General features: G+C 33.6%; 6 protein-coding genes across 6 annotated transcripts; 2 read left to right on the top strand and 4 right to left on the bottom strand.

Moving 5' to 3' along the window:
* Positions 1 to 2,038: 2,038 nt before the first annotated feature.
* On the bottom strand, positions 2,039 to 8,269 carry LOTGIDRAFT_153826 (hypothetical protein; the record flags this gene model as incomplete). The annotated part of the gene is made up of 10 exons (XM_009059831.1): positions 2,039 to 2,061; positions 3,026 to 3,190; positions 3,830 to 3,982; positions 4,418 to 4,650; positions 4,895 to 5,009; positions 5,358 to 5,518; positions 5,981 to 6,092; positions 6,472 to 6,680; positions 7,292 to 7,451; positions 7,948 to 8,269. The coding sequence occupies 10 exons, from the start codon at positions 8,267 to 8,269 to the stop codon at positions 2,039 to 2,041; spliced, it is 1,653 nt and encodes a 550-aa protein (XP_009058079.1).
* A 3,815-nt stretch (positions 8,270 to 12,084) lies between these two features.
* Positions 12,085 to 15,253, bottom strand: LOTGIDRAFT_153825 (hypothetical protein; the record flags this gene model as incomplete). The annotated part of the gene is made up of 6 exons (XM_009059830.1): positions 12,085 to 12,872; positions 13,015 to 13,173; positions 13,589 to 13,960; positions 14,246 to 14,483; positions 14,782 to 14,921; positions 15,202 to 15,253. The coding sequence occupies 6 exons, from the start codon at positions 15,251 to 15,253 to the stop codon at positions 12,085 to 12,087; spliced, it is 1,749 nt and encodes a 582-aa protein (XP_009058078.1).
* Positions 15,254 to 16,051: 798 nt separating this feature from the next.
* LOTGIDRAFT_182666 (hypothetical protein) lies at positions 16,052 to 24,651 on the top strand. Its single transcript, XM_009059829.1, has 11 exons — positions 16,052 to 16,264; positions 18,201 to 18,424; positions 18,650 to 18,733; positions 19,143 to 19,241; positions 21,304 to 21,397; positions 21,742 to 21,915; positions 22,310 to 22,521; positions 23,096 to 23,209; positions 23,407 to 23,511; positions 23,944 to 24,078; positions 24,200 to 24,651. The coding sequence occupies exons 2-11, from the start codon at positions 18,223 to 18,225 to the stop codon at positions 24,547 to 24,549; spliced, it is 1,569 nt and encodes a 522-aa protein (XP_009058077.1). The 5' UTR covers positions 16,052 to 16,264; positions 18,201 to 18,222; the 3' UTR covers positions 24,550 to 24,651.
* A 2,647-nt stretch (positions 24,652 to 27,298) lies between these two features.
* On the top strand, positions 27,299 to 29,059 carry LOTGIDRAFT_72260 (hypothetical protein; the record flags this gene model as incomplete). The annotated part of the gene is made up of 1 exon (XM_009059559.1): positions 27,299 to 29,059. A coding segment is annotated over one exon (1,761 nt), but the record flags the coding sequence as incomplete, so codon positions are not given.
* Positions 29,060 to 32,381: 3,322 nt separating this feature from the next.
* Positions 32,382 to 34,884, bottom strand: LOTGIDRAFT_228823 (hypothetical protein; the record flags this gene model as incomplete). Its single annotated transcript, XM_009059828.1, has 2 exons — positions 34,670 to 34,884; positions 32,382 to 32,895 (listed from the first exon to the last, which is right to left on the bottom strand). Exons 1-2 carry the CDS (start codon positions 34,801 to 34,803, stop codon positions 32,382 to 32,384), a joined length of 648 nt encoding a protein of 215 aa, XP_009058076.1. The 5' UTR covers positions 34,804 to 34,884.
* Positions 34,885 to 59,151: 24,267 nt separating this feature from the next.
* Positions 59,152 to 60,853, bottom strand: LOTGIDRAFT_209713 (hypothetical protein). Its single transcript, XM_009059827.1, has 3 exons — positions 60,740 to 60,853; positions 60,417 to 60,512; positions 59,152 to 60,222 (listed from the first exon to the last, which is right to left on the bottom strand). The coding sequence occupies exons 1-3, from the start codon at positions 60,785 to 60,787 to the stop codon at positions 59,485 to 59,487; spliced, it is 882 nt and encodes a 293-aa protein (XP_009058075.1). The 5' UTR covers positions 60,788 to 60,853; the 3' UTR covers positions 59,152 to 59,484.
* Between the last annotated feature and the right edge of the window lie 95 nt (positions 60,854 to 60,948).

Genomic DNA, 60,948 nt, shown 5'->3' with positions numbered 1-60,948 from the left:
GAAAAGAAAATAATGTATTTGAAGCATACCAATGTCATGTCCACTAATGTACATTTATTTCATTATGCAGTCAGTTATGGTCATCAATTCTATAGGGTCATATTCTCTATTGTTGGCTTCAAATGATCTTGCTTCATTTGTTATTAGAAAATATTGAAAGCGAATACATGAAATCTCTCTTTGAATGGATTCTGTCATTTCGGTTCAATTTCAGAATAAAAATCCGAAGATCAAATCGATTTTATATTCCAAAAATATTGAAACGTTAGATATTACCGATCTGGAAAATTAATAGAAATCCCACGTGTTCTAGCGACTGAATTCGGGAATTATTCCGTTAAATTGAATACACTAATCTGTTTAATATGCCACCAAACCAATTATCTCACCAGCTCTTTAGTTTCCTGCCTTTTTCTGCAAGATACTTTACTTGTCATCTGACGAAATTCAAGAAGCCAGTGAAAAAGTCAAATTTTGACCAATGGCTATCAAATCAGAATTTTTAAAGTGGACAGAAAGTATATACAAAAGGAATAATTTTATTTATTAATGCGAAATGTAAGTCTAGGATGGATTTATTCAGATCTAGATTGACAAGTAGATTAACAGACAGAAAAAACAAGGAACGTCCGAATTTGCATTTTAATTATACTGATTGGCAAAAAATCTCTCGATATGTAAATAATTCACAACAGGATTTGAAAATCGTCTTAAAACTGTTTTTCGTCAAAATTTAGAACTACAGTCATAATTTATGCCAAACCAGTTAAAAACTTTGAAACATGGGTTGACACTATAAGTCAATGTTCCAGCTCAGAATTCCACATATATTTAATTATCGTCTGTCGTGTCTGAAGAGACGTTGCTGTAAATAACACTAAACATCTGAATCTGTGTTTTCGTCGGACTGGAAAATATGAAAAACTAACCATTTCTAACGAATGCTGAAAAAATTACAAACAGGAAATGATCAAACAAACAATCTTGATGTGTGGTTGGGTCAACTGGATTGAAAATTAGTCACTCCACTAAATCTTTGATCAGAATAAAAATCACTTAAAATCACCACATCATATCGAATGTGCTTTGTCTTATCAGGCGTTTAATACAGAATATTTATGTCAAATCTTATCCTAATTCAAACTTCTCTATAGCATACCAGATGAATTAATCCCTTTATTCAATAGCCAATTATCCATTACATACCCAAAATTGAACTCTTGGAAAAAATATAACCCGGAAAAGCAAATATCCATTACGCAATCATTCTGTTGCTTACAAACACTACAAGACATTTATTCATCTCTATTTATGTCGTCTCTATTGGGGTTACTATCTGACGTAGCCACTGTCCATAGCATAAGTAAGGGTATGTGCTAGATTTGAATTTTTTAGGAAGTATGATGTGGTCTTGAAGGCAGCTAGCAGTTTACATTGCTATAGAATTACAATGTATAAGGTAAGTAAACATTAAATAATGTTATAGTGATTAGATTATAATGGCAATGTAGACGAATGTATTAGGAATCGTCAGATCTGTGTTCTGAAAGGACGATAATATATAGTTTAATATATTAATGATATCAAAGTAAAATTTGATTTTTATTTCACTAAAGAAACATTTTAATTTGTTCATGTGCGTATTGGAAATGCGTATTTCTAACAATAATGGTCACAAAAAAGTCAAATGTGCTTCCGATGGGTTTGTTGATGGATTCATTGACTTATATTTGAAAGGGTTACATGGTGAAACTAATTATGCTTGCAGAAAACTTCTGTTTGAGCAGTGTGTTTTTGGTAATTTGTCAGTTGCCGTTGGCATGGAACAAGATGAAATTTGTAAATGATATATTAACATTATGTAGGCCTACTTTGTCGTTGTTGATAAAAGCTGATATATGTTTCAGTTCACCCAAATCGGATCAGTCTGCATATCATTCCGATTTACCGATGGTATTCCAATCATTCAGACTTATTGCAAAAACATACTCCCATAAACTCCAGTTAAATTTTACAAGTCTTATCGAGTAAAGGGAGCTTACTCCACTTTCTGTATGACCACTTTTAAAAGGAGATCAGGAGATTTTCATCAAAGATTGTTTTTTTTCTGATGAATCAATTTGGCTTTCTTCTCTGAGAATTTGGAACAATCGTGTGATATTTCGTCATTTTTCTATGAAGCTATTTTGAAGCATATGTAAAAAGACACAAAGATAAATTTATGTAAATCGTTCAATTTTGCTTTGATCAACTATTACTCATTTGTATATCAATATTCCTTTTATGGAAAACGTATAAGAAGTTGTTTGTTTTAATTAAGGGTTTATTAATTGAATTAAATATGGAGCCCAACCCCGAAAAATAATGGAATAAATTGATTCGGACTGGTATTCAAGGTTTGTTTTATCCTTTAGTCACATAGTGATATTCAAATATATCTGATTAGCGGATAAAACATATCTAGAGTATCTCAAACAGCTAAAGACAGACAATGGTAACATTGATTATTTTCATTAATTAAAGCCTAAAGTGGCTTTAGTTTAAACTTGATGTTAAAATAGATGAGAATTTAACTCTAGATTAATTAGTGCAAATAATATTTTTATTTAAATAAAATTTTCAATAAGCGTTGGCCATCATTTTTTACTTTGCTTTTACCAGTAAGTGTTGACTTCATTGTAGACGAAGTGCAAGCCAGTGTATCTTTCTGAGAACAGTGAGAAGTGGTTTTTGTAGATCATAGCTTTTTGTTGGCAACGTTATTACAATAATACATCTATTGCTTTTTAACTCTCAGATACTTAGCTTTTAATGGCGTCTTCATATCCTATAAACGACACGACCATATCCCAAAGAAGCAAGAATTAATTTCCCGAAATCTTCAAATACCCAAATGTATTGTATTTTCGATATTGTATTGTTTGAAAGACGTGGAGACTTTTATATATTGAGACTTATAGCTTCCATCAATGTCCTGTATCCTTTTTTGTTTTATCATCTAAGTCGGTGTAATCACTTTTCTTACCACCATCATTATCACTATCACTTTTAGAACCATTAGATCCATTGTTTTTTTTGTTAATGAATAAAGTATCTAATTCTTCTAACGTCCTATTTTTAGTTTCCGGTACAAACAATAATGTAAATATGAAACCAAGGATAGACATAGCACCAAATAACCAAAACACGCCTGAAATGAAATATAGTTTAAATGTATGCCGCTGTATAGGATCCAAATCAGACTGTATAAATTCTTAAAATCACATGGTCATTTCTTAGGTAAAAAAATAAAATGACTAATCTTATAAAAAGTTATATTTCTTTGAGGTAGGTTTTTTTTTCATTAGAAACATGAATGATAATGATATGCAAAACATGTCACGTGATTTCCGTAATATTCCAGGTACGAAAAGACGATCCGAAGATAACGATCCAGCTAACACGATCTAGTGGTGAAGTTCCAAAGATTACAATCCGAGTTCTGCGTTCTATAAAGTCTATGGTCTAAACTATGTTCTAGAAAGACTAACATTGAAAAAAGTAAATAAGATAGGAGATATTATACGTAATATTACTTTGATTTGATTAAGATTAATCATTTCTATCTAAGAAATGACCACGTGATCTTAAGAATTTATACAATCTGATTTGGATCCTATGTTGAACCAGATACAGTGTCATATAAAAGAAGATATTACAAGGTATCATGGGACCATAAATAAATAAAACCTTCCATCTAACCGAGCCAAACGAAACTTATATCACAACATTATTATATATATGAACATAGAGCATGGAATTAAATGATATTTATATTAAACCAGCTTACCGTATTTAGTGATAGCCTGTGTTAGTGATAAAAATGTAAATGCTATTAGAAGATTAAAGATCCAATTTGTAGCTGTTGATATAGACATCGCTGTACTTCTCGCCCATAGTGGATATATTTCTGAATTTATTGTCCATGGCATAGGACCAAGTCCTGAAACGAAATCATTCAGAATTAAGCAAAATAGAGATCTCGTGTGAAAAAGGCAATAACGAAGATGACAGAGTAACTCATGCCATATCATCCAAGGCGAGTTTCACCGCCATGTCATTCGACCCGACAAGATCTAACGAATTATCAACTACCAAACCCAGAGCACAGAATCATCCAATTATACCAATCCAATTACCAAATACTACGATTACCATGTTTGCGATATCTACCAACCAAACAACCAGATCACTTACTGTGTCTGTGTTGTGTCTTTAAATATCTATTATCAAAGGGTTAATACTTTACTTGACATGCACTAATATTTCCAATATGTTCTGTATTAGATCAAATATTCCTCATTGTGTTATAGTTGTCCGTCAGATGTAGGACGAATCTGAAACATTTAACCCATTATCACTATTTAAAACTACTCACCTGGCGCAAAAGAAAAGACAAATAAACACATGCCAAATATTAACATCCAGGCATAATCATTAGGACAGTAGTCATGTGCAAAGGTATATACAGCATATACTGATTCAGAACTGTTACACCTTCCCATACTAGATTGGGTTTCTTTCTCTGGATCAACTGGTAAACAAGATCCATCTAAATCTGACGAATAACAATATCCACAGTCGAGATTCCTTGTACAATCATTACATGAACTGAAATACAGTATACATTGATTACTATGGTTCCACAGAACCGAGTGGATGGGGATCTCATTATGTATATTCGTAGACATGTAAGACACACTATAAGAAATACGTTACAGTATCACAAGAGATACCTAATTGTAATCAATTTTGGGAATAAGGGCAGGGGTCTTGGTGGCTGTCAGCTCATAAATATTTTTGGAGAATACACAAATATGCAATATTATAGATCTATTGGACCATTATTACTTACTGATATTCATTTGTATTACAGCTACTTGATATATTCTCATAAATCGCTAAGGGTGGGGAGTAAATAGAAGCCAATTGAAAACCAGTAGCCATAAAAATTAACGATACGAAAATCCCTAAAACGACGAAAATGTTAGAGGTTTTACAATATGAAAATGGATACATTATAGTATTCTATAATATATTTGATGGTAACACAATAATGCCTATGTCTGGGGTTACTTTCAACCCATTGGCTTACCCTTCAGAGTTACAGGGAGATCTGTAGTGTTTATCTGCAACAGTACTTATTAATTTGGTTCCCATTTTAGACCATGAATTTGTTGGTTTTTTTTTATTTATTTCCACTATATGCATTACATTATGACCACATAATACACTATACATAAAACGTTTTAAATACTAATCGTTATTTGCAAGGGTCTGTAAGTAAAGTTATAAAGAAACATAACTAATTTTCTTACCAATAAAACTTAATAATAGAAGAATTTTTCGCCCAGCTTTGTCTACCAAAACAATGCCTATGAAGGTGGCTAGGAAGTTGACGCCATTGGGAGCGGCTACTAACCAAATAGCAGCTTTGACCGGAACACCACCCATCTTTAATATAGATGCACTGTAATAACTGAAATACAACATTTTCATAACTGTAGGTGGCGCATTTTCTTTTAGATTTGTTAACATTAAGTCGATTAACTAATTTCATACATTCCACAAATCCGTTTTTTCCATGGCATCTGATTTGTCTCAAAATTATAACAAATAATTTATACATTCTAATTTGTGAATAGATATTCAAATATTTTGGCTTGTATGTTTTCATTAACATTGTCCCGAAAATACAGCCTTTTATATGTACCGAATCTCACACTGATGGGCAGAAAGATTTTGCTGGGTTATAGTTCAAAATAAATTCTATTAAGATGTATTGAAACTTACAATATAGTAATGATAATTCGATAAAAACTTACTTTATTGTGTTTAACTTTTATGTTTTTTCTAAAAACTTTCAGGATAGTTCTAATTAGCACAAACTTTCAGAATAGGGGTTATTCCAAAAAACTAACGTGAGTAATGTTGAACTTACATGATAGTGTTTATTCCACATACTTGTTGAAATATCTGAAGAGTACAACCAACAAACACAGCTTTACGGACATGAGGTGTCTTCCATATTCTTACCAATGTTGAAAGATCATCTTCAAAAAATTTTTCATATCTTAGCTATTAAATGTGGGCGAAATTGGATAGAATCGATGTGAAAATAAGAAATTATCATGAAATTAATCATGAAGGGGAGGCTACCATTGTGAAAAAAGCGAAAACACAAATAAAAACTTCACCTTCTGAAAACCATGTTCATTGAATCAATTCAAGAGAAGATGATACATATTCATTACAAAGACTTAAATATTGACTAAAGTATGAAAGTTTATTCGAAGGGCGGAATATTAGGTGACTGTTTAGAATAATTCCATGTGTCAGTATCAACAGCTTTACAAGGATTGACATGTCTTTCCTTCTTTTCAAATATTAAAACCGATAAAAGAGTTAATATTCTCTCAGGAAAATCTTTACCTTCTTTAGAAATTTTCTTTTCTGCTTCAATCGATGCTTTAATGTTGTTAATTTCGTTGTCGATCTCATCAGTACCTCTTATTTTCATTAAACAATATCTGGCCGTGGCTTGTAGCTCATGGTCCAGTAACCACCTTGGACTCTCGGGAAGATATAACATACCAAGAAACTGAAATACAGCTGGTACACTTCCCAATCCTAACATATACCTGTTATCAAAGATGTAACTTCATTAATTTAAAGTATGAGACACTATTTTCTACTGTATTATGAAATGATTTTTTTTTCAAAATGCACTAGTAGATTTAATTCATATTGTCAAGAAAACAAACAGTGCGGGGGCTAAGTGGAGTTCAAAAGGTTCGATGCCTCCATAGTGAAGGGCTATGTGTAGGAAAGTTGGATTTAAAAGTTATATAAGAATGTCTTTACACTGGGGGTATCAAAACCTTTATGATTAAACTTTACCTAGCTCCTGGTCTAAAAGTAAGATTTTAACACTATTTGTGTTATTCTGAACAAATCTATGGTGATAGCACCCAGAATACTATGGACTGAGTTTACTTCGCGCCGATGGATCTATTTGAATAACTTGAAATAATACAGATCAATACAATACCAAATCATCTGAGAATGAGTGTGTTTTACTTCGGGACACTTATTATTAATATTTAAATAGGATTTGATTGTTACATCAATAGTCGATCATATTGCAGTTTTCGAGTCGTGCAAGGCAATAGCTCTCAATATCGATATGAATTTTTTGCCAACTCAGCATCCCTTCAGTACACAGGCTGATAATGACTGGTATTCTACATACCTCCATCCATTGGTTTTCATTGAACTGAACCCACCAACAACTAAACTAGAGACCAATATTCCTATAGTTATAAACAGTTGGTTTAATGTGACTAATTGTCCTCTGATGTCAGATGGTGCCGACTCTGCTATATATACAGGTATCGTCGTAGAGCCAAAACCTAAAAAGGGCAGAACTTAAGAAAGCTAAAGACATTCTTGACCATATTTAACTGCACGAATTGTCTGTTTTTGTTGAAATTGGAATTCCTATACAAAAATACAGTTCTAGATATTTTGTTGTTTTTACTTTATGGTTTACTCCACTCATTCTGAGATCTTTAATTATCTCCCTTTTATACGCTTCAGCATAACATTTGCCTTCTGATTGAAATATTTTAAGCAGCCATAATAAAAAAACCCACAGTAGTCCTCAGTAGGTGTTATGTGGCGCCAGGAAAAAGGGATAGATTTTTCTGATAAGATCTGTTTTCGGATCGCAGTGTAAAAGACAAGAAGAAATGTCTAGAGCTGTAATTTAATCAAGTATTTTACTCATATCAATATATTCTATTTAGCAATACTTTATTAACAATATTTAATTTATATAAAGACTATGAATCGGATTGGAGAGCAGAATATTGTTGAGGCGATTCAGTGTTAAATACTTGAACTTACCTATGCCAATACCAACTACGATACGTCCCAGTAATAAGACTGACTGTGTACCAGCTACTCCCATTATCACAGCACCAAGAGCATATAACAAACTACTAATTATAATAACAATCTTTCGTCCTAAACAATCCGATAAAAACCCACCAAGTAATGCCGAGACTGCTGCCGACCCGACAGTACCACTCACGACGGCTTCTGTCCACATAGTACTAAGATGGAAGTTCGGGATGATAAGAAGCATAGATCCTGAGACTATACCCGTATCATATCCTAAGAGAAATCCTCCCAATACTGCGAAAAAAGTAAGAAGATACACATACATCGACTCTGATTCCTTTTTTGGTAAAAGATAAAGTTTGGAACTGTCTTCATCTTTTTTATCCTTCAAAAGCACATTTTGATCCATTGTATTGTATTTGTTCTTTATTTATAGTGGAATACTTTTGATTTGGCTGCTGAATGGTTCATTTAAACTCTACACAATCTCTTTCATATCCCAGTTTTATTGGTTAGTGTGTTAATCTGAAATGCAAAAGTTAAATTGGATATTTTGAGCCAAAATGAAGGTGTTCAACCCAAATTCTTGCCTCATAGATCAATCAGCCAGTGTTTCACTGCTGATACAAACAAGTCACACTTTTAATTTCATATGAATGTCTAATAGGTGTTTGTATCTAAAAAAAAATCAGTACTGACAATTCATTGAAATTATGCGCACTATTAAGAGTCAACAAAAAATCCTCAAAACCTTAAAATGATTACATGCCACATTCTAAAGCAAAAAACGTGTACATGTATTAAGTTAAACAGCATGGTAGCCTATACAGCTGTCAACATCATATTAACCCGGTAAGTATGGATATAGAACATTATCATGGTAATCAAATATGGCATTTACAACACTATCTATATGAATATATTATAATATTCTAGCTATTTATCTAGCTATTTATCGTAAATGTTATTGAATTCTTACTGATGTTGTTCATTTGAATCAACATTTTATGCTGAATGCATTTGAATGTTTCGTCAGACATAAGCTACACAATTCACTAATGACGATGGATGGGAATCATATTATGAAAAAGTCCAACTTTTAGGGTATATTTGATATACATGTGCAGAATCAAATGGCTTCTACTGAAACTTGTTCACTGGTCTCTGTGTGTATCTCCTGTACAACTTCAATTTCTATTTACACAATTCAAATTTCCTGACGTCAATTTTGTCTTATTCCTAAAAACTACCAGATCACAATCTTAAATATTCTTTTTGATTTTGCTTTTTTCGCAATAAATCTTAATCGACAGCGTTTCAAACAAGAATTCAATGTTCCAATCCGAGGGAAATATTGACTAAGAGGAAGCTTACTTTTCCGACATGTGTCTCAGTGAATGTCCTCGAGTTTTTCTAAAAATGATCAATTTCATCAACAAGCGTGTTTCGACTCTTGTGAAATAGTCACGCCTCAATTTTGTTCTAAGGGCTCTGTTTAATTTTGAATAATCTATCGAGAATGATTTCTTACCCAGATTAATTTATCAAAATAGGAAATTTTATTTTCAGTCCTAAGCACTTTCTCGTTATCCACACAGCATAGGTTGGTAAATGACAAGTTAACGTTCGCTTCTAGCGGATGCTGATATCGCAAACTAGGTAGTTGTTTGGACGCTTTGGACAGCATACGCCTGGAGCTGGTTCTATAGCTAGATAGTGATTATGGAGTTAATGTTAATAACAGCACTCAGAATAATGATTCCTATAGACACATTCACCATAAGTTACAAATACTAGTGAATATCGAAGCATCAATTATTGTTACTAAATATAGTTATGTCTATAACTTACAACTAATACCAGCCGGTGAGTGACATTTATGCGTCCTCAAATGGCAGTGTTTACAAAGTCCATTAAAGCATTTAATGTCCTACAGGCAATGTACAGGTACTATTTCTACTATAAGCATGCACAAAAGATTTTACGTCACCTTTAACAGGAAAAGTGTGTATGAATCTGCCACATTCAAAGTTTACAATAACACAGTGACGACAGCTGTTGATACACGTGACTTCAGTTCTAGGTCTATTGTGATATTAATGAATAAATTCCAGTTGAAAATAAAATTATAAAAATTTATGCAAATACCAAAGAGGGTTTTTGTTTCAATTAAAATAGCTATTGTATACTTTCTATAAAATTAAATCCAATAATTGTCGGTCGGTGTTATGGCCGAAATTTCGGGTACCATGTCAAGATACGATACGTATGTGACACACGGGCTACGATACGATATGTATAGCGATACAAGGGGTACAATACGATACTTACCACCATGCAAGGGCTATGAAACGATATGTATCGCGATATGTCTGCATAACCAGCTGTAAATATAACGATCCTTCAGAGAATATTGAATAAAAGTAAACCAAATATCTTTCTGTTTATACTTAGCTGAGGATGAAATCAGACATCATAGCTTTTTAAATTTAATTACATTAGAATAGATAATTTGATACAATTGAGTTCGTTGAAAATCATAAAAAGTCTGCAGTAAAGCGTCATTGGTAACAAAATTATTCGTCTGATAATGGATTGTAATCTGTCCCGTCTAAAAATTCAAAAGATTTGATTGGTTGATTATAAATACTAACTAATAGACATATATTATCCTAAATTGTATTCATATGAATCAAACAACCAAACGTAGGAAAAATGGATAAATATTTGATCAAAAAAGACAAATTGCTTGATGGTTCCGACACTACTACGACTGACACTGGTATCAAAACCACAGCGGGCAACACAACGGATGCAGCACCAAGATGCTCTGAAAAGACAGGAGTACCAGGTGACATTGGAAAAGAAGACGTTCCAAAGCAACCGAGAATAAAATTTCCAGCGAAATCTGGAGGCCATTTTAGTAACAGCTGGTATGATCGATTTCCATGACTGAAGTATTCAGTGTCAAGGGACGCCCCTTTTTGATTTCCATGTCGAGTGTTTCACAATACATCTGCGGGTGCATAAAAATTCATCACTGAAGGCTACACAGATTGGAAGCATGCTGTAGGTGATACAGAAAAGCAGGACTCCAATCTTGTTCTTCAAAAACTATACGAGCAGAAATTGGCTTTCCTTAAATTATATGCACTGGCTGCAAGCGTTGTCACATTCGGTTCTAGTACCGCTGTGTGTGGAAGCAGCTTTTCAACTCTTACTCGCGTTGACTCACCACAACGACGATCTATGACTCAGCTTCGCCAGCGCAATCTTGTTCTTCTTGCCTTCAACAGGAAGCGTACCCAGAAAATTGTACGTATTTGTTCAACGTTTTGCCATTTGACTACGTTTAAACTAAAACGGCAATAAAAATGTAACGTATTATCATTTGTGTGTTTTAACAAAAATAATCTAGAATCTAAAATACTCCATGAAAGTCCGTTTCCCGACGTTTAATCGTCTGTCAAGGTGCTTTGCTAAATTGCCCCCCTCGATTGCACGTTTGCCCCAGGAGTACTGGTCAGGCTACGGGCCTGCAAAGGGCTACCGAATGATACGTTTTGGGTTACAAGGGTTACGATACGATACGTATCGCGATACAAAGGGCGCTACAAAATGATACGTTTTGGGTTACAAGGGCTACAATACGATACCTATCGCGATACAAGGTCTGCGATACGCTAAGTTTTGCGATACAAAATGATACGTTTAGGGCTACAACGATAACAGTACGTTACGTATATTATGCTATAACAGATAAAATAACTTTTTATTTTAAACGATATTTTACTACTGTATAGTTTCAGATTGTCGTTAAACCTACTTTCACTGCCCATTTTCACGTTCACAATGGAACTTCACAATTCGGCAAACAAACCACTAATACTGTTTAAATCGAAGTGAAGGAGTTATTTCTCGAATTCGTTTACTACGGATAGTTGACTATCTGTGAGCAACTAGGACAATAAAGGGAAGAAATTTGAAACAAGTTCACTGAATATTTAATTGAAAAGCAGCTGTCAAGAGTATGGGCGACGAAATCCTAGGCGATGTGATACCAGGATTAATTTTGCCAGCCGAATATATCAGGTATCTATCTATAGCACAGTTTAGAAAGAGGCAAGTTATGTCAGTTAGTTAAACATCTTGTAAATCTACAACCTCTACTCGATTTGATTTGTGTTTCCTTACAGTGCTTCTCCCAGGATGACGTGTTGATTGATTGCAGGACTCGTCATCTTCCTGGTTACTTGCTACCTTGGCACCTGAGTGCATTTTGTTTAATACCACCATCAGCAGAGCCCCAAGCAAACCACAAATAATCGGTGCCATAAACATGCTCACTAGTACCACCGACAATTCCCTCTTGTAATCAATAGCCGAATGAGAAGCTACCGTGTTAGGTTGGACTGTTTGGGCAGTAAGGGCTTTAGGAATAAAGGACTCAAAACAGTCTTCATCAACCAATCCATCTTCATCATCATCCAACCCATTGATAAACTCTTCATCCACAGCTCCGTCACAATCATTATCATGACCATCGTCAGCCTCGCTAGTACTGTTTTCACAGTAATCATATAGTCGAGCCAGGTGCATTTGTACTGTATACCCATAAGATGATTCTATTTCAGAGTGTCCGTAAACAAACAGTGAAAATGTTGAAGACGTAATTGTATTATAAATGTGGTGAAAACCCTCCGACAAACGGATTGATGTGGCCGAGTAATTGTTTCCTGAAATCCATATCCCGCTGAGAGGTTCAAAATCCAGAATGAAAGATTCAATAGCTTCCGTCTTGCACATAATATTGATGTAGTGAGAATAAAGATTTTGTTTTGGGATACTAAATGACTGAAACCGCATCCATTGTTCTACTGGTGTTAAGGTAACCACTGAAGATGGAATGGTATTATCAAAGCGAGCACCTGTAAGAGATAAAAGATATAGCGAATATAGAATGGATTTCGACGTGTATTAACACTTAAAGATATAATCAGTTTTCAAAAAGATCTACTTTATCACTGCCTGATTCTCCCTGATCCGTTTTTAAAAGAAATGGAGATTTACCTGGAAGTAAATAAGCTACAACCATCACTGGAAAGGAAGATGTAACAAGGGTCAAAGCCTTTACCGCTCTTGTGATGAACTGGCCATTTCTTAATGTAACGTTGGTGTTGTTCCCTGTTGAAATGCTCTCAATTGTAACTGTAGTGTCTGCATAACCAGCTGTAAATATAACGATCCTTCAGAGAATATTGAATAACAGTAAACCACCCTTCAGTGTGCAAGGTGATGCAGATCCGATTGTGAATTCTATTTGTTTTCATTGACGGTTTTGACCCTTAACTGCATCATGAGTTAGTGAGGGGACATGTAATGGGTTAGTTTATATTTACCCATTGCTTACCCATTACCATACGACAAAGCACATCGTTTATCCCATTGTAATAGTGGCGGATGTCGAGCGTGAAGCTGGCCATGGTTACTATTTTCAAAACACATGATGGTACTTTTCTTTGGAGGAGTCCACTACTATTCTCCCGATTTTGTCATTCTTTGAACGAGATTTTTGATTGACGAAATTGTCTTGCTTGCACGAATTTTTATTACACTTATGTACAAAATGTTATATATATCATACCTATGATTTTTATAGCTGTTTTCTTGGATTGGAAAGGGAAGCATATGTATGTTTTGCCCCAACTTCCCATTGGCGTGATCATTTGCATTACTGGGTATTCCAGCGTTCCTTCTGTGACAGAGTTATTATGGGAATCAGCGGACGAATGTGGAGGGTTTATGGTGGTGCCAGATATCACAGCTACTTTTTGAGAAGTTACTATATATCCACCTGTAAGATCGTCGCGGCTGTAAATATTTAGGGATTTGTAGCTCATAAGTGAACGATAATATATGAACTGATCGTCATTGTAGGTCTGATTGTCCACTGTTGCAGACGTATTATTTGGTAGGCTGAATATTACAGTTGTGTCATCTTTAAGCGGTGTTATCCCTATAATGTAAAAAAGTAACATATTCATTCATACGTCCTTCGAATTTTCACAGCGGTATTGATTATCCAATACACTGTTTGGCGTTTTTCTTCCCTGGTTCCTTATTTTTTTTATATATTTCTGACTCCCCGAGATAGCACTTGGTGAGACCTACAACTCAAGACTTCTCAGACTGAAGTTAAATTGATCATAACCATTGAATGCTAAAACTAGATTTTTAGCATGAATACTCCCATTCGGAGAGTCAATAGATCAATAATATTTTTTTTCATTAATAGACATACCTACATATGAGTATCCATGTTTCGGTTTCCAGGACGCCACATAGTAGTATTTACCTAATCCATCAAGTCGAAGGAGCTTCATAGTCTGTATGTGTGTCCCTTGTTCCACAATAGCTACTATGGATACTGGGGCAGTGGTATTTACCATAATGACGTTTCTATCGACTGGTGATGATACATTAGAGCAAGTTACAGCTGGGATGGTTAATGTTAATGAACTTAGAATACCAAGACTATTCTAAAATTAATATGTTATCTTTTTTAAGATATGTTTATATCATTTCGAAAATAGTCTTAACAAGTAATTCAGATGCATAATATTGTACAATTTTAGATATAGTAGGCTGATGCTATCTTAGACATGAAGCTTTACGTAAGAACAAGGAAAATGTTGGGTATTGATTGGAAATCACTAGGCTTTTTATTTGAAACGCAAACCTTCAAAGCAAAGTGCATATGAAATGTGCAGTGGTTCAATACCAACAGAACATAAGTGATCAATAGAATGGTCTTGCCATCCTGTGATCCTTACTTACCATGGTTGATTCTGACCAGTTCTGGTTTACCCTTCTTGACGTCTTGATGATGGTCGCCGAAGATGTAGATGATATTTGAAGTTGAATGTTATTATAAGAATTCATACATTGGAAAATATAAATATTTTCACATTTAAGTCCTGCAATAGAATTTAATAAAGGGGCCTTGAAAACAGGTATAAGGTCTAGTCTGACATTATTATAGGCAACTGGTAAAATCTGGTGGATGAAGTCGACTCGCACTTCCTACTATCAGCTGCTCGTAATCTACTTTTGGTGGTCTACCTGAGCTGTCTTGAGATGCTGTGGATAGTTTGTTGATATGAGTCCTCCTTTACGGAAATTAAGTTCAACGGGAATAAGAAAATTGGTATTAAAACCAAATTTAGTACGTCAGATCATTTTAGTGTTTTAACATACCTTTTAAGAAGTAATATATCATTAAAGCACAACATGTCCCAAACCAATGCATTTTTAGGCATAGAAAAGTGGAGACTAACTTTTATCAATAAATTGCTTTAGAGATTGAACTTTCATTAACATTTGAATTACAACAATGTATATTACTAGACTCTGTTTTACAAAAGGATTATAGTGTTCCTTGAGAACTATTAACACAAGTTGAATATCACAATGTGTATACTTAATTGCCACTTTGATGTTAAGTATGCTTGTTTACATATGATTGTTTGTATCCCCATTCTTCAGTTACAACATCAAACAACCAGAATTACCCTATTGTCAATTGATGATCACAGAAATTGCATTTTTTTAAAATACAAATTCAGGATCGAAATACATAAAACCAAACCATGAAGAATAGACCGTTTTTGGCTTGTTGTTGGATGTGCATGATTTAAAATCTATCGAACTAATGTTAAGAATATCGAGTATTTTGCCTTTTTAGATAGCATTTTGTTTTAATAGGGACAAGGTCGCGACAATAGTCGCAAGGGATGTGGTAGGTTATTAAGACTTCGAATATCGTCTATATATAATACAAACAGGCTAGGTCAATTATTGTTTTCAATGCGACCTGGATTTAAGTTGAATTCAACAAATGATTCACTTTAAGGTGTAAAAAACCTGTTTCGAATTACGGGGAAATATTACCGTACAGTGGTCGTATATTGGCAAGTATTATTAACAATTGTGTATTATATATTCGTGCAAATCCACACTGTGCTCTACACACATATTATATTCTTATATAGGTCACATTAATTTCTTCTTGATAAGAAGTATGACTAATGTACTTCAGTAGTATTAGGTCACACAAATATATTATATCGTTAAATAGGTAGGCCTAACGCGAATACTTGGTATTTTTATGAAACGCGTATTGTTGGAAAATGTCGTGGTTTGGATAAAACTGGTAACTGTGTACTTTTTTATTGTTGAAAAAGGAACTCCATTGGGCCTGCAGGTGGTCCATTTGACATAGGCAAACACATTAATACTGTGTATGGGTAAAGTCCAAAAAGTAAGTCACAGATTTAACACAAGAACAATTATTGTCACTATAAAAGAGTGCTTAGTACGTAGAGCTACATAGAAATATTACAACAGAACTCTTGAGTAACAACATGTTTCAGGTTCTGTTTCACTATTTCTATTTTTAAGTTAGACTTACGTTTTTCTGTGATGATGGATATGATGTCTAGATTTGTGATTATGTAACAGTCGATAGATGACAATGACGTCATGTGTGGTTTAGTATGTTAACCGGCTATAAACTACTTTCAAATGAAATGAATGGAGTTTTACGTTCCACTTTTCTGCACCATGTGGGCTAATGAAAAGGGGCAACGCCATGCAGGGTGCAATGAGTTACTTTATAATGACCGGGTAAAGTAACCATCAATAGAATGGCAGTGAAGTTACTTACCTGGCCATTCGATAGTTTCTTCACTGGCGTTCTATCGATAGCTACTTGTACTCTACCCATTCAGTAGACTATCAACTTAATGGGTAAGTTAAAGTAACTATCGATAGAATGACAGTTGAGTAACTATCAACTGAATGGATAGGTTAGAGTAGCTATCGGTAGAATGTCAGTGACGTAACTATCTACTGAATGGGTAAGTTAAAGTAGCTTTCGATAGAATGGCAGTGAAGTAACTATCAATTGACGCGGTAAGTAAAAGTTAGTTATCTATTGTGATAAAAAAAATCGACGCAACGGGTTAAGGACAAGTAACCAAAATAAATTGCATTATAACAACCCTGGATTGGATAGTTGAACAGCAGTAAATTTATCAAATTGCAATAGATTATTTATTGATACAGCCCCAATAAAGTTGCTATCGATTGAATTACTTCGAAGAAAACATTAAAATAATAAGCATCAAAGAATTAAGCATTTATTAGACTGAAATGAATTACCAATCGATTAAGCTTTAATCGATAACTCCAATTATCGATATATCTTTAATCGAAGAAAAAAAGAAATTGTTGATCCTTTGATTTTATTAACCTTTAACGTAACAGTTTATTCGTCCGCCGTCACGTTATTAGATGATTGTTCTGCAGAACCAATTTCTGCTCATTACTGAAGACATATAAATAAGACAAGTCTAAAAATGCTGTAGTCGGTAATGTTGAAGCACATCTTCAGGAAATACACACATGGTTGATTTTTCATTTTTTGTAACTCAATCCTGAAAAACTGAAGTTCTGTTCATCTGTACCAAACAGCAGTTAAAAGGGTCTAGAACACAACGTATACACGTAGCTTAGAAATAATTGCAATACCACAGAAGGCAAAGATCATTGGAGAAGTCTTTGATTACTTTTCAGCAGTTCCATCTTTATCCTTCCACCAAATTCACAAACTTGGAAAAATTAGATATTATTCAACTGATAACCTCAAACTTCTATAACAGGCCCATATAGTATCATTAAAACTTGATAACCTTAATGGAATTCTGTATGACCTAATTATTGCAACGTGCCTAATATACCGCTGCCAGACTTTTAACTGGAACCAGGAAGCATGAAAATATAACTCTAGTTTGCACTGGCTGCCTATTAAACACCGCATCATTTATAAAATCCTCTTACAAACATATAAAACCTTGAATGGTGCAGCTCCAACAGACATTTTTACACTATCTCGCTATCTCAGATCATCTTCTCAAAACCTCCTCAGTGTTCCAGATTATTCCTTAAAATAGTCAACACGTGCATTACCTTACCTGTGGAACTGACTGCCAATTAAACTATCCAAAACTGCGGAGTTCTTGAAGAAAAATCTTAAAACTTATTGTTTTATGATTATTATGGAAAAAGATACTTCTGAAAACTTTGGCAGTGCATTAGGAACCTCGGTATTTGTGCGCTTTAGACATTCGGATGTAATGTAAAATTATTTTATATAATAGTTGACCTCAAAATTACTTTAATTTACTTTTCGTTAGGTAATTGAATGGACCATTTGAAATGGATCATATGAAAGAGTACCTGCAGTCGATCTATGACCAGATATCAGAATTACTGTCGGTACAGTTGAGTAAACAGTCGACTTTCACTAAAACAATATTAATTGGTACCACAGCAGGAGCAATAGCATATTCTATTTTAAAGAAACGGCACAGATTACCGCCGGGACCGTTGGCTTTACCTATTGTAGGGAACCTTCTATGTAAGTTACAATTTAAGAATCTTTACATATAGAAAACACGAGAATTCAGCAAAAACTTACAGTAATTTACCCATCTACCAGTTGTTTATTGACAACTATCGGTAATCACAGAATGTGGAACTTTATTCTTTAGAAAAAGGGACCTTTACATAAAAAAATGAATTATTACTTGTTTGTGGTCGTTTGAATTTTTGAGATTTTAAAACTCCACCTTGCACTTTTCAGTCATATTTTCACAAAAGGAAGGTTGGGCAAAGTCTTTTCTCAGATTATCCAAGAAGTATGGCCCAGTCTTCACAATTTATCAAGGTATACTATTACTTTAATTTTCACGATAACTTAGGTCATATTTCATTATTGATACAACCAGCTATAACAAAATGTTGATTTGTACACAAGAACACGGTAAATACAATTAAAATCCATGTTAGAATATTGGGACTTAGCTGTTTTCGTTCAAAGTGAAGTTAAGAAGCCAGAGAACGATGTTCATTCAATTTGTGTTGCAATAATTCAGCATTTTACGTTTCCGTCCGGTATATCTTACACAATTTTAGATTTTAGGTGGACGTCATTATGTGAAACATTGTTACAAATATAAAAGACATAATTTGAAAATTTTTATGATATTTTATTCAACAAACATAAAATCGCTGTCAGATTCTTACACTTCAATCTGCCAGCTAGTTGGACACTATATTTCGTTCCAATATTTCAGGGCCATTTCCTGTGATAGTATTAAATGATATTAAATCGATCAATGAAGCTCTAATACAACGATCTACTGATTATTCAAATAGATGGATAAGACATTCTTGTAAGTATATGTTTTGATTCGCAAAATAACAAATGATATACTTTATTGGTGCGGCGTATTATGTTAATGTGTGATTTTCTTCTTTTTTCAAATCAGTTACCCTAAACAACGCATTGACGATTTTATTTGGTAGTCATGCTATGGGAGATAGTTTGTATCACAATTTCATTTCCAGTCTAGAAACTTGGCTTGTATATAAATGAAATTGGGAATACTGTTTCCTGAATTCGGGCTCTGTCTTTAATTGTTCATCATTAAGGGCCGTATGCTGCGCTCGGGTAAAGTCAGACTTTGTAAAGTTTCGCCATAGCTCGACTTTGTAACTTATTCATTTTGGTATGCATGGCTTCAACTTAAACTTATCTTTGCTAAGTTTAACTACCTCTGTGTATGTACATAAAACCAACGATAACTCAAAGAATTATAATTTAATTTCTAATATATAAAAGTGATTGATACATAACTAAAATTTTGATCGGACACTTACGGACAGCAAGAATTTGGCATGTTTCTCATGTGCTTTTCCATGGGGTCTTTACTATAAATACGCATCAGGGTCATTACAAATCATAATTTGATTGATTATTCAATATGTCAGATAATATGTCATCGCCTCAGAATACCAAGAAGAAGACATCCCAACTTACTGTAATTGAACAGAAATTCCTTATCGATATAGTGGATGAGTTTAAGGGTGTATTGGAGTCGAAACAAAATGATATTCGGTCCATACAAAGGAAGGAAAGGCGTGGAGAGAAATAGAGTCGAATTTTTGTTCCATGACCACTTGCTTTAAACGAGATCACAAGCAGTTAAAGAAATGCTGGAATAATTTAAAAATGAAGGCAAAAAAATCTGAAGCGATAGAAAAAAAGAGAGAAAGAAAACTGGTGGTGGTATAGTGGAGACAATGGATTCTAGTAACTCAAATCAGAAGACGTGTGCTATGATACCGGCACAAATGCACCCTCTGCAGAATGACTTTGATAACGATATGGATTTCCATCAAGATAGCTCAACCGACGTCAGGTTAGTTAAAGGGATACAATCCTCTGATTATACATAATTTGAACTTCTCAAATCCGCAAATCCAATTTCAATAAAAAAGTAGATATTAATATGTCACTTCGATTTTGACAAGGAAATTTCGAAAGAAGATAAATTACGAGACTGATTCCACGTTTCGAAATAAGTTGCATATGAATGATTCGAACTGTTACGTAGCACCTTACTTTAAACAACTCCTTTTGCATTGGTACTGAATTTTTCATAAATATATGATTATATTTTACGTAGCTAATTTAATTTTCATTTCTATATTCAACACAGGTTCTCCCGTATTTACGCGATCCACATCAGCATCAGCTACTGTTACCAGTGGAACATTGTGTCCAGATACAAATCCAGAATACAGAAATCATCACGGATTCCATGTGTACAGCCAATTGTTCCAATTATCCCCGAAAACTGCGTAATGTCGTAAAAACCTCGTTGTGTTGTTTTTATTTCATTTTCATGTGGAAACGTAATTACCTCAGGCCTATGAATATCTATAGCCCTTGATACCAATTTCACTATTCGGGAGACACTGCATTGATGAACGCCCATTATGTCCCCCACGTTTATTTGTAAAAAGCCACTAGCATACCAACGAAGACATACCAATAACTGTAGTAATGGTGGGATATGTACAGTTTGGTCACATCGATGATTGAAATCATTTAAAAAATATGCAGAACGCCATCCTTTGGAAATCTGAAGCGTTTCGTAAATTCACTGTCGTCTAGATCTTCCATTGGATTTGAGCGGTCTGTCAATCTCCTCTCCGCATGGTAAATATCTATAATATGGTGTAATTGATTGAAATAATCTTCCATTGTCACAATTTAAATCGCAAACGTATATAAAGTACGGCTAAAGTCTGCTACCACCCTCGAGTAAAGCATGACTTACATCAAAGATCGAGCGCAGCATACCTAAAGTCTGACTTAAGCTTGGCTTTGAGTAAAGTACCACTGAAGTTCGACCGCAGCATACGGCCCTAAGTGTTTTAATTTTTTAGTCAAGTTAATAAACTCCAATGGAAAAGGCTTAGTATTCTCAAATCCTGATGAAGAATGGAAAGCAAGAAAGAAGACAACTGCAAAAGCTTTAAGGTTAGAATATGATATTTCCATAATCATGAAAAATCTTAAAGAGCCTCACAAGCTGTCCCCATCTTCAAACGCACTACATGTATCTTGATGAATATTTTCAGCTAATACTTTATCCCTTTAGAGAAAGAGCTTGTGTGCATACAAATGTCTTATTAATTGATGTTTTCGTCATGTACTTTTATAAAATGTTTATCAAGGGGAATAGGTAGCTTTGATCATTTTAGTTTTCAATTTGATCAATTTGACATAAGTTAATTTTAGTTTCCTGGACAGAATACTATGTTTTACTGATTTTATCATATTGCAATAAATGCAACATCATCTTTTAAGCTTGTATCCCGAAGTTTTATTTTTCTCCTTAGAAATTACATTGGAAGTAGTAATTTTGAAACACACATAGGAGAAGCAGTTACTGAAGCAATACAGGTTATGTTACAACAAACCAAACCATTTGATCCGGACCCTTTTATCCTCTTTATAACAATAAATGTTTTAGCTTCGATGTGTTTTGGAACAAGGTAAGAAACAAACTATGTGTTGTCGCTATTAATTTTTACACGATTCTTGGATAATGTGCAACATTTTACGACAACGGCTTCATTATGGACAATGATACACAACCGTATATTTTTCTTAAAATAACAGGAAATTGGTCCAGATCCACATCTACCCTTGAAAACAGACCATATCTACCCAACTGTCCTATGTACTTATAATGTTGAAATAAATCTGATCTCCAAGTCGTATGTTGAATCCTTATATTTTGTTATAATATTGGGTTCAGCAGAGAACGGTCAATTAAGAATTATAGTTACTATCCAGCATCTGCTGATGAACATTTTAATTGTATTCTCCATTCCATCATAAAAATTAGAATCTTATTATGTTATATATATTATCTTATTATATCAGGTATGATTACAATGACGATAACTATAAGCTACTGTTGAAAATCATGGAGGATTTGGGTGAAGTTCTTGGTGAAGGAATTTGTCTAGAAGATTTTATTTCACCTTTGAGATTATATCCTAGCAAACGATTCCACAAATTACAGGATATAAGCAGAAGAGCATTGGATTATGTTACTAGAAATATACAAGAACACCGGTGTCTGTACAATAAAGGTATGCGTTCTTATTGAAATTCAATTTGTTCCAATTATTTTGGGTTATAGCACTATGTTCTTTTCAAATCTCACGCTTAAATCAATGGATTAAAAAATATCCATTTGTATTATTTATGACGGGTTGAGCAATTTAACATGAAAACGTTGGATTTGTAATTGTTGGTGATTAGGGTGATTGAACAGTAACAAGTTACTATTCAATATAAGGCACTGGCACAGGGTTAAAGTTATGTTTACAATAATTGTGATGCTAATATGCAATGAACTAAGTCAAAGAAGATCATAACGGTTATCATATAAATCTTCTTGGACCTAATAAAGAAATTCATTATACTTATAATCTACATTTACGGAAATAACATTATTGGGACAATTTTTTGTTGGTGTAAAACAAGATAGACATCGCCAAAAACAAAGCATTCCTTATTTTTCAATGGTATTTTGGAAAATTAATATGCCGCAACTTTGATCCATTCCATTGTCTTATTTCACTAGTTATGTGATAAAGTATATCTGAACTATATTTGATTTAAGGGTTTTGGTTATTTGGTTGTTTTTTTTTCTTCTACCAGATAGGATAACTGACCTCACATATGGTTTGTTAAAGGCAGAGGAAGACTCTCGTGAAGGTACAGTTGTTTTGAATGAAGAACAGATACGATCAAGTCTGATAGACCTCGTTTTAGGTACGTGTATAGCAAATGTTTTTGGTTTTGTCAATCAAAAGACGAAAAGTATTTTACTCTTTCTGACGTCATTGTATCCTAATTTGTTTTGGATAGTAAAATATTATTTCACGAAGTCACGTGACTTCTCGTGTGCGAAATAATTAGCCTAGCCTATTTCGGTTCCTTTGACTTAATATGTAACCTTTTCCTTGCAGCTGGTAATGATACTTCACGACAGACGCTTTATTGGGCTATATTTTATCTGGCTGCTTATCCGGATATTCAGAATAAAATATATCAAGAAGTCCGGCGAGTCGTAGGTAATATATTCATAAATAAACCCAAGTAGGCTACTAACGATTCGAACCGCAACATCCAAACAGCACATTGGCAAAGCATCCGTAGAAGAGTAAGCATACCTGTCTGGCGCCACGACGGCCATTGCTGCTCAAGATACACAAAGACCACCACAATTCGTAAGGTAGTTCAAGGTAGCTGATAGAAATATTTCAATGTAATTTTATCAGTTCAAGGGAGATAACTGATCACAGAAGTCATAGCATTGTATACTGAATGTTTAATAAAACTTCGTTTAATTTTTCACAAACTAGACGAAGCAAAATCATTTTTAAAGTTAATCGCATAGTCTATTTTTTTTTGATTACCTAATTCAAATTAAATAATAAGTAGCCTAAAATGTTATTCACCAATGTATATACAAGATGTCAGTAATTGGAAATTTCTGTCTGTAGATAAGACTAGAATGCCAAAGATTACTGATAGAGAAAAGCTTCCTTATACATATGCCTTTCTACATGAAGTCATGAGACTTGGAACAGCTATTACTGTTGGAGTTCCACATTTGACTGCAGTTGATACAAAGATAGGTAAGTTTCATTTCGTAATCAATCTTCAGTACAAACCACAAAGACGATATTGTTAATAACCCCAATCTCAGCTGAGTGCATGTAAACAAACGCAACCTTTATTCTGTTCTATCTTTTTCAGGAGAATATGACGTTCCTAAAAACACGACAGTATTCATCAATCATTGGGGGCTTCATCACGATCCAGACCAATGGGAGGATGTTGAAACTTTTAAACCTGAAAGATTTTTAGATCATACTGGTAATATGGCACCAAAACCCGAAAACTGGTTACCTTTTAGTACAGGTAGAAGACTCTGTATAGGCAAAACATTGGCAATGCCTGAATTACATTTAATTATAGCTTCCTTAGTTCAAAGACTAGAAATCAGAGCGGAACCAGGACGCCCTGTCAACTTTGAGGCAAAGGAAGGCCCAATGGAATACGCGTCTCATCCGTACAAAATCATTGTTATAGACAGAAATCCATGATTAGTGAACATTGCTCTCAAAGATTTATATTTTCTCAAGCTCATGTTGTTTTAATTGTGTTAACAAAATAAATGAATGGATTATTATTCATAATTGTTTGTTAATGTTGATATTTTCATTTACAATCACTACAAAATCAAAATACGATAACGACTGAAACCATTATTAAAACGAGAAAATAGAATTCCATTATTATTAAAAAAAGAGTAATTTCCCTTCACAGATATTGTAACTTCCTTGAAAAGCCCTTCTTACGACAAGTACAATCATAATATGTTGACTTGAATGCAAAAGAGAGCGAAGCCAGTCCTTTTCTCAACATATAATTGCGTTTACAATATTTGGATTTTTAGTATTAATTGGTATGTAACGTGTAATGTAGACATTTTAACCACAAAACATTGTAAGGGTGGCAGAATAAACCTGTTGATATATACACGCCTATTAGATACTACCAATGGATACAATAGACGATTATATTACGATCTTAAAAATTCTTTTAAAACGGCTGATACAAAAAATACTCGTAAGCAGATATCACCAATATCAACTGTTTGCCAGATTAAATATTTCTCTCGCCAAAGCTGGGGAAATATTAAACCCAGCAATTGTTTCGTACATTCATATGACATTAGCAATCGTTATAGACCCGCTATATCCTTAATCTTATTCAATGTCAAACATTTGAATGGGATGAGGGAAGACTTCCTACTTGCACAATATTAGGTATTTATGAGGGATTACAGTCAGTATCCTTGTGATCAAGTGGGATTTAGTAAAGTTGTAATTCAGATTGCAAATTTTAGGGACTAAGTCTACTCTGAGATGTTGGTAACTAGCCGCAGAAATTTCTGAAATAAACACGGTTAGACCACTTTCTGTAAAGCCATTGAACACATTTTCTCATTGTGTCAGTGGTTGAAACCTTCGCCAAAAGTTTACAGAGTACGGTATCATCGATAATAATAATTAACTATATAATTTGCATGAGGCCAGAATTACGTCCATTTCAATATCATTTAACCCTTGAAGACAAACATAAATACAACATGTGATATCAGGACATATAACATAGAAAACAGCTTATTACTATCAAAATATCGACTAGTCTATTTGCACACTATCTGTACACGGCTCTCGATTGTTATTCTCTTTTGATGTGCGTAGAAAACGCATGACGACATTGACTCATTATATCAAGATAATCTTTGCATCTCATATGATCTAAATGAATAAGTTGTATCCCAACATTTTCGAAACGAAAAAACCCAATACAGGCTGGTAGTTCAGAACCAGCAAACAAAGAGAACACAAACTTCGTACGATATGGATCCAAAATGTGTATATAATGAACATTTGGCTAATCGGTAGTCAAAATAAAATATTAAATAAATAATAATGTGTCAGAATAATCCTTTAAAGATAAGGACTATTTCAGGTCGCAATATAACTATCACTTGACAACTGAAATAAATGTGAAATGCCGGAAGTAAAGATACTTGTCTGATCAGGATCTTGAATAAAATGTAAATAGTCTCTAAAAGTAATAGAAATGTACAAATATCGCAAAATTGCTTCTATTTCTTACTATATCTATAGATGTCGTTTCTATATTACATGGCAGTCTCAACAAATGGCAGTCGTCATTTAAACATTTAAACTTATTACTGAACATAATAAGTCACTTGAAACAGTTGTAAATATTGATGTATTTAGGAGTTTGCCTTTACTCATTAAATCGTCTTTGAGTGTTTTGCATTGTTTATACACACCAATAACGTCGTTTCTTCCGTCCCCATGTTACGGTACTTGACGATCACGTTGTTTTTATGTGCAATGATCTTTGAATTCGTTAAGAGGTATTTTATAAGAGTACGCGCAATTCGAAACTGAAGTGGCTTATTCTAGACACATAGATTTGAAGGCTAAAATTTCGACGGCGTTGAGAGGTGATAAACATTACCGATAACCTTAGCTGAAAAGAAATCCCGTTTCTCTGACTTAAGTACAATTGGTCAAACGGATGGCGAACCTATCCCTTTAACCGGTTTGGAATATGTAATAATTCGAGGAAAATATATATAAAAGCTTGAACATGTAATTCAACTACTTGTAAGAACAACAACAACTAGTCAGTACAGGGAAGAAAATTAGACACAGCACCCTTTTATTGTCAAGAGATCATGTTTTAAAGCGAGGATGTGTTAAATAAAACACATCAATTTTTGGCTAATTTGCAATCGATGTCGACGAAAGGGTTCTCCAATACTGTATCTGTTTAATATCCGAAATGGTTACTGACCGATGATTTATCTTGAGCACAGAACAAAACATAAAAATGCAATACGTGATTATGATATTATGGCATTATGAATATCTGTGTATCAAGTAACGAACGTATTCGTCTAGGTGCCAAAACTGTTTTGACAGTATACCAATATATCGAAACCACAGTTACTACAGGGCTTTACTGTTCCCTTCTAGTAGATATCATTGCCAATATATAACTATTCAATAGAGTTAAAAAGAGGAAGTTCAAAACAGGGAAATTTCATAACGAAATTTCCTGTCATATGATGGTGAGTAATCTTGAGAAAGCTTTATAAACATTACGAGGTGTAGATTTTATCGTCAGTTCTTTTAGCCTGCGAACATGCTGTTTCTTGTTTACCTTGTTTTACTAACAACAGTTGCTTTCGGACTTGTGCTTAAAGGTGAAAGTCCTGTCTCACTGAGTCCATCCGACTACAGAAAATGTATGGATAACAATGAAATAAAACTAAACACATTTGAAGTTCTACCAATTTATGGATGGGATAATTTGCGAAATAAATATGCAGGAATGGTTATCGCATCAAACTATTCTCAATGTAAAATGACAATTGATGGAAAATATCTGATTCCAGATGATGTGTATTTGATTCCACAAAGAGTCAGCAGAATTCACCAGTACGCCGAACTAATAACTCATTGGCACAACTACTCAAGTGTTACTTCAAAGTCAATTAATGCTGATGCTGGCATTCAGTTAAAAAGTTTTGGAATAAGTGGGAAATATTCCAATGATTACTTAAATTCCAAATCGAAGCAGGTTATGGATAAATCGGTTATGACTAGAGTACAGCTTAGATACACGGGGTATGTAGCTAAACTTCAACCAAACGCCAAACTTCATCCTCAGTTTAAACAAGTACTGCATTCTGTCGGCTCCAATATACAATTGAATCGTACAAATGAAGCTCGGTATTTGAGTGAAATGGTCGTTAGAGATTTTGGAACCCATTTCGTCAACACCATAACGGCTGGAGCAGCCTTGACCCAGGAAGACTTTGTTAGTCGAGAGCTGGTTTTAAAAAATGAGGAAAACAAACGTTCAATCCTGGCATCTGCTTCTGCTAATTTTTTTGGGGTGGTTCACGCTAGTGCCAGTACTAAGTCATCTACAGACAAGAAAATGCAAGATTCCTATGACAAAAGTAAAACCAGTTCATACATTACTGCTTATGGTGGATCAATGTACACGTTCCAAAACTACTCTGTGAACAAATGGGCTGAAAAATTAAATGACAATTTAGTTGCAATGGATAGAGCTGGAGATCCATTATTCTTTCTAATCACACCAGAGACGCTTCCAGAACTACCCGTAAGCATCACCCTGCAAATTAGAGAATATGTATTTGAAGCTATTCGTAGATACTATGAGTATAACGTACATCGTGGTTGCATGGATATTAACTCTCCAAGCTTTTCATTCCATGCCAATGTGGACGATGGAAGCTGTAAACCGCCTGTGTCTAATTTAACCTTTGGTGGCGTATTCCAGACATGTACTATGACTCGATCAGAAGCAGGAAATCTTTGTGGAAATCTTAACCAGCCTAATCCTAAAACAGGTAAATATTCTTGTCCAACTCATTATCAAGCCGTACAATTATACACAGAGCATTATGAGAAAAGTGTCCCCTACAGATCCTGTCATCATTGTGGATGGTGGAGTCGATGTTGTCAATCTGGAACTAAATATTCCTTTGCCACCCTTAAAGTCTACTGGTGTGTTGCAACAAAACCCGTACCACGCAACTCCGGTTATTTGTTTGGTGGACTCTTCACATCTCACGTCGATAATCCAGTCACAATGGATAAATCTTGCCCTGCTGAATACTCTACTAGGATGGTAGGAAGTGATTTGAAAGTTTGTATAAGCGACGATTATGAATTAGGAACACCAGGCGCACTACCATTTGGTGGATTTTTTAGTTGTAAAAGTGGAAACCCGCTAGCTGACAGAAACCGAAACGAAAACCTAAACAACGAAGAGAAAATGAGCCCGCTTATGACACTTCGGGAGTATTACAGAAAGAATGAAGAATACAGTGGACCTAAAGCTTGCCCTAAAGGTTACAGTCAGCACTTAGCTATCATCAGCCAAGAATGTTCCATCTATTATTGCATTATCTCAGGAGCACTCAATTCACAAGGTCTTCTGCCTGTTAGAAGACCACCATTTACTGATCAAACGAAGTATGTTCCCCAAATTGAAGAGTTCTTCGTCTATAAAATGAATTCGAGTTCATGGGAAATTGAGAATGAAGCCGAGTATTTGATACAATCAGCTCAAACCAGTCCGGATGGAGAAATATTAAGACCAAAGCCTTCTCAGTTGAGTACGGGTTCTGTAGTCGCCATCTCGGTGTGCATCACATTAGTCTGTGTTGGCGTTGTTTACCTCGCATCAGTAATCTTCCGTAGAAGAAAGGCGAACAGAAACAATCGCCCTAAACGCAATATAAGCCAAGAGGAACCAATAGTGACTGGCAATCAATATGGATCTACTACTGATGAATCAACAATAATTACTTAAAGTATAGTTCTGTTTTATTTTTAAAAGGTTACATTGACAATATTGTGAATACCCCAAAGCTAAACAAAGGAAAATAAAACAAATATTAAATTGAAGACTGATTACCATGATGTGCTTTGAAATGTCCTGTAACATTATGTCTTTCAGGTTAAGTGCCTTAAAATTCATAGACGATATTGGAGCATATCTTGAATTAACTATGATAACTATCTTAACATAATGTTTAATGTCTGAAAAAAAATTCGTCATTTGCCTAAACCGACCCATATAGGAGCATGAGATTAAGGTTGTTGTCATTAACCTTCTCATACAATTTGAGTTAAAATATCTCAGCCATCTACCAATACCTTGTTTTCAAAATAAATTCATTAACGAAAAAAAAAATATTTATTCACATTTACAGTTGCTTGCGCTTCCCTTCCATCAGAATATATTTGTTTAGTTATATGTTTATTTGTAAATATTTGTGTGAAATATAAAGATTGTTTAGGTAGTTTTTCATGTTTTCATATGACGTAAATGCTCCTAACCATTCTAGTAAACCGTTTCATTTTCGGATATTCTATTCATTTTACTATACGTCCTATACATTGTTGCTCAAAAGATGCGAGAGGTGCACATGATGCCAAATCTTAGTCAAACTCTCCGATTGTGACCACTACCCATCCACCACCCATGACAATTCCACTTCCAGTCAGTGGCGTTTCTATGGAATGGCCACGCCCCCTCCTCCAAGAAAAGAGCCTGGCCGCTCCCCCACTTTCAATTTTTTTGTATCATTTTGCATAATGAAAAATGTGAAAAATATTGTGGCCCCCGCTCGGTCCCCTCACCTAATGTTTCATAGAACGCAACTGCTTCTAGCATATTTTATTTTATTTTTTTCTTTTTTTAATATTAATATTTTTTTATTCCCATTTCTATCTCCCTATATGAAAGGTTGGTCGTCAATCTGTCCAAGATATTGTTGATTTACACAAAATTGCATAAACTGCTGACATAAACTGCCACCCTTTATTGTTTACAAGCCACATTTAACATAATTTCGGCGTATCAATGGTTGAAGTTCGTCCGATACCCTTTGTGGAATCGTACCCAAATTTTTATTTAAAAAAAACTTATATAAACTGATGCCTATATCGCGTTCACATGACAATTATAGACGGACGGAACGAAGGGCGGACAGAAATATACCCTACATTAGAATGTTAGGCATATATAAATGAGGTAATCTCATACAACTCTCTCACTCGGGAAAGCCACATGTGTTTAGGAAAAGACTTGAATGGATTACTACTTTATCAATCGAATAAAATAGGTTTTTGGATTTTGTTGTGGTTTTTATTGCAGGAGTATATGTATGTCTTTTAATTCAAAGAAATAAAAACCCTGTGTGGCTGAGCTTCAAATTTTGTATACATAGTATAGTTTCTTAAAACATAGCAATATCAAAAATCTTAGTGAAGAGATCAGAAAATTGCTTATTGCTAATAAGCAGTCCACAGGATATAACAGTTATAAAAACTAAATAGACATATAATTCATAATATCACCCATTTACATTGTAAGAGGGAAGTAAGTAGATAATTCGTGTTTTCCAATACCCACGATTAAATTATTTCGTAATATGTCTTTGACAATAATTTATCACTCCATTTCCGTTTATTGACGTCTTACTGTTGACAACGTAGATATTATTCACAGAGAACCACATTTTACGTATTATGGGTCTTAGCTATTATGTTGTTTAGGAGAATTTCCAGTTGAGACTATCGAGCTTTATCTGAAAACCTAAGTTATGTCGAATACAACGTTGGTGACTCATGGGTTTTTCCAATACTAGTTTGAAAGTATCACGGTCTTGGTTACTAAAATACATCCCTGTACCTATTTGGTTTTGGTGTATAGAGTTACTGACTACTGTAGTTTGCATAGGCTTAGTGATTGTGCATTTGAATTAAAATTAAACAATTCCCTCCCAGTAATGGCACTTGATGACAATATTTTTTACAATAAATTGCCCATAAAACGACCCTTCGATGTAATGATTTTTTATTCAGGATAGTCATAATCACAATTCACAAAGACAATCTAACTTCAACATTACCTTTATGATTGTACACTGGTCCGCATCATCTAAGAAAAACGAGACAGTGGATCAACCTCCGATTTTGACACATAGGGAACTGTTCAGAAAGAATCACAGAAAAGAGTACGCTTTGATAACTAGTTACATGTAGGTATATTGCAGTTAAAGATGGGTTTCCTTATATTTTAGTGTCAAATTAAGAAAACTATTTGATTAATTGGTGTTTCTAATGAATTGTCATGTATTCTTAATCATATCATTATGTTCTTATTGCATATAATTAAGAGCTTTAACCAATCATAAATTTCCATGTATGTACAGTCTGGATAAACAAAAAATAAAGACTTTTTGACCTTTCTTGATCGGTCACTCATTGAAATTCTGCTGGTAATTCTCTTCTAATTTAGCTAATTATGAATTAATTATGGACATGTGAGACAAACTGATATTTTTCCAAATCATTAGAATACCTGTACTTTCTAAGTATAAGCATTTTCATTTTCATAAATGAAAATAAGAGAAACCATCTTTAACAGGCTTCAAATTTCTCATGTTTAACCCTACCTAATACTAGTCAAAGGGAGACGACAAATACAAACTGGTCATTCGAAATACAGTTAATGTAATATATACCAAATATCATTAGATTCGATATGAGGGTTTTCCAACAGACATCATACTGAGTAGACAAACCAAATTCAACCTTGATGGATGTTCAATATATCACAAATAAACATATCTTATCTAAAATAATCACTTGCAGGATGCCTGGTGCCATTGTCATTCATGTGACAGGAAGGTTTTTTTTTAAATCGGAAAAATACCAGCATTTACTATTAATCGATGTTTAATTTTAAAAAGTATTTCCCGAAAATGAATGAATCACGGAATATGCAATAAATCGTAGTCCGCATAAACACGTTGTGTAATATCGTATATTGGTTGTCCATAAGTAATCACTTCATTCAGTAGATCCATTACTCTCTCATAGTCATGTTTACACATTACATCAATTAACTGTTTCTTGGCGGGAAGCAGATGAACAGCCAACAGCGCCATCTTTTGTACAGGCCATGGATGATGATGAGCTAAAGTGTTCTTGTAAACTTCGGCAGCCACCTTGGATGTCTTATCATTTTCTGGACCTTCGCGTATCCGTTTCATGAAGGCCATTATAAATTCAAATGCGTGGTGCAGACGTAATAATGTTCTAGATCCAGATGGAAATTCACCTTTAACCTTTGCAGTACCTTGGTCAGTTTCATATCGTAAAATAGATTGAACAGAATCATAATGATTGTCTTTATCAATGTTTCTGTGTTTTTCTATTATCGTCATTTTACCCTCCAAATCACGAGCCACAAAACCAAACAATCGTCCAGTTAACTTGAAAAACCTGCAAGTAATAAATGAAGATCCTTTGAATAATTTAATTGGGAGTTAACAAAATAGAATCCATAAACGATGGATAAACAAAAAAGTTAATTAAAACTGATCAAATGATTAGCATTAAGCCTTGTGGGGTAAGTTTTCGGGGAATTAACTTGTATAATTTTTATTATTTATATCTAATTCCACTATTGCATGATATTTATCAGCATTATGTTATTATCGGTATTATTCTGGTTTATATAATTATAGATTAAAATAACAATTATCAGATATGATATCTTGTGGATTACATTCAGAAAGTCATATATACAATATAGTGGTCAACAGGTTCTTCAACTGATTAGATATGAAATGAAGTTTTACGTCCTAATTATCTGCACCTATTTTGGCTAATGCGGACGGACAACGCCATGTAGTGAGCAAAAAGGGAAGTCCTGTCAGGCATTAGATTACTCTTTTCTATTCCCAACTGTGGATGGATCTTTAACAGTCTGTGGCACACGGGGCCTTGTACCAACAAATCAATCAAAGATGCAAATTAATGAAGTAGGATATCCGTTGGGGTTTACAATCCGGGATTATTCGCACTATTACTCGTTGTTAGAGCTCTTAAATATTTCAAATTTCCAACGAATGGGAAGCAAAATAGGCCACAATATTCCCCAATGCCCAAATCATGCTGTTATGTAAGCCAAGGTGCAAGCCAGTAACACGTTACACTCCAGTTGACCCCAAGTTTCATAAGTGGCTTATATTTGTCAACTTTCAATAAGGTTTTTATTCAGGTATATATTAATGTTTAACCTACTTTCCGCCTCATAATAAGGTATTTATATAATCTTCACGTTGACTTGACTCACTAAATACATTTTCAATCACACGTTCTCGTTATCAATACTGCTTGGACATGACTGACTTGAAATCGTTCAGTATTTATCGTGTACCTTTTTTGACTAAGACTTAACGTAAGGAAAATTGAAAGCTAGCTTGCACATAGCGTTGCATATGAAAATGAAATGAAACCGTAGTAAAATGCATGGAAATAGTCTTTCTTTTCAGACTCTTTACTACCTTGGTGCCCATTTCAATCTTGCTCGGGATGGGACCATAAAAGTCATACGACTCAAAATTTATAAACGCAATAGAGGCAGACTAGATATATCGTTATTAATTTGATATATATCCATACCAAGTACAATACATTAATGATCTCATGAAGCATGGAGGAATCAAAACAAGCAGTCGACTAATAACGATATATCGACGATAAATTTTTACAATTTAAATGCCTGTTAAGTTTATGTTGAGGTTTTTAAAAACATTCAATAATATTCATATATAATATTTTATGGCACATAAAAATAGTTATAAATCATGTGTCATTAATTTTAACCAGTAAAAAATATCTGACTAATACGTACAACAAATCAACGTGAGGAAGTTTCCATTGTGTTCCCCGAAATCAAAACATTGAACTCCATGTTGAACCCACATTCTCATTTCTCAGTAACAGTGGATATTTAAAATAACTCCCACCAAAAATTTCCGTAACTTGCTAGTTTATTTACCAGGTAAAAACAATAGGCATGGTGCTTACAGCTTAATAAATAGGATATAATAATAGGTCTTAATACAAGTCATTATTTCGATTTGAATTATGCGATTATATTGTGTGTTAGATTTTCACCTAACATTTTGAATCTGCGTCATGAGGAAAAGTCAAGATGATTTCTATGATGGTATTTATGTGAACATTTAAAAACTAGCAGTTAACTTACCTGCAAAGTTCTCGGTAAGCTCTGAGATATTCTGACATTAAAATCGTATCGTCATTTATTCGGCATTTCTTAAGAGCATCCAGTACAACTTCTAAATCAAAATCATGTTTGGCTTTACTATTGAACTCCTCCATTATCAACTATAATTATGTGATCGTATGTTGTCGACACTGGTGTGTGTCGTCTGCTAACTTTTGAAAACTCCTACTACCCGGATGAAAACAGTGACAATGAAAACAGTGACAATGCAAACTTTGAAATGAATTGACATAAGACATAATAATCCTCAGGGCGGTGTGGGCCTTCTTACATAAAATAAGTCAAACTGGCTTTTCCGTGAACCGTAACGGCGAATTTGTTATTCGATTATGTTTGACCTACCATCAGTTTTAAAAGTGACAAAAACTCTTAATGGAATCCTTGCCCCTCGTGAAGAAAGAACAGAACTAAATAATAGCAAATTTGACAAAAAGTTGTATGGAACAGTGTTGAAAGTCATTTTCCTTGGGTCGGTTTATGAAAATATCTTAAGTAGGTCTAACTAAGCTGACAGAAAATGATAACCACTGTACTTCTATTTGAAAGCATTTCTGAAATGTTTCATATCGACCTGAACATGGTTCAGCTAATAATGAGACACACTTTTAGCCGATTAATTGGACTGATATTTCTATATTTGTGTAGCAAAAAGGACTAATTGATCAAGATTTTATGACTAACTTCACAGCGATCCTTTCAATGAATCAACATCATTAACGTCATAGCAAAATTAGTAAAGCTTAATTACAGAGGAAGCTTGTTGAAATATTTGGTTGCAAAGCCGGACCAGCCTGCATATCGTTGATGTCATTTCCAGAACATTGTTAACAAGGCAAAAATGATGTCATGAGGACACATCAGTAAGTTTTTATCAGCATGAGAGAACATTTATTTCAAGCCCTCTCTTTTACTTTTTTATATAATGATTTTACTTTTATCTCACGAATAGATTTGACGATAAACACTTGACCCTTTGTCCTTCATGTATCCAGTATCATATCCGATAATCTCAAAATGTCAATCAAATACTCACAGGAAAGAATCGCAACAAGGATAAATTACCTTAACCAGGTTCCGGTCTTCTAGATTTCGGGGAAGGGAGGGTTTGATTCTCCCAAATGTACAGGCCTAGGGTGGAGCAGACACTTTATTTAGAAATTAGGATAAAGGGTCTTGATATTGGGTTTTCTTCTGTCCTGATTCTGATCTTAAATTAGAAAAAATAACTCGCCCGGTGGGTGAGAAGTATAGTATCTGTTATGTACTGATTGTTTTAAGTTTACTATGAACAATATTATCATTTAAGTTCTTATTTTTTGAATATGCAACTATCATTTTCTGCTTATAGACATGGGGGAATTTCGCTTGAAGGCTTTTATAGTGGGCATGAACTATCTTGCTTGCTCGATTGCTGGTTGTATTAAACGGGACAGCAAAGGGTGCTATGCCTACATTATGATGAATATTTAGTCCTATAGGTCTTGCTGTATTCAATGTCTCAATCCAATGGGCTTCCCTAGATTGACGGAATTTGGTAGTTTCATCTTCGGGCAAGTCAATTTCTATGATTAGGGTGAGATCGTCTGTTGAATGGTCGTCGAGGTTGAAATGATTAGAAACAGGCTTGTCTTTCTTTAATTTGATGTCTGACCTATGAGCATTAAAGTGAGTTCCTAACTCTTCTTAGTTTCTCCTACATATTGTTTGGGGCATTTCTTGCATGAAATTAAATATATTACATTCGAATGTTCACATGTTAGATGTTCCTGGATCGGGTACCTTTTATTCGTAGAGTTGCTTACAAAATAATGAGTTTCTGACATAAGGGGACATGTTTTGCATCTACTGGACAAACATGGAGCACTTCTTAAACCTGGAGGTAGTTCAGCATAAAGTCTATTTTTAGCTGCTATCTGTGCTAAGGTGGTATTTTTTATGTTTCGTAAAAATCGTTTAGAGTACCCACGCTCTTTCAGTTTTGAGAAAACAACCGTACAGGCTTAGTTGAAATCAGAAGATCTTGTACAAATTCGATGAAATCGTAAAACTTGTGACTTAATTATACCAGAAAAGGTATGTTTTGGGTGAAAGGAGCTCTTGTGCAAGAGTTGATGAGTATCAGTTTCTTTGAAATACACTTTAATATCCAGTTTATTTGTTTCTGCTATGGAATCTCCCTTAAAGACTGTGGTATCGAGAAAGTGTATGCTTTTGTCACTCACGTTTGCGGTTAGTTTGATAGAAGGATGGTGGTTGTTGAGAATTTCAAAGAATTCCCAAAACTGTTCGATAGAATAAGTCCAAACCATAAAAACGTCATCCAAAAAGCGTCCGTAAAAAAGTGGGTCAAATGGACAGAGGGGCAACACCTCACGTTCCCACTCTGCCATGAAAAGGTTTGCGTACGAAGGGGCGAATCGTTTGCCCATTGCTGTCCCTGAAGTTTGTAAATATGTTTTACCATTAAATGTGAAATCGTTTCGACTAAGACAAATCTCTAAAAGCTGTAGAATTGCATCGTCGGGTCTGTTTGGATCTGGGTTTCTAGTAAGCTTTACGAACTGCCGTTAGACCAGTAGTGTTATCGATATTGGTATACATAGAAGAAACGTCGATAGAAATTAAAATAGCATTAGAGGGAACTCGAAGATTTTTTATTTTATTGACAAAATCGGTTGTGTCTTTAAGGTAGGCGCGATGTTGACATGCTAGAGGTAGTAAGAAATGATCAATGTATTCTGACACTGCATATGACTCACTACCACAGTCAGATATAATCGGGCGGCCTTTAGGGATTTTATTCGAGATAAACCACTCCTTGGTTGGATTCTTATGGATTTTAGGCAAAGTGTACAAATGTCTCTCGCGACAATCAGGTTTGGCAGACAGATAGTCATATTGTTTCTGTTTGAGATAACTAGTTATGACTAAATCGACAAGAATATTGTTAATCATGTTAGCAGTTTCTTTGAAAATTGGTTTCGGTAAAATGGCATAATGTTTAGGATTATTCAGTTGATTCTCTGCTTCTGAAACGTAATCCTCCCTATTCAGAATGGTCGATGGTTACCTGTTGATTGGTAGGCTGTGTTGTAGATAGGTCGGCGATGGGGTGGGATATAGTTGGATGGGTTGGTTGGTGGTCGGCGATTGGTAGGTGGTAGAGGTCGATGGAAGACAGGGCCGTTGTAGGGTACGTGATATTGGTTTGGTTGACGATTAGTGTTTCTATGTCTGGCTTCTTGCCAGTGGCTGTTGTAGTTGGGGAGCATAATGAATATAACTTGAGGTTAGAAAGGGAATGTACAGCGGATGTAACAGGAGGAAACTGTATATGCCAGCATGAAAATGTGGGGACCAAATTATGCAAATAAGTCAAACTGGGGATATATAAAGTAAGATGAAAGTTATGATGAAAAATGCAAAAATATATATTTAGGTGATAAATAACGGTAACAATGATGTGAAAAATTATAACAAGTAAAACAAAAACTTACGCAATTGACACAAACCGGCCAAATCTTCCCTGTCACACGTCGACTATACCCAAGACCACGTTTATTTGGCGTAACCAAAAGGTAGTCAGCCGTAATCACACGCAGTCAACCCTAGCACTGAAACTAGGCAGTAGAAATTTCACCTAACAGATACTACAATGGTTGACTAAAGCAAAATTCAGATCATCAGAGATAATTAACTGTTCAACCCTAAAGAATACAGTTCGTACTTCTACTTCATTTTCCAGCTATATTTCATTTTCGTTGTTCAATTTTATTGGGATAACGAGTTATCAGTAATTTGTACAGTGACGTTTTGGTCATTTATAGCTGGTATTCTTAGTAATATTAAAACATCTTTAGATCTGAATGGAAACACGGACAGTATTATACACATTCACAAACAAATTATAGTTATCTCCCCTCTATCGTTGAAGTCTTCAAAGACATTTGCATTCATACTTCAAAAACAAAACTCACCAAGCCTTAAGATTGTCTCCTTTGGTTAGAACACTTATCACCACCTCTTTGGACCTACTAAAAAAATAACCACTGGGCTGGCGTCAAGTACACATATTGGCACCATATCCATAGCTCAAAGAATGATGCAAAAATAATATTGTTCAACTGCCAAAACAGTATTACATTATTTTATTGAAATGATAACATAATTCCGTCGTTCCTGTTAGTCAATCTGTTCACCAGGGGATAACTAGATGAGTGGGAGCCTCGTGGAATTAAGTGAGTTCGGGCTGTTAATGGACGTTTGAAAGATTTTTAGTATGTAGTTACTGCTAATCCACTCAGTTATGGATGGTTGCTTAGTTTGATTATAATTACAGCCAGCGTCATGAAAAATCCTTTTATGATGGCGAATATCAAATCTCAAATTGATCTGTCGACACCGGTACTATGTTGCCCTAGTAGTAAAGTTATTTTCATGTATTAGGGCCCTCATAAGCAGTCATAGCAAACACAGATACTTTTTCATAAGAACATTATATTGTCCTTGGTAGAACCCCAGCATAAGTTGTGAACCATTTGATATTGCGTGTTACAATTGTTAGACACTTACTATGGTAGATTTGTTTTTAAAATTTTGTATTTTTTTTAACCAGTCACGGTAGTTGAGCCAATGTCGTCCACATTTCTTGTAGACATGATAGAGGTTGCAGTTTTTAGCTTATCTTGATGAAAATTAGTATTAGTATGCATTCAAGTACGATACATAGTTTTTTTTTTTTGTCTTTGACACCCTTGAATTGAAGCCGCGATATAAAGTACAATATCTTGATGAAACTTGGTATGCATGCATCTGCTGAGATGAGAAGTAAAAATGATTGGAGTGAGTTTACCTTTAAAACGATCTGTGAACACGTTTATATCTGATGCAGAAAGGTCAACTCTTTTCCCCTTGAATTTGTAAGTCGATTTCCTCAGTTTGAAACTGCCTAATTCGTGGAACATTTTCAGCATTTCACGGGCTGGCAAAATCCATTACAAGTAAAAGTAATTGTTCCGAGGGTTCGAAGGATAAAATTCACACATTTGGACCGTCAATGTTGGTTTTTGTTACCTTATCTGTTAACATGTTGCGGACGTGTGATTTTACCATACAGAAGGTTCCCAAGTATTAATGTAGATCTAAGGATATATAAATTTCTCGCCTCGATCAAAAGATAGATTATAGTTAATCCGAGGTGATCCTTGGGTCGCACATTATGATATTTAATATATTGAATCAAGAAGCGACTAATGTATGGCAACAATTCACTAGAAAGTAGCAAAATTAATATCAACAACGTGCAATGCAAGGTTTAATCCACCGAGGTGTGAAGGTCGACGATTTGGTCGTCTCAGTTTACCCTTTCCACATGTTACATCTGCGTTTTTCACGATCAATTTGAAGCCCAAGGTTATCAATATTGGCTGAATTTTGAAACTTTGTTTCCTAACATGAGTGTCATTGTGATGAAAACAATTTAAAACAGATTATAAGACAGTTTGTTCGTATAAAAACACATTATAAATTTCAATACGGTGATACGGTTTTACTTTTACAAATGCATTTATGTCATTTTCGCAGGGTATACCGATGCTGAGCTTTTTCATAAAAGAAATACAGTTGCCATATGACCTTACTGGACCTGTTCCTCTCTTACAGCTACCGTTATGTATAGGCAGCGAGAATTGGTATATAACTGTCGGATGCAGATGCGCTTTGGTTTATGGTCGGCCATAACGTGCACTACATGCGTCAACTTACATTGGAGATAGGTTCAACACAAGTTCATAGCTATATAGGTTATACGTTTTTAGTATGGCCCGTGCATGATAGCATACGTCGAAAGTTTGTGCAAGCACAAATGCTTATATATATACAACTTACTGAGATATTCCAGCTTGCTTAATTTGACATAAGCTGGGTATAGGTTTTCCCAATCGCCAAAGTGTGACAGGGACATTAATAGTTTCCAGTTTACAAAATCTAAAGCCCTCATGAGAATGTGTAAAAAACTAAAACATCTCTGCGCATCGTAAGGATTTTCGTTTTTTTCTGAGAATGCTCTGAATGGTTGGGGTCATGTGGACAGTCCAAATAGGCATGTATTCGTTGTCAGGTTATACGGAATTTCTCTATATAGTTGATGGTAGGGCGTAGGTTTCTTTGTCTAGCACACGAAAACTTCGTTGAGCAGTGTGGTAATGTGTGCCAGCCGACGCCATCAAGTGAAATTCACTTTCGCCTAAATTCGTTAGACATATTTTGACATGAACAATGTAGGTATTGTAGCGAAAACAATTATTACATGATTTCACAAAATTAAGTATTTCAAATGTCTTTTTAAATCAACATTTCATAAATACAAACAAAGAATACCACTCAGAGACGAAACAGTTGGAAACCATTCTTTATAAATCACAAATTACTAAAATTGCCAAATGTCGAAGCCGTTCTGTCAAAAAAGAATAAGTATATATTGAGCATTAAAGCAATTATTCTTATTCAATACAATCCACTCGGCATGAATTTCACTTGGAGTGTAGCAATTGTAAACTCCCTACTATTTGCCATTTATGATGATAATCTAACGGCACGTAAGCAGAGACAACCCTATAATTTACCCTCATTCTGTCACAACAAAGGCGTTGTTGCTTACCACAAAAAAAATGGTTGAAAATTTCAATTGTTTGGATAATTATTACCTATTTTTCTTTATTTTTCATAGAAATACGAACACAGTCGGCTTTAACCCTTCATATACCGGTCACATCTACATGACTCTACTTGAAACTGATTTTTGTTGAATTTATTAGAAGACCAGGTGAACACAACATGAAATATGTCAATACAAAATAGTCATAGGGTTATTTATTTCTCTCTGATAAAAAGAATAATCTGAATACTATTGCAAATTACTCCTGTCACGAGAAGAAAGTCTTATATCAAATACCATTTTCTATAAGCTGCAGCAAAATTGCTACGGTAAAAGCACCAAACATAGTATTTTAATAAAATATGTGAAAGGAGATAATTTAAGATTTTAAAATGACTGAGCAGACATCAGGATGCCCCTATAGACACGATAGATCATAAAAAATAACAACTGGATTCCTCGGTGCTTCATGATATTGACTAAAGAATTTCTCCAGTCGACAGACCTCAAAAGGTAGATATCAAGCGACATAAGCGTATGTTACCTTTCCTGGTAATCTATTTTACACTGGCGAAATGAACATGAAATTTGTATGAAAGGTTAAAACACTTCAAAATGTCTTTAGAGAAATGACCTCCGTATCCTATTTCCTGAAAGAAATGGAAAATAAACACAATAAAAAGAGAAATTTTGAAAATGATAATGGAAGTTTGACGATATTTGATAGGCTTAAGAAAGAAATGTAAAAAGGGGTTTTAACGTCACTTTATTTACCAAGGATTCGGTCATCAAAGACTGAGAAAGTAAAAGTAAATGAAACATCAACACGGAGACTTAGGTAAAGAAAAGACTGACCAAAAACTTTCTTATAAAGTAAATACGTAGCGATCATAAATAAAACATATGACAACAATTTTCTTTCAGGTGGTCTCGTATTATAGGCATATGATAGCACTTGTTAGATTGACCATGTATTACTGGAATCAAACTGTAGCCTTACGTGTAGACGTAGTTGTATGGCAGATCTTGACATAAATACATACATCATAGCCGATTTATTGACCAGATATCTTATTTCTAAAGGGGAAATATTCTTTAGCAAACTATCTGAGTTGCAATCTAAGTTCCTGATTAAAAAAGCTAAACCTGAACCAAGCAAGCCGTGGTGTGTTTCTCTAAATCAATTAATCAACTCAATTATTTTCCAATATTGTTAAACACAACGAAACGTTAGTTTGAGGGTGATCAAAATGTAGTTAATGGTCACCTTTGGGCATGGTAAACAGAAGCGACCAATTTAAAAAACATCTTTGTTTGTGAAAATTATTTAACTCTATCCTACATCATATAATTATTCTGAATTTGATATTGTCAGCCTGGATATAATTTGATACGGTCAAGCACAGTGACCATAACATCTCTAAACCTGGGGGTAGTTTAAGCTGTTCTGACCTGGGTGATACATAGATGTTTTTTATGTAAGTAAATCTAGAAGGGATCAAGAGATATACTTAATTCTACCTTGGTTGAATCATATAAAGAAACCTTTGTCCAGCGGCGTCTCAAATTCTCCGCGATTAATAATATACGTGACCACTGGACACACGTGTCAAGACTCTTGTTACTCAAACCCCTGTCGCTCTTCTTTTGAATATCCTTAAGGAACTCCGACCTCAGGACAAACATTATTTAAGGCTTAGCACTTGTATAGGAATCCACACGATGCAAGGTATAATAATTGTTCGAAGACGTATACGGGCTACTTATGAAATTAGAAAAGGATAAGACATCCGTTGGTCATCCGAGTTCTTCTCGACATTTGAAGAGTGTCGCGTCTTCACTGGCTTTTCCACTTGTTATTATTTTATCATTTTATAATATCTGACCCACTGTGGTCACCGTCAGAGAAGTTTAGAAAACAATATACGATATAATATGTCAGTGGTCAGTGGTCATGATGAGAGGCATCACTAGTGTCAAAAGAAAGTTACCCTTGTCAGTAACTTTTTCTGTAGAACACAATAAAATCATTCTTGATATGAAGCAAATAATTCCAGTTAGACGGCCTTGTTTTGAAATACTTGTATTTTATCAAACATTTACGTAACATGAATTTTGATTTCGGAAGAACGGAGGGTTTGATTATTCCAAATATACAGGCCTAAGGTGGATAAAATACTTCGAACTTGTCCGCAACAAGTACGTAATTCATGCTACTTTATTTATATATCTCTATCTATTTACGATAACAATTTTTTTTAATTGACTATGGAATTTCTCTCAAATTGTTTAGTTTAAGAATGATGTAGGTCCCATGCATCTTTTACAAACTGACTAAGACCTGTACATCGGAAAGCTTCGAGTTAGCACTCATATTGGAGTTTTTATTCTAGATATCTTACAAGCTGTGGTGTTTCAAATTTTTTTTTTATATTACATAGTGAAAGAATTGTCTGTGACCCCCTGGAACATTTTGTGACCCCTGCTAGGCCCCCTCGCCTAATTTTTTCATAGGAACGCCACTGCCTGCAAGGTTGTGTAACGTGGGTAAAGGATACTAATTAAAACTCAGCAGTATTTTAGACAGCGAATGATTTTAAATAATTTTCACACATTTATTTTCATCGGGATTTTTATTCTGGAATGGTCAAATACATCAGTCAGACAGTTCTTGGTTCCATCGTAGGGTCATGCTAAAGACTGGTTAAAACTAATGTGTCGTTTTTATGCACTTTTCATAAATAGAGTTGTTGGAAATTCGGTCAGTCAAAAATAACATCCTGTTTATTAATAACTTTTCTTGCAGCTGACTTCTACATCTGCCTTTTCTACACATCTAGTATTCTCTTATTATATCTATAGACGTAAACATGTATCTCCCATTATTCTATGTCTCATTGACACCATTTATTCCTTTCATCTTATTCATACTGTAGTTTTTATCTCTATGTTATTCTTTTCATAATTTCATAAGAAATATACTAAGAATGTGACCGAGAAGTGATTGGAGAAACCCAATATATTTAATTTTAGACCTAAATGAAGATTATTTTATACAGAAGACTACCAGAATATTGAACAAAAAACAACTGTCCTAACTGGAGAATCATCGATTCAGGCTTCATAAATCATGCAGTAGTTCGGTCCATCGTTTGTCGGTAGCTGCATTCGCCCGTCTGTCCGCCTCGAATTGCCCGTAAACATTCTATAAAGCATTCTTTTGACAAAGACTGAACCCTATTGAGAAATAAAATTGTGATTTTGGTATAAGTTATTGCTCTTGTTCGTCGAAACGCGTTCAATTTTAAGCTCAAAAACTCGCCAGATGGCACAATTTTCAACCAAAGATGAATTCTTTCGAAAATCAAAAATATTGAGAATATTTAATATGAGTTACTCCCTTTGATCTTCGAAAAGTGTTGAATTTTTAGCTCGTTAACTCTTCGGTAATATTCTAAGTAAAATTATGAAAAAAGAGTCTTCTTGAAAACCAAATAAGCTCTGAAAGAAATGCGCGACTAAAAGTTGCATATTTAATGGTTGTGAGGGTTGTCGGTGGTTGTGTCATTTGTTCTAATTAAAACAAAGCTGTCAGTGGGCGTTTGTTACCTTGCTTGGCAGGCCATCTTCTTTGGCAAATTCTTAGCGATGTGTTAATTGCATTGATAAGCTCAGTTAAATCAGTAACATGATAATGATTTCCAGTGGTGGTTTCTAAAAAAAAATTATCTCTGACCAATGAGCTACCAAATTCGTGTCAAAATAAGGAAACAAAAAGAGTAACTTCAATATCTTTTTTTAAATTTATACTTTTCATATCATTTGATATAACCACCATTTTTACCATCATTTTGTTCTTTTTATGTCTTTTTAACAAACTATTTACCACTTGAATAACATATATATTTGATATATTGTACTAATCGTTTTGAACTTAATAATATCTGATTGAAAACTGATAGCCATAAAAGTTCAATTTATACATTGAAAATCCTTATATTCATGATGACCACTCAGCGGAGTAAACTAAAATTGATGTATTTTTAATTAAGATATGTTCAATTTCTCGTGGAGTTTCACAGTTGACTGATAATATACATAATATTTTTGAATAAGATTACGATTTTTAGAAAATATATTTTTCGTATGGTCAGCCAGTGCAAGTGATCGAAGCTAGTATTTTTATCATGGGTTACCATGAGTGTTCAATTTAAAGGGACGAATGCGCCGTTCTTTTTTACCAATCATACTTTAGTCTCAGAAATTGTAATTTTTTAAGCCAATCAGTAATAGTATTCCAAGCTCGCCGTCGAAATTTGAGCCTTAAATCCATGTGTGTCCAGAATTATCTGTGTTTGATTGTTAAAATGGCGACTTTAGAAATAGACATATATAGAGTGAGTAAAATTCAGAGATATTTTTGAAGGAATTATGCGATTTTCGCACATTTCTTGTACTTCTGAAAACTATTTACATATTTTTAAGACTCAAATCAACCCCCAAAAATGGCCCACCTGCCCCTTTAAGTGGTATCGCATAGCTGTTTGTCAGTCAAAATGACCTGTTTTGCGATCCAATATTTCCTATAAGCATTAATTAAAATTTACACAACGATCGAAACAATTTCGTGAAAATTCTCTGTAACCATAGATATTGACAAGTTGAATCTGGAGTTTGAATTGGAACATTTTGAATTGCTATCTAACTTGATAAGCTAAAACTGAATTTGGTGTGATAAATTGTTCATCAAATTTTTCAATACAAACAGAACATTTTACAAAGTATAAAAACGCTAGTTATCTACATAGCAATACACAAATTGAGCAACGAAATTTAAAATATACCTATGATTGTCATAAGCCTTTGGAATTACATTGTTGTATTCGCTTGATTATCCATGCCACTAAAATGAACATAAATTCTACCAGAAATTATTTAATCGTTAGATCAGATTAAGCATAAGCAATACCATAGTACATGGGCTTCCATACATTGTCAAGTTATTCCATGGGAAATATATTTTATATCTTACTTACACTGAATATTGAATAACGTGAGTTTAACATTTCTTATTGTGTTTAAAATATCTTCTGGTATTTCTATACATTCATTATATTTCGCTTAATCAAATATACATACATAATCTCTATATTCAAAGATATATATCATCTTTTCTTGACCACAAGTCTTCTATGTAATTTTGTCATCATTTTGTGAAGGCATCTCGGACAAGGGATCAGCCTTTGTCCTCTGACAAAGTAACACCAGTGCGGGTCATACTGGTCATTGTTTGTCCGTTGAAACTAGGTGACCCTTTAGGGCAATCTCTATTATGCTACAAATTCCGATATAAAATACAACAAGAAAAGCAATGTTATTACTTTTTTTAGGCAAGGTTAGAATAACAACGTAGCTCTTTGCTAAATCGTTTAATTCAAACATCAAAAAAATAATTATTTCACAGAAAAAAATGATTGCGGTTACATTCAATAAAATAAATATACTTTAAACAGTAATTTCAACATTTATGTAAACTATTCAGAGCAAGGAGTATTTCGTTAAAGGCAAAACCTATTTAAAAGAACTTGCTTCTTCTGAAACTTTCAAATGAGTTTTATTATAGTAAAACTTCTATATTTTACTGAACCTTTATACTACAGCAACTACCACTTTGTCTCTTTAGATATGTTCAAAACATTTGAATTTCCGTTATACCTGTGTGCTCTTTTACTCAAGTCATCAAAAACGTTTTAAACGATGTGACTTGAAGCAATTTTGAAGGTGGCCGTATTGTAGTTAGGCTACTTTGACTGAATCCAAAATTTTTAACAAAGAATTGAATAAGAAAATTGTAAATAACGATCAAATAAAAAAAATACTTCATTTACATCTTGAATGATGAGGATATCTGTTTCAAATGTACATCATTGTTGTCGACTGGTGGATTTTGACTTAAAGACTGTGATTTGGATTTTTCTTTTATAGTGAGCAAATATCACATTATTTTGGAATTTCACTTCATAAAATTATTTCAAACTTGTTTTGTTGACATGTCTCGAACATTTATTATATCGATTTGCTGTAAAGAGTAAAAGACACCTGAATAAGACAGTGTTACCATTATTAAGCTATGAATATTCAAATAACAAAACCACAAAACTAATGAATGAAAAGGGAGTGGAATAAAAAATCGATAAAAGCCCCAGAAATGATATGAATGGCTTGGACGGATACAGATGCACAAACTGACAAGGTTTAAATCTTATCAATGAAATATTTGTCTTGCTGTTCACATTCGTGGGAAATTCAATATTTAAACAATGGTCTCTCGTGAGAGAATGTATAATGAAGGTACACACTTTCTGTCTTTTATGAACGTTAAGGGTGAACCATTCACTTGGGTTGGTTTCATTAAAAATGTTAATAAATAGCCTGAAACGAAAAGTCAAATTAAGAAAACACTCTAGATTGTCTAAGAGTGAGTTGACTACTTAATAGAAAATTAATTATGAAAAACACAAAAGGGTTCAAATTAATTAATTGTAGCATTCTGAGCAAATTTCCTAGTCGAGTCAAGTGTTCTTTGTTCCATCATTTTTATTGCTAATTTACAACTCCATTTTAGATTAAACTTTAAAGTTTAAATTTCCATAAACTCTAATAAAACATTTCTGTAACATTTCCCAGTTGGCTACAACTCGTGGATCCCATTTTCTCATCTTTTCCGTGCTTCTTTTTACTGTTTTCATCCCTTTTTTTGTCTGATTAATTCTTCATTCCAATCCTCTATGTACTTTACCTTCTCTCCCATATTTCATTAAATTTACCTTCATTTTATCAACGTTACCTTTCGTTGTAGTATTTCATAAGCCTTTATTCCCAAATTCATTTCATTTGACTTAATATTTTATTTAATGTTTCTTTGTATTTGATTTAGTTTCCATCAATTCCAATATTTCATTAAATTAAACTTCGTATTTCATTTAGTTTCCATCAATTCCAATATTTCATTAAATTAAACTTCGTATTTCATTTAGTTTCCATCAATTCTAATATTTCATTGAATTAAACTTCGTATTTCATTTAGTTTACATCAATTCCAATATTTCATTGAATTAAACTTCGTATTTCATTTAGTTAACATCCATTCTAATATTTCATTGAATTAAACTTCGTATTTCATTTAGTTAACATCAATTCTAATATTTCATTGAATTAAACTTCGTATTTCATTTAGTTAACCCCCATTTTAATATTTCATTAAATTAAACTTTGTATTTCATTAAGTAAATATCCATTCTAATATTTCATTGAATTAAACTTCGTATTTCATTTAGTTAACATCCATTTCAATGTTTCATTGAATTAAACTTCGTATTTCATTTAGTTAACATCCATTCCAATGTTTCATTGAATTAAACTTCGTATTTCATTAAGTAAATATCAATTCTAATATTTCATTGAATTAAACTTCGTATTTCATTTAGTTAACATCCATTCCAATATTTCATTGAATTAAACTTCGTATTTCATTAAGTTAACATCCATTCTAATATTTCATTAAATTAAACTTTGTATTTCATTAAGTAAATATCCATTCTAATATTTCATTGAATTAAACTTCGTATTTCATTTAGTTAACATCCATTCCAATATTTCATTGAATTAAACTTCGTATTTCATTAAGTTAACATCCATTCTAATATTTCATTGAATTAAACTTTGTATTTCATTAAGTTAACATCCATTCTAATATTTCATTGAATCAAACTTCGTATTTCATTTAGTTAACATCCATTCCAATGTTTCATTGAATTAAACTTCGTATTTCATTTAGTTAACATCCATTCCAATATTTCATTGAATTAAACTTCGTATTTCATTTAGTTAACCCCCATTCTAATATTTCATTGAATTAAACTTCGTATTTCATTAAGTTAACATCCATTCTAATATTTCATTGAATTAAACTTTGTATTTCATTTAGTTAACATCCATTCTAATATTTCATTGAATTAAACTTCGTATTTCATTTAGTTAACATCAATTCTAATATTTCATTGAATTAAACTTCGTATTTCATTTAGTTAACATCCATTCTAATATTTCATTGAATTAAACTTTGTATTTCATTTAGTTAACCCCCATTCTAATATTTCATTGAATTAAACTTCGTATTTCATTTAGTTAACATCCATTCTAATATTTCATTGAATTAAACTTTGTATTTCATTTAGTTAACCCCCATTCTAATATTTCATTGAATTAAACTTCGTATTTCATTTAGTTAACATCCATTCCAATATTTCATTGAATTAAACTTCGTATTTCATGAAGTTAACATCCATTCTAATATTTCATTGTAGTTTACATCCATTCCAATATTTTATTCAATTTAACTTCGTATTTCATTTAGTTTACATCCATTCCAATATTCCATTTAGTTTAACTTCGTATTTCATTTAGTTTACATCCATTCCAATATTCCATTTAGTTTAACTTCGTATTTCATTTATTTACCTCCATTCCAATATTTGATTTAATTTAACTTCGTATTTAATTTAGTTTACATCCATTCTAATATTTCATTAAATTTAACTTCGTATTTCATTTAGTTAACATCCATTCCAATATTTCATTGAATTAAACTTCGTATTTCATTTAGTTTACATCCATTCCAATATTCCATTTAGTTTAACTTCGTATTTCATTTATTTACCTCCATTCCAATATTTGATTTAATTTAACTTCGTATTTAATTTAGTTTACATCCATTCTAATATTTCATTAAATTAAACTTCGTATTTCATTTAGTTAACATCCATTCTAATATTTCATTGAATTAAACTTCGTATTTCATTTAGTTAACATCAATTCTAATATTTCATTGAATTAAACTTCGTATTTCATTTAGTTAACATCCATTCCAATATTTTATTTAATTTAACTTCGTATTTCATTTAGTTAACATCCATTCTAATATTTCATTGAATTAAACTTCGTATTTCATTTAGTTAACATCCATTCCAATATTTTATTTAATTTAACTTCGTATTTCATTTAGTTAACATCCATTCTAATATTTCATTGAATTAAACTTCGTATTTCATTTAGTTAACATCAATTCTAATATTTCATTGAATTAAACTTCGTATTTCATTTAGTTTACCTTCATTCCAATATTTCATTGAATTAAACTTCGTATTTCATTAAGTTAACATCCATTCCAATATTTTATTGAATTAAACTTCGTATTTCATTTAGTTAACATCCATTCTAATATTTCATTGAATTAAACTTCGTATTTCATTTAGTTAACCCCCATTCTAATATTTGATATGATTTAATTACATCTAGTTTACATCCATTCTAATATTTCATTGAATTAAACTTCGTATTTAATTTAGTTTACATCCATTCCAATATTTTATTTAATTTAACTTCGTATTTCATTTATTTTACCTTCATTTCAATATTTTCAGATAATTTATCTTCGTATTAGTTTTCCATATTTCATTCATTGTTCTTCCTTCAATCATTTCCTACATTTTTCTGGTTTGAGATTTTTATACTTTGCTTCAGGCCTCATTCATTACTGTATTCTACTTACATTCATCCGTTCTTAGTTGTAACTTTTATTCGATTTGGAAATTTCGTATCACATTAACCATGCATCTAATGCCAAAAAGTTATTTCATTTTCAAAATGAAATGAAATTGTCTCAAAGAATGAAAGCGAAAGGATTTAAAGAAATAACAAATGAAGAATATGAAGTAGTTTATTTAAACAGTTGTTGAATAATGATGTCACCTTTGACAAGACATATGTTATATGTTAACATTAGTGGACAGTGGCAGGACGATAGGGGACAAATGGTCAGTGGGAGATTCCAGGTGATGGTATAACTATTAGAAATTATGGGGGTTCGGGTCAAGGGGGTTAACGAGAAAATCACACGACTGATCTCACCTATTACACAAACCCCTAACCCCTACAGATGGTTAACCTTCCAACAGATTGGGACTGGCATAACGATGTTAGTTTACCATCTTAATTTCCAATTTGATGTCATTTCTGGACGCCATGTCAAAATGTTTGATCGCCAACGGATATGCAATTAATTCATGTGTCCATTTGCGCTTAGATAATATGGCATATGACTACAAGTAGTTCAAAACTTTATAACTCTTATTCCATGCTATTATGTGATTATTAAGTTCTACATTTTTCCGAATTGCGTAACTATAGCATATCCTCTGTCGAAAGGAACTAAATAGCTATACTAGTAGTCTTATTTGGCCGACTAGATCAGTTGATTTGCATTTTTGATTCTCGTTTTTTTTTATAACATAGAGAAAACGACAGATACCAAATAATATCGCAATTCACAAGTTGAATGCCTTAAATGCCCTTGTGTTTTCATCAGTATCTTGAGAAAATGGTTGAAAGATCTAAAGAAATACAAAAAATGTGACGGAACTTTGTCCTGTTTTAACCAAATATGGATTATTGTAGGCGTGAAGCTCAGAACAAAGAAATTTTGAATTTTCCAGGAAAAAAAATTAATGTGAATGAATGTTCGTTAAAAATGTAACTGGGACTGAATCTAATTGACCAATAATTTCATTCAGTTTAGAAATCCAAATGAATATTTTCAAATTTTGCCAGGTGTCGAGATTTCTGCATCTCGGATTGGATTTAAAGAGCGCGCGCTTGTACATCTGTCCCATTCATAAGCGCGAGACTGGTGCGCGTGTGGGTCACGTGCCTGGTTCAAAAGCATCAATGAACCGTAGTAAGCAAGGTTACAAGGTATCGGATATTTTTAAAGTTTTTAAACAAATTTTCAAACGCGTGTATCGGAATTTCTTTCTCCTAAACTGGGTCACTATTCAACAATCAAAATTTCTTTATACGTCTTTGCCGGAGGCATATGATATTCAAACTATCGTTTCATACATGGGCATATGTTTTCAAAATTAGATATTCGTTAGAATAGACAAAAAAAATAATGAAACGAATTAAGTTAAGTAAATTGTTTTTATATGTCTGATTAAAGTAAAAGGCAATTGTACAGCATGTTCAATGTTTGATGCTCGAACTTTTCGATACGTGAGAAATCACTTTCAATTATATTCAAATATAGAGCTTTCCTTTAGTTACATCTTTCAAAAATCAAATTTTCATAGAAATGTTAAATATATATTTGTCTATTACAGAATGTTATTTGAATTCACTTGACTAATTCAATATACATCGATGACATACCGGGAGTCAATAATTAATGAAGTCGCAAATACTAGCTTTCGTTTCGACTTCAGTAACCTTGTACAAATTTTAAGACACTGACAGGGCGATATTGGAAGATAGTGTATTGTTATCGTTGATAATGTATTGTATTATTAAAGATAATGTATTGTGTTCTAACGATGGCTGTATTGTTGTCGTATTACTGTCAATATTACAGACAAACAGGTTGAAGACCTGATAAAAGACAGGTGATGCCAACACGTGATTGAACCCCGTCATCAATTTTCAAATCATAACCTCCTCACATTCCTATACAACCCATGAAAATCAGCTGTTCTTTACCCGTACTGTATCTTCACCAACGGCTGTTCAATACATGAAAATTCAAATGCAGTAATTGGCTAATTTTGAATTCGTTGCTTTGATTCAAATTTCTTTTCTGTAGCGTTATATCTGAAAATTGCACAGTTTTAAAGTTAAATGGAATCAATTAAATTGTCAGTGAAAATCTTGCACTTTGCATAATATTATTCATGATAAGTTAGAATGGAAATGACCCAATGATATAGCATGATATAAATAACAATTTTCAACATTCATTCATCGAAATGTTAAGCAAAAGCACTTAAATGTTAAAAGTATATGTCGTGACAAACCCTAACCAGTTTTGCCCAATTTTCAAAAAAGTCCAGAATTGTCTGGATTTCTGGAAAGAACACTAAAATCTTCGAATTGTCAAAACAACAAGTCATGGCAGCCAGCAGCAAGGAGTCTGGTAAATGATTTTGTTCTACCTAACGAGTAACGTCCACAACAGATGTCCGAAGAAATCTTTTTGAAATAACCCTCGTGACATAAAACAAATTTAAAAATACTAGAGAAGACGAGATGTTTTGTTCTTCCAAAACGAACAAAATACAGTTTCCTTTGTATAAACTTCTTTGAATAAAAAAATGAAAATGTTTATCTACTAATTATCGAAGCACACGACTTAAAGCAGATGATGACATTACAGAAGAAAATATCTGTTTTCATTTCAACTGATAATTGACGTAATTATTTCATTTCTTTTTCAGAAAGATAAGAATCTGTAGTTGTTAATCATGAACGTAGTCGTACTTCAAGCACACGACTGTGAGCAGATGACAAATGAATTTATAAAATAGAATCGATGAAATACATTTCTTCATTTGATAACTTCTTAGTTGAATTTAAGATAAAATCTACGTATTAATATAATATACAATATGACGATATTATGATTTTACCGCCGCAACCAGATGTTTTTTCTTCTAAAGGCACACGGCATATATTAAAGGGCCACTGTTTGCAGTCAAAAGACAAATTCGTTGAGTTAGTTGATCCAAACTATATCAACAGTTTCAAGCCATTAAGAAACTCACCCTATAACAAGTTTTACATCGTTATCTCGTCGTTCGATTGAGGGACATAAATCGATAAAGTTTTTAAATTCGTCATTATTTGCATCTGTTTTAATTGTTAGTCTTCGGGAAATTGACAAATGCAGAAATCACCCCAAAACTTGCTTTCACAATGTCAGAAAAAAAATAAAAATGTCCTGGAAAACAGTTTCGCTCTTAGAAATTTGTCAAAATATCTATTCATTGAAATTTTCATTTCATAGTGTTTTATGTTATGTTTTTAAAAATTTCGTTGGTTGCATGAATATATACATGTACAGTTATTGACCAAGTTTTAGACTTAAAATTTTTTATATCCATTTTAAGAGGTAGTATCCTATAATTAGCCTAATCAGGTGCATAAATGTAAGTCTCTCAGTAAGTTTAATGAAGTAAGTCTTACTACCTCTATGTTCTCGATAGGAAAAATTTTATAGCAACTAGATTTTCGACGGCATCTGTGGAATTGCTTGAGCAGACCATCGATAGAATCGCAGTTGCCAACAGTTGTGTATTGTTCACTTTTAGCAAAGAACTGCGACAGCTGATCGGTGTTGTTAGTCAAACAAGTTTGTGGTATGATCGTGATCGTTCGACTGATGTCGTCTCAGAAGATCCGATGAGATGCTTTTTTTTTTTGCTTTGTCGCCACGCATGGATAACAAATAAACGTGGATCTGGATTTGCAAATTTCTACAATATTTGATATAAAAAATTTCATAATGTCAAAATAATACACATGCTAAAATGGCAACATGAAAGAATTTAAAAGCTTTTTATATGCGAATAATTTTTTTATTTCTTTGTTCATCGGATATCTTAGAAAAACGTCGTCTCGTAAAGAAAGTCATAATCGAGTAATTTTGTATGTTTCATACCTCCATTTATCATTGTAAAGGAATGAAGGGCACGTGTCTTTTGTTCAACATTCTACATCTGCTTAAATCAACGGTTTTCCAGGTGTTAAAATTTCAAATTCCGATGAATACAGTTTAGAGAGTTATCCCCCTTTTAACATTTCTTCATAACTTTAAAAAAACAAGACGTAAGGGAAACAAAGAACGTTCGCAGGCACAAAAACTTTTTCATCAAAGAGCGGGAAAACTTTTCAAAAGTTAACTTTTGGTGAAAAGTTTAAAGTAATCGGAAATGATGAATTGCTTTCAATCAGATGGTTAATTCGATAGCCAATCTTCTCCTTACGCTTCATCTCATATTTGGTGGTGACCTTTGACTGCTACCTGTCATTTTATCACACGTTTGGACAATGAATTCGGACGATATGTGCATCAAATTTGAATAGAGTCGTTGAAGCGGACTTAATCAAATATAATATAATCATAAGTTACACTTTATATTGTATATATAGGTTCATAAAAGTCAGTCAATAAGTTTGTAGCCTATCAGCAACCCTTAATTGAATTTTAAGACAGGTCTTTTATACGTTAGTTTTTAGAGACTGAAGATAGACACCCATATTCCTGTCTGGTGATATAATATATAATTCAAGTATTGCTGTTATAAATATTATATCATCGTATCCTAAGAGAATATTCAGTTATATCAATTATTGTCATGTGCGGGAAAACATATGAAACTCGTGAAAAAGAAACATGAAGAGTTTGCTGAAACTAATGATACATTTGAATTAATGGAAAACAAAGTATTGCTCAACTGTAGCCAACATCTGGTTGCAATGAAGAGGGTGGGTCTTCATACAAATTGCTGAGAACAGTACTGAGGATGGTCTCAGGTTTAAGTCTGCCTTGGACTAAAATGACACTTAGTTTTAGTTTGCTATTACGTATTTGTGAAAAATATCGAGAAAGCCGTGTTGGAGGTGTTTGTACTATTCTCTGCAAGATGTATTACTGAAAGAGAACTACTTGATGGTCAACTTGTACCTTAAGACCAATGGGTTGTATAGTTTATAATTTATTTATAATATAAATTTCGAACGGTTCTGGTTGGGATATCAATTGTGATTCTTTAGTAACTAGTATATACTGTTGCGTCGGAATGGTTTAGTCATAAATTTATAGAGATTATGATTAATATCGATTGTACCGGTAGGGTAGATGATATTTCTGCTGTCACAGGCGAGTTCAGTTTTAAAAAAAGACATATTAAACAGGAAGATTTAGACAAGGTGATGTACTGCTATCATGTTGCAATGGTTTTAACTTATTCTTAAAAAAGAGTTGAACGGTTTCACCTATCTTCGCTGTTGCAATTGATTTTAAACAATGGCACATGCCTTCACGATTTCCTCTTAACGGGTATAAATTCGGAATAACTGTAATATTATAGACTTTATTACCTAAAATGTTTACATAGGATGAGTTAAAGCAATAATATGGAACAAGACATTTTAATGGTCATTTTTGATCAATAAATATAATGAAGACCTTCAATCAAAAAGTAAAATGCAAATAAAAGGCATTCGTCTTTTTGAGAATCCATTTGTCCGAATTTGATTTCAAAGGAAGAAAAATGGAAATTTAAAATTCTGAAAAACGTTTTTAATTGTTTGATGTCAGGATTGGACAAAGAGATGTCTTAAAAGATGAACAAAGGTCACGTGACACGTGTTTAAAAATAGTATAATGTCCATTACAAGGGTCAATGTTTATCAGTCGATTGAATGACGAAAAAAACATTTGATGGCAAAATCAAAGGCGAATCTGGAAGTTGAGGTGTCCCGTTTCACCCAGGTGATCCTAGACAATAAACTACCTGTAATTGACAATTTCAGCCACGTTCGTGTCACGCGGCGAGGTCATAGGTCGTCAAAGTAAGTGAATCGGTTCACCGTTTGAAGCGTGGGAACGTCGACTTTACATTCCGATACAAAAATCTTTTTGTGTACAAGTCACGCTTCTCTCGACGATTTTAAAGACAAAACCTGCATTATTTTAAGTTGATCAAGGAAAAATCGAAATTAGAGGAAAAACAGAAGATTTATTTTTGCTGTGTATTCAATTGGGTGTTACTATTTTCTTTCCTTTCTGATAATCTTTCCTTATTTCTCTCTTGAAAGAGAAGAATTGTTCATGACAATGAATACTATTATTCAATATTTTAATAAAAGCACAAAGGTAAATTTGCCTGATCAGGTAAAAAAAACTGTTTCCTTTATATAAAGAAACTTAACCTGCTGTTAACAACTGTGATCAGATGTATCAGATTTCAACCATTCACATGGACAACCAAATCCAAATTTTGTATTAGCAACTGATGGCAACAGCCAGCAAATATCCTATCGTTTGTGCGCTGAGGTCGATTAAATCAATACATTTTTCTAGATGCCCCAGTTGCCGTCAGTCAACGAAGTTGGTGTCAGATTCTGACAGTGACACGTTTTCCTAAATGCGGCAAAGATAGATCAGTTGAAAAGGTGATCATCCTATAGATAGAGAATTACACTGTTTGCTTTTTTTGCTCTGTCAGTTTTGATTGCGGAATAGCAACCATTTAGCAATATATATATTGCTTGCAGGTGAACATTTGTGTACATGATCTAGTCTTATACGCATTAAGGATAAAAAAAAAATTATTAGAATACAGGAACTTGTCAGATTACCCTGTCTGAGCGACTGTTTAATTAAATACATGTGCGTATTGTACGATGCTAGTCGTAATTGCATGGTACCATCAAAAATTCAATTGCGCCCATCTCCCAGGACTTCTGCGATCGGGATATAGACACATAAAATGTCCTGTACAATCTTTTTGCTGTGTGGATATCAAGATGATGATACTACTCGTATTGTCCCTCACACACGCCAGATGTCAAACGGACTCTTTTTATCATAGTTTTCTTTCAGGTTTATCATTCATCTTGAATATAAGTTATGATTATTAGTCTTGTATATCGGTTATAGAAATGCGTGACATCTTTATGAGACGAGTGTTAACTTTCATAGCTTCCTCCAATTAACTTTAAACTTTGAAAAAATTCTTTGAAAACATTGGAGTCATGTGGTTCACTGAACGTCTTTGATTTCTTCTATCCTCATAGATCGCATTTCACCAATGTCTATGGGGGTATGCACAACCACACGCATATCACGTGGCGATCACCGAGGTTGTATTTTCTCAGTTTCGTATTTTGAGATACACAATTTGATGTTTATCGGTAGCACCGTTATATGCATCAAGGTTACTTGTTAGCTTGTGTGGTCTACATTCGAATTCTTTGAAAAATGTACATAAACTATCGTGTTTGTAAACCAAAAGATATATCCATATCCAGTAAAAGTGACACACAATATTTCTAGGTTTGCAATTTCAATAACTGACTATTAGGAACCATCAAGCTCTCCGTCTATTCTTGTGGGGAAATGACACCGGATTTCACCACTCTTAAAAATTGAATATTGAGTGAAATGTCTCTTCTGTACATAGATTTAAGTACCTGCAATTCAATCTGTTGTTTAGGGGGTCTACAGATGTTAAGAATACAATATAGCCACGAGTCATGGTCGTAATACCTGTCTATTCACCTCTTTATCTTGTATCCACAAACTTTCTGCTACACTAAACAGCCAATATGCCCAAGTTATATAAGTGGTCAGTTGAGCATGTCCAAAGGGAAATGGCCGAGGCTGGACAGGTGTAAATCGGATAGACAGATGTAAGAGTAATCACTTCATTCCTTTACACAAAGACTTCCAAAATAACCGTTGATTTTTGAAATTTTCAAACCAATATTTCTTTTGTGTTATGTGGCACGCGAATTGCAGACGTACTTCAGACGTACTTGGATTGCGATTTCGGTGGCGTTTGGCAAAATGTGACACGAATAAGGATAGATTATCGTCGGGTTACAACAGGGTACAATTTATTTTTACGTACAGCCTTGATAAAATGGTATGATGCAATATATTGTGTGCCAATCGTGTCGGCAAGTTAAAGTAAGTCCGAAAAGCCGACAAAAACACAGGCCAGTGTGTCATTCCCGAATGTGAATGCTCTAGTTGGATCCAGTTGTTCCCGAGAGTACTAGAGAGTGCTTTCTGTTCAGTGCAGTTATAGCATTTGATTTCAAATCCACGGCTCATTCAAGCGAAACCATGTAAAGCACAATTGGTCGTGTAGGGATTTTAAGAAATAAACCGTTTTAAATCTTTAAAGTTTAATAAAGATAACAACAATATTGAATATATCTATCAAATACATAACAACATAATCATTTAATGCACCAATAATTTGCCTTTGCAATAACAACTTTTAATACATGCCCTTAAAATTTAACACATAGTATGGTATGGTATATAATATAATATATTAACATATACCATGGTAATCGTCCTTTGGTAACGATTTACATTAATAGTAATATATTCATTCATATAATAATGAAAGGCACAATATGAAACATAACAAATAATTCGTTTTATACATAAATATATGGCAGTATTTTATTGAATGTTCTGGAATGTAGAGAATTACCATGGTCTCCATACTTTCTCTTCTTTAACAGAACTGTTGGAAGGTGAGCAGGATGGACTAATACTATAAGAATACTGATGCTTTAATTCCTCGGGAAAAGACATCTCAAGTTTCACCGGAGACGATTGGCGTAAGTTTGTTGGAGAAGGGACGAAGGCAGTGACACCATTGTTCATATTAGGCACTTGAAGAGAGTAAACTGGCAATGGTCCCCCGTTCTGGACGTACACTGGAACAGAATTAGCATTACACATATTTCCTGGAACTACTTGGAATGAACCGGTAAGTCTTGCTTGATTGTCATTAGGGGAGATTACTCGAGGAGTGAGACAAGGGGAGGTAACTGAAGATGGTGAAGTAGAGTTCGACTGAGCGTATGAAGAAATTGGAATAGAGTGTGGTTTGTGGTAAGGTACTGTTGATGGGATCTGAACTTGAAGAGGCTGCATACATCTTTGTGGAATGTTATTCTCTTGTTGAGGGATACTGTTCACTGTTTGCATACAATTTGCTAAGTGTCCGACTAAACGACTACGGATATCATCTGAAACACCACCCGCTCCCATATATCTCATGACTTCGTTTGCACATTCGTTGAAACCAGCTCTGTATTTGGTCATTACGCTAGGATCGGGTACTGATGTGGCTTGTATCTGTTGTCTTTGTAAGGCACGAAGATGTTTCAAAGTTAACTCTAAGATATCGGCTTTCTCTAATTTTGAAAACTGAGAACTCTGAAAAGATAACGAAACGAAACATAAGTACATATCTTAAATTTCAACACATAAATTTAAATATTAAAATATCTGATATCGGGAATACCGTACTATTTTTAGATTGAATGCACAAAGCATATTATATGAGAGTCCCAATAATAAAAATATATCCTATATCAAGTAAGTTATAAACAATTGCTTAGAATACTTACATCTTTTTTCATTGCTTGAAGTACAAGTGATTTTAACTGTGTGAGACAACTGTTAATTCTAGCTCGTCTTCGTTTCTCCATTAGAGGTTTGTTATTCTAAAATACAAAAATATAAAAACATTAAAAACTTGTCCGTATATTTGTATAAATTAGACAAAAATACTGATACACATTTCGAACATTTAAATTTTAAAAACTGATCCTTTCAAATTTCCCCAAAGTGACATCACACAATGATTTCCTACTTTTAAATATAAATGAGAAAATGTATTTAATATATATTGGTATTGATTATCAAATATATTATTTTGACTTGATCTTACCTTTCTAATAGAAGGATCCTTACGAGTTGGTTGCATAGTATCCGCCATAGTGAATAGAGGTAAGAACACAGAGTATAAATATATAAAAATCTAATGAGATGTTTTATCCTTGAAAGTAAGTAAGGGAATGATGTTTCAGCCGAAAAACTGGCTATTTATACTCAATGACACATGCCGTTCGCCTGTGTGAAGTCATTTCTAGCTTCGTT

The sequence above is a fragment of the Lottia gigantea genome (assembly GCF_000327385.1).
Source record: "Lottia gigantea unplaced genomic scaffold LOTGIsca_4, whole genome shotgun sequence".
In the NCBI taxonomy this organism is placed as follows: domain Eukaryota; kingdom Metazoa; phylum Mollusca; class Gastropoda; family Lottiidae; genus Lottia; species Lottia gigantea.
The sequence above is the reverse complement of the archived record's forward strand: the minus strand, read 5'-3'. Positions and strand labels throughout refer to the sequence as shown.

Excerpts from the sequence above, each read along its gene's own strand:
- LOTGIDRAFT_209713 (XM_009059827.1), bottom strand. The coding sequence starts at position 60,787 with ATGGCGGATACTATGCAACCAACTCGTAAGGATCCTTCTATTAGAAAG. Across the intron at positions 60,513-60,739 it reads AGGATCCTTCTATTAGAAAG|AATAACAAACCTCTAATGGA; the intron begins GTAAGATCAAGT and ends TTTGTATTTTAG. Across the intron at positions 60,223-60,416 it reads TTCAAGCAATGAAAAAAGAT|AGTTCTCAGTTTTCAAAATT; the intron begins GTAAGTATTCTA and ends TTATCTTTTCAG.
- LOTGIDRAFT_182666 (XM_009059829.1), top strand. The coding sequence starts at position 18,223 with ATGGATCATATGAAAGAGTACCTGCAGTCGATCTATGACCAGATATCA. Across the intron at positions 21,398-21,741 it reads ACAACTGCAAAAGCTTTAAG|TTTTATTTTTCTCCTTAGAA; the intron begins GTTAGAATATGA and ends TGTATCCCGAAG. Across the intron at positions 24,079-24,199 it reads TGCAGTTGATACAAAGATAG|GAGAATATGACGTTCCTAAA; the intron begins GTAAGTTTCATT and ends TATCTTTTTCAG.